Consider the following 72,089-nt stretch of genomic DNA (forward strand, 5'->3'; position numbering starts at 1 on the left):
TCTTTTTTTTTAAGCAAATATTTTCTACACTTTTAGGTTTGCAATTATTTAACATAACAAATTCCATTTAAAAAAATGCATCGCACCAATTTTATTCCTATCCTCCTACCTTTTTTTTTATGAAGCAAATATTTTCTACCCTAATCTATCTTATCTATCTTATATAATAAAGCTTAACCCCTAAAGCTATTTCTAACCCTAATATTTTCCCCCCATTTCTCCCTCCACTTTTCTGAGCCATTGGATCTTGCACATTTAGGCGCCATTCAATTTTAGCCATTGATCATCTTACTTAATTAATGCCAGCCGAATTTTGTTATCAAATTTGCTATAATTTTGGCCATCCGAATCCTTATTATTATTTTTTTGAATTCCTATCCTCCTTTTTTTTCGAATCCTTATTTTTTTTTTTAATTCCTATCCTCCTTTTTTTTTTATTCCTATCCTCCTTTTGGCCGGCCGAATCCTTATTATTATTTTTTTTTTGAATTCCTATCCTCCTTTTTTTTTTATTCCTATCCTTCTTTTTTTTTTTAAGCAAATATTTTCTACACTTTTAGGTTTGCAATTATTTAACATAACAAATTCCATCTAAAAAAATGCATCACACCAATTTTATTCCTATCCTCCTGCTTTTTTTTTATGAAGCAAATATTTTCTACCCTAATCTATTTATCTACAAAAGTTAACCCGAAAGCTTATTTTAGCTCTAATTTTAACCTAAACCCTATTGCTGAAATTTACTGTTTTAACCCTAAAGCTTAATTCTGATTTGTTTAACCCTATTAACCCTATTTTTTTGCAAGCCAAAAATCGTATTGTTCCTAATCGTTTCCTACTAAACAGATAAACATAAAAAAAAAATCACTCCTATTAACAAATTGTTCCTATCCACTCCTATTAACAAAATATTGTTAACAATAAAAACAACAAATCTGTTGCATATTCACTCATATATGTCGCTACAGTCCTTCTTAACAAATTCCACTCCCATTTATCTGTTGCATATCCACTCCTATTTTTTTGACAATATAGATCGCTCCAACCTTTATTAACAAAATTAACAAAATTTTCTTGCATTAATTTCGGTCATTCCTGCCAACTACCCACTAATCCATTAAACATTTAATGTGGCCTTCCATATCTCTCCATGCAGCAAGTGAATTTGTATTCCACGAGAAGTCTCTCCAACTCCCCAATTCATTGTGTACACATGTCACCATGATTCAAATTCATTTTGTCTATGAGTCCGGTATAAATAGTGGCGTGCACATACCTTTATGGTACAGTTAATCTTAATGGATTTCCATACAATTTCTGTTCTAATCAATCTAATCATGTTTCATTGAATATATTTGGTTCTAATCAGTTGCTTGGTGTTTTTTTGTGCAGCTCCTTTGAATCTAAATCCAGTCACTGATTTTGACAAAATTGTGAATGAATTACGACTTCAATACAAAAGGATTTGCATTCAGTTTCATGTTAGGGATGTAAGAATGCAACAGTGTCGTTTTTTTTCCTGTGCTGGACTTGAATCAATGTGGTAACAATTTGTTATTCTCTTTTTATGCAGGGCGCTAGAAGGCCTACTCAAGGAGCAGCAAGGATGATCTTTAATTTCCTGTTTTCTGTATCACTCAGTTTCTTAAGGTTGTACCAGCGCCGCTCCTCCTGTTTACCTCGCCGTCGTCTTGAATATTTTGTCGTTGAGGCAATTTTCTCTCATCATTTTTATTCATGTGCAATTCCTTTTCTTTTGAGGATAGTTGGTTTATCTTCAATTGTTGACCTTTTTCTTAATGTGTATCTGAATGGCTAAAATGGATTATTGATTCGTTCGAGGTACAAATTGTTTTCTTAATTTGCTTTGGAATAGTGAGTTTTAGGACTGTTCTTCATCGACAACATGGTTTGGGCTACAATTACATTGATGTTGTCCCTCCTCACTATTGCAGATTCAAGTGTGTATTGTCTTTAATATTCATCCAAATTCCCTCCTCTACAAATTATGTAAGTTGAATCATCTTTCATTTTCATTTTTTATTTTGTTTTATGGGTTTGATTAGAAACAGTTTAATAATCTTTTTGGGGATTTTTACCAAAAAAATTCTTCAACAATGATTGATAAGGAGGATAATACTTCAGAGCCTTTTGATGCAGAGACAAAAAGTTGGGTATATTGTGTTATTTGAAGTCATCCGAACTATATAAAATTATAAATAGGATTTCACCTTTAATTTATCCCATCAACCTATAAATAGAGTGATCACTCATGACTCTGACATTGAGAAGGGCATATATAACTCCATTTTGCATATTAGTTTTAGTCCTTTTTATTTTTGAAATAATATTAGCTTTAGTCCTTGATATCTAAGTTCTTTGTATATTCCACAACATTTTTTCCCCAATATAATGGAATTGGGGAGCCAAAAAACTCTATGTAATAGCACTAATCCTCATGTGAAATATATGAATCTTTTTTTCTTTTTTTTTGGCAAAAAAAGCTTAAGTGTGTTTTATTGGATGAATATGAATCTTTTGTTGTTTTTTTTATGCATAAACTTTTGATCATAAAGATAAAATAGGGTGTTGAATAAGTGTTAGGGAATATGAGATGTGTACATGTATCATTGTGTTGTTGTTTCTTACAAGTTAAAGCTATTTCTTTTTTACTGGTATTAATTTTTTTTCTTTCACATTGACAGATTCATATTGTAGCATTTCAGAAAGAGAATGTAACCAAAAAGCTTTTCAGAAAGAGAAAAGAAATAGGATACTCATAGCATGATTCTCAATGGAAGAAAGATAGTAGTAATAACCAAAAAATAGAAAGTTTAAGCCACTCCACATTATTATTGTTGAGATTCTGAAATGGAAAATTCTATTGTTTAATGGTAAAAAATGGGAAATTCTTTGTATATATCTCTAAACTTAATACATATATTTAAACTTATATATAAATAATTATTCTTCTGGATTATATAATTGACTTTAAGCCTCAATGTGGAATCTCTAACAATCGGTTTAGTCATCATCCAAAAAAGTACATGGGTACCATACCACCTATAAATGGTTGTTTAAAGGGATCCTATTGTAAACTGAAAAAAAGACATCACCAATTTTACTTCAAATTTTAGTTAATATCAGTAAAATATGTGGTTTTTTATAGTTAACGGGTCTTAATTATTAGTTATAGTTCTACTTATTTTGATTTTCGAGATCATGCTAACATGTGTGTTAATTTTCCTTTTAAAAAAAATATTTTCCTAACTTTTGTTATCAAAAAGCAAACAAATAAGCTTAATAAATTACTATAAGCAAAAAATCACTTTTTAGATTCATTCAATACTTAATATATTTGGTCAATATATAGACCAAATTCATTATTTATTCAATGAACCTAAAAAGTGCATTTTTGCTTATAAATGTGACCGGGGGGAGTATGTTTTTGGATCTGCTAAAAGTAAATAAATGTTTTGGTAAGATTCAAATGTTATAAAGATTTTTATTTTTATTGCAACATTTATCTCTATTAATTTCTTTTGTAATTTTTAATAGTGTCAACCTGTTTTGTAATTTTAAATTTTTGACATTTCACCATCAAATAATGGCCATAACCGATGAAATCAATTTTCAATTCATTTTATTTTTAAATTTTTATATGACTTCTATTAAACTATATATGTTTATATTGTTGACTTATTCGTTTAACTACCGCACGGGTCAAGAGTCTAGTTCATATAAATAAAGCAGCCCAATAAAATCTAATCGAATGTGTTATTCATAAGGCCCAAACTATCCTCCTCCTCCTCCTCCTCATTTTTCTTTCCTTCTTTCACATTCTTATCATCCTCCCTTCTTTCTTTTGAAGAACAAAAATGGCTCACTCATTAATAAAAAATTCAATCAAATCAATAAACCCTAAATTTCTATCCACCCTCTCAGCTCACCGGAGTGTCCGGCGTTTTGGCTCCGCGGCGGCGGCCGACGAGGAGCAGTCATCATCTTTCACATTCTCATCGGAGGCAGACAACATCCACCTGAAATCACCGACTGCGGCGAGGCGTAAACTGTCGTCGTCGGTGACGATGCCGATTTCTTTTATGACGGGATCGATTGTAGGGAAAAGGTTTTACAAAGAAGTGAAGACAAGAGAAGCGGATGATGGTAATGGTTGGACTGTGATGCTTGATTATAGAACGCTTAAGACTCCTGCTAAGAGACCGCTTAAGCTTCCTACTGTTGCTCTTGCTAACGCTATTGCTGCTGAATGGGATTATCAAGTATGGTGTTTTTTGATTCATCTGTGCTTCATTGGGTTGTTTATTTCTTGAATTTTAATTGTTTTTGAATGATATTGATTTTGTAAGTTATTTTTTTTTTCATTAGGTTAGTGTAAATGAAATTTGGATAGTTTTACTATGAATGCCAAACCGTGAAGCACGGATATTGACACCGGACACTGGCATGCTGACACAACTAATAATTTGAAAAAAAATCATCATAATTCAGTGTAATTACAAGTGTCACGTGTCCGACACGGGGACACGCCTAATTCGAGGAGTGTCTGTGCTTCATAGATGCCAAACAAGTTTTGGTAAAGCATAGCTCATTTACCTATATGGTGTTGCATTAAGGCCTGTTTGGAGTTGGACAAACAACTTAATTTACTGCTTATAGTGTAAGTGCTTATTATATGAGCTGTTAGGAATAAACTATTTTTACACAAGATAAAATAGTAGTAAGGAGAGTAGATTAGATGAAGGATAGTCATATCACTAAAGGCAGAGTAAGACCTAGAAAAACTATAACAGAAACTATTAAGAAAGATATAGAGATTAATGAGTTGGACTGAATTATGGCGTAATTTGATCCATATAACTGACCCTACTTAGTGACATAAGACTTGGTTGTTGTTTTTGTATTACACGATAAAATAAAGTTACATTATTGTCGTATAAGCTATTAGCTGTTTTCACAAGCTATCTTTGAGAACTTATGAAAATAAGCTGAAAACGACTTATGCTCGCAAGTTCTTATCATCGTAGATAAGTTAATCAAAAGAGGTCCTAAGTGGTAGGTACTAAAGTCCCTTCATCATGTGGTAGGATTTTCTATCCCTGGCTATGTGTATGGGAAAATATATGTTGAGTGAGGTCAACTTCTTACTTAAATAAATCTAAGTTGCCTCGAGGGGCTAGCGTCGCAGTTGCATGTGGGGATACTTTGGTTTGTCAGAGAAGATGTAATGTACTTTAGCACAATAGCTTCTTTTTTTTACTTCTCTAAAACTGAAGTTTGACATGAAATATGTGAATTTCTAAAGCTAATTGAAAAGTCAAGGTATTAAATTGCACTTGCTTTGCATTGAAACCTCACTACCACGGAAAGTTATGATCAAATACAATCGGTTCAGCTGCAGTTGGGGTCGCAAAGGCATCAAAAACATTATTGTCTTGGCATATTTGCTGTTGCGGACCATTTTTATTAAAACCTTCACAAATTTTTAATTTTTTAATTTAAATTATTCTTGATGAATTGAGGATTGTAAGCTAATATTTAGGTCCCTTGACCGTCATTGGAAATATTTAAAAGGTCTTGACTTGAAACTTTATATTCTGTTTTATATGGTTATGGTTGCATAGGAGTATCATTTAGTGTTGAATATGTAATGAATTTGATTTGATTTATCATTGTAGCAAATAGATGGCATAAGACCCTTTACAATGCCTCTTATGAGACTTGCTTGCACTGCCTTGGAAAGGGTTCCTGTGACAAGGCCCAAAATTATTGAGCATTTGATGAAGAAATTTAACCAAGATTTAGTATTTTGCCGTGCTCCTGATGACAGTGAACTCGCAAGCATGGTCCATGGTATGGTGTTAGTTATTGTGATATTTCCTTTCAGATCTCTGATCTCAATTAATAACACCGTGATTGCCTGACGAAATACATGCTGAGTATACTGAACTTGAAGGGTGCTGGGGTCATCATTTAATGCAAAAAACATTTTCTCAATGCTCTTTTCATATACTTTTAACATATCAATTTTAGGATGGCTAACTGATTTGACATTGTACTTCAATGCATTTAGAAAAGTGATATTGATGGTTTTGGGGTCATAGGCTTGCCTATGGCAATGGAAACTATTTAAGTTCTACAGTTCTGACCTTGGTGCAGTGATTACTATACAGGGAAGTTTAATATCAATCTTCTCTCTATGACAATAAGGTCATCTAATTCTAAATCGTGTGAATAATCAGCTAAATTGCAGGTGTTGAGATTTTCTATTAGTTTACTTAGGTCTATATGTCTCAGGAGGATTTACCATAAATATTAATTCATTTTTTCATGTTGGCTATATGGTATTGTTTGATTAAATTTTTTACAAAGTTTCTTCATGTTTACCTCATCTGTGGAAGCTGTTATTAAGAGAATATTTTAGCTTTACCTACTGGAGTGATAGAATTATTTTTACTGCAATGTTCTTGTTGACCAATACTTTTTAGGATAACAGACACTTGAATGATTTTCAGAAAGATGCGTGGAATTTAATATGAAATTCTATCCTTGCAGAACGCCAAGTTGAGAAAATTGATCCTCTACTACACTGGTTGGAGTCAGAATTTGGCTTTAAGCCTGTTGTATACTCCAGCTTTTTTGGTGGAAAGCAGGAAGATGGTCTTGTGATGGCTATAGAGAAACTTCTAAAGAAAACAGATGACTGTGAATTGGCCGCAATTGATGCTATTGCAGCATCAGCACAATCATTAACAATTGCCATTGCATTGGTGCATGGGAAATTGCAAATTGAGGAAGCAATTGAGCTTATTAGACTTGAAGAAGATTTACAGGTACTTGGCACAAATATCTTCTAAACTCTATAACTGATTCATATACATATATCTTTTCATTGTGTGTTAGTATACTTCTGCTTGAATATTGAAGTACAGTACAGTACATGAATGTGAATTATAGGACTCTTGGTTTGGGCCTAAGCCCCGCAACTAAGCTTAATATGGTAGTTAGAGAAGAATTTTATGATGTGGGAAATTGTTAGAATATGCGAGGGAATATAGGAGCAGAGAGGAGAGTGGGGGCTTTCAACCTATTTTCTGTTAGAAACCTTAGAGACAGTCTTCTCTTTTCCGATGAGCATTTTCTCTGGGATTACACGGGTTCTTCTTCTGTCATAGTTACTTGTTCATTCAATAATACTATTCTCTCTTCTCTCTTAATTTGGGTTCTATAATTTAACATGATCTGAGATGAAAATGTCTTCATTCTCTTTTTCAGGTGGACAGGTGGGGCCTTGTTGAAGGTGGCCATGATATTGACATAGCTGATATTAGGGTACAGATTTCATCACCAGTTGCATTTCTTGGTTTGTCAAGAAATATGTAGTTTTAACATTTTGTTTTGTTGTTAATCATCCCAAATTATAGCTGTCAGGATGAGATGGTCCATGTCATATCCAGATATTTTTATTCATGGGGTCTTGTTCTGTAGATGGGGTTTGTTCTTGTTATTACTTTGTTGACGAGTTATGGTGCTCTATAGGCCTGTCAGATTGTTCAACGTCTGAAATAAGCCGATCGGGAGTTAGGTTATGATCCAAAGAACAATGATCAAGTTGAGTCTCCGGATAGATTTTGTACGATCGGAAAATACGATACGATAAATCCAAGAGACTTTTGAGCAACAATGCGAGAGGTCTATAAAGCAATTACCTATTATAATTAGTTAACAATAATATAAACTAGGCTTTATTGAAGCCTGGTTAGAGGAAGCATAGACACATCAAAGAGTATTTATGTTGTATCTTAGGCGTGTTTAACACGAATTTGTGTTCAACACTTTGAATAATACTAATTTATTTTGTAGTTGTTTTACTTTTATATGTTGAAGTTCACTGGCAACATATATTGACAACAAAAAAGATTAAAGACACCACTAAAAAAAACTGAGTATATAAAAACATGTTAGGGTTTTATTAAGTTTTTTTGTTACATAATTTCGTTTTTCACCCACAAATTAAAATGGCATGTTTCCGTTTCCCATGTTAATGTCACGTATATTAGTTCTGCACAGTCATCATGTGTCACGTCGAATCAACCCATCTCGAGGACTTTTAAATTTTTTTTTTTTTTGACAGATATGTTGTTAGATAGATTTTTTTTTTTGACAAAATGTTGTTAGATAGATATGTTGTTACGTTTCAATAAGCGCTTGTTGAATGTCATTAGTTCAGCGCTGTTGTTTAATTTGGATTTTTTTTTTAAATGCAATGATGTCACCACAATGTGCACTTCGCTACCCATATATATTTTCAATCTTTATCCATTCACAGTATATAGGGACGGATCTCTTTGGAGACCCATGGGAGCCATGGCATCCCCCAAGTTTGCTATATATCATATTAGGCCTAATAATACAACAAGTTTCACTTGGTCGAGTTGAAAGGTGGCTTGTCTTTCAGATAACAATGTAAAAATAGTCTGGAGATACCTAATTTTAGGTTCATTGCTTCTTAAGGAGGTATTGGTTTTATCCCCCCAGTTTTCTTTGTTATTTTATTTCTTTTTCAATATATATTTTGAGGTAACAACACCTTAGTTGCTCTTCTTTTGACCTACAATATGAATACTGACTTTAAAAAATCATGACTAGTGCCAGTTTTTTTTTAATAAAAACTGGCGTCCTCTCGAAAAAGAATTGGTGTAAATTGTGCCTAAAAACTCCTTTTTAATACATCATGCAAATCGATTATGTATCAACTTAGTTTAAAACATACTTTTAAATCTAGATTACAAGTTTGGTACATTTTAAAACGCTTCCACAAATGGCACAAAAATGTTTTTATCCATCTTAACAAAAAATTTCTACAACAATGATTCCAAGTATACATTATATATCAGTTCTATTCGTCAATTTTTGTTACATTATTCATGACATTATATTTACAATATGATGTTATGTACGATTCGTGATATGTATATATAATACGATGGCTATCAAAATTCTTTTCATTTGGTCCATTTGTTACATTATTTTCATTAGATAGAATTATGTTCACTATGGCTAACTAGTTGAACATTTGGTCCATTTATAAATCTAAAATATTGTCAAATTAAAAAAGACAATTCATATTTTGAGTTTGAGAAATCAGGTTCAAAATACACAATTAGAATCCAAACTATTTTTTTTTACCAAAATAAAAAGTAAGTCACTTCAATAATAGTAATTAGACGTGATTGAGAACAACACAAGAAATTTAAATTCTTTTTGGATCGTATGAGAAAGAAAAAAGTTTCCATACATTGCATTGTAACGTGGTAATTTGTTTACAACACATATTGAAACTTGATAAATGAAAAATTTATGGAATGGAATTACTTTCAAACATATGGAAATGGAAAACTTGATAATTTGTTTCAACACAAAACCCTTGGAATAGTAGCGTAAATTATTCCATGGAAATTTTGACAAAAAGCTTTAACTGGATTTCTCCCTTGAGAAGAAACAATATTAATTTGATCCAATATAATATTGGAACAACCCATGCACTTTAGATTTATACCGATGTCGCTATCAGAAGTCCCTTTAAATTGACGGAATGTGACATCACTGACTTGTACACTTGATCCCTAATAAGTTTTACAAAATTTAAAACATAACTAAGTATGATATTTTATTAAATAGAATATTAAGAATGTAAAGTCAAATGTGTACCTTTGCCATTCTACCACCGTACTCTTGATCTATGATTATCGCGTTCTTGACATTTTTAAGTTGGATTTGCTCGAAAGTAATCTTTCTTGCATAACCTGATCCACCCTACAAAAGATTGGATGGTAGAAAAGCCATAAATGAGAGAATTTCGAGAAAAATAGTCCTACATTTTATCCATACATCTAACTTAAAAAGTTATTGTCATGTTAGTGTTAGATGTGATTCCATTATAGAGGTCAAACATCAAATCTACACTAGGCTTTCTAATGCAATCTAAACTAGACTTGCAAAGATATCTTTCCCAAACACTTATTAAAAAACACACATGTGTTCGTAGGTGGAATTTAGCCTGGGAAAGGCTACTTTTTTCCCACCATGGGAAAGTTGTTTTTAACCATTTGATTAAATGAAGAACACAATCTTATCATGCTCTTATAACACTGGATTTTTTCTCACTTTCTTCCCCAACCATTCTCTCTCCCACGTTTCAGTTCTGCACATTTTATCAACCCAACAATTTTCAAACGCCTCATTAATAATGATTGTCTTGTTAATAATGGCAAGGCTCAAGATGTATATCAACCTCTTTTCAGATCTAATTTTTTATCTTGATTTCAACAAAGTTACTACATCCATCAAATAAGAAAAAAGAAAACCTACAAAAATTGAAACACTATCTTTCCTTTGGGTTTCTTGCAAGCCATTACATAACTCTTGTTAATGACTTGGGTGTTAAGTGCTAACATGTTTAGACCAAGAGTTGAAGATAACATCAATTTATATTTTGACAGCAAGATAATTAGTATGATGGAATGCACAAATTGGATAACAGAAGCAAACTATTTTGTATCATTTAATAAATGTAATTTGTACAATTTTATTGTCATAAATCATAATTGATATGGAAATATTGCAGAGACAAAACACGAAGAACTGGAAAGGGGAAGATGAAAATAGTGGGTAAAAGAGACATGTGGGAGAGAGAATGGTTTGGGAAGAAAGTGAGAAAAAATCCAATGTTATAAGAGCATGATAAAATTGTGTTCTTCATTTAATCAAATGGTTAAAAACAACTTTCCCATGTGGTAAAAAAGTAGCCTTTCCCAGGCTAAATCCCACCGTGTTCGTAAGTATACTTTCAAAAGGATGCTTTTGTTTAAAACAAGTACTTTCAAACGGAAAAAAAAACTGTTTTTTTAAGTATTCTGTTATAGTAAATGTGGTTGAGAAAAAAATTCCTAGCATATTTGGATTAGATTAACTCAAGCAAAAAAAAAAAAAAGTTCTTGCATTAAGGTTTATGTCCACTTATTATTTATTTTCTTAAAAACTTCCATTTATTATGTATATTTGAAATTAAAAAATAAAATGGAAAATAGTTGGTTTTTTTTTTTTGAAAGGAAAATAGTTGGTTTTAAAAACTAGTCATACTTAAAGATAGTTGGTTTAAAAAATAGTTATATTTTTAAGAGATAAAATTTATATATTACCTACTTTAAAAAAATATTTATATAATTTTATAATTAGATTTCCAACCATATATAATATATTAGTTACTCACCGGAAATGTCTTTATTCTTGCTCCATTTGTAGATCCAGTAAAACTACAATTTTTTACATGAACCTCTTCAACTTCTTCAAAAGAGTTTCCTTTCCCAAGACTACCAATACTGATTAATTCACAATTTTTTAATAAAATTACTCAAATATCAAAATAGTATCAATATTACACTGCTTATCTAAAATAAAATGATAATTCCCTTTCACATACATATGATTATGAAGGTAATACTATCACTAATTTTGTATTTCTGTATATACCCTCTTCTCTTATTATTAGCATATGATCCATAAAACTGAATGGAATACATTACAATTCAATCATACACTTAAAGAAAATAAAATACAAATGATAGAAATAACCTTATTCCATGGCCTGGACCACATGCAACACGAGTAGCACTCCATTAACGACAATACAATCATCACCTTTTTACAAACAAAGACCTTTTTACAAACAAAGCAACTCATTTTATTAATGCACATACAAAACAAGATTTGAAGGTTTTATTTTATTTTATTTTATTTTTTGTTAGGGCATTTTAGTATTTATCATTGTATCAAAAGACATTAACATCTAAACCCAAAGTTTAGTTATAAAGATGTTTGTATACTTTGTTCTATTGATTTGTCTAAACTTTTTTTTTTCTCTTTGTTTTAAAAATTAATTATGCAATTCACTATATTTTAGACATGAACATAGGCATACATTTCCATATAATTATGAGTATGACATGTGATTTTTAAGTTGGTTAAATAACCTAGCGGCAGAGAAATCTATCTTAAAGGTGAATAAGTAAGGTGTGTGGGGTTTGAACCCCGGCCCCTGCATATAATATACATTAAATGCTCTGTTGAATTGCATGGGATAAAGATAAACTTTGTTTACCTGTTGCAATGATGGAATCTACAACCGTGATATTTTTCGAGTGAGAGATGTCAAACCCATCTGTATTGGGGCTATTACCAGGAGATTTTACTAGTAAATGAGAGAATGTTGCACCAATGCAACCATTTATGGCTATATGAGCTCCTGGGGTATTTGTAATCCTCAAGTTACGAACAGTGAGATCATTGGAGGAATGGAAACACAAGGCCTGCGCCATCAACATGAAATTCCTAGTGTTAGAATGTGATTTCTTCAATATCAATATTTAAACAAAACAATAATACTAATTTGAAAAATATATTAACAAATTAGTAGTAATACACATTGTTAGTGAGTCAAATATATAAACAAAAATAGCTAAAAAAAGGAATAATCATACCGAAGGTCGAAAGCAAGTTTTGCATTGCCACCAAGTAGAGCCATAACCATCAATTGATCCACCTATTCCTCCATCTATTGTGAGATGGTTTATATATTGGATCCTAATCCAATATGACTTATCCTTCAATGCTCCCTTAGCAGGTGCAACTATTTTCCCATCCAGCTGCAATATAATATCGTGCAAAAGAAATAAAATCAATTAATATTTAATTGTTTTAAATGGCCTCTGAATTATTTTAGAAAAATTAGAGAAGGGATTTTTTTGGTTTGGAATAACAAAAACTTAACAATGGTCAAAACAACATGAGTAGTGTAGTTATTATACAAATAAGTAAGAATCCTCTTTATTTATTTTTCTACGAAAATAGAATTCCTCTATTAATAAAACAAAAGGGAGAACACCACAATAAAATACCTAATTTTAATTGCTTAAAAAAACAACTAATTTTTTCACAGATGAAAAAAGTAAAATCACATATTTAAAAATAGGAAAACCAAAATCGTGAACAAAACAACATCAAGCTACAAAAACTGTGTTCAATCTCACATTTTTATTGCAAATCTCATGGATCGTTATATGAAATATAGACGACAACGAAAAAAATTCTAAGAGAAAATATCATAATTTTATTTTCAATAAATGAGGATGGAATAAAAAGAATAAATTTTTCCTTCAGATACAAACGTAGCTAATAGCAATTTGATTACATACCTTGATGTAAATTCTTGTTGCCTTGCAACCACCAGTGAGTACTAAATTGTTCACCAAAAATGATTTATTTCTAGGTACAACTAGTGTTGCCATACCTCCTGCTCCACAAGTACTACTCCATGCTTTTAGAAATGCCTACAAATCAATTCAATATATTGTCAATATTACAGTTTCAAATGAAATATAGATAATTTTTTTTTGTCTAAACAAGGAGTAAGGACAGACATCGGGAGGAAACACCGACATCCCAACTAGGTTGACATCCTGGGAAAACCTCCGTCTTATGCCGCCAAACTCGAAAATTTTATTAAAAAAAGAAAAAATATAATGAAATATAGATATTAAATTAAAAGGTTAAGAGAAAAACATATAACATACATGTGTATCATCAGATTTACCATCCCCACGAGCACCATGTTCCATCACATTGTATATATTTGTATGATTTGTTCCGGTTACTTTCCCCTTCTTACATAGACAATGTGAAACAAAACAAAGAATCAAAACACTTAGCATTAGAGGGAAAATGGGGCTAGAGGAGTTTGTTTTCATTTTTTTCTTTCTTTCTGAAAACCCTAGTTAAGAAAATATTTTGTTGTGGTAATTTGTGGTGGTGTAGGGCTTAAATAGAAACTTGAATGGAAGATGATTAATTATGATTAATCACGGAATTAATGATTAATAGGTAATTACGGAATTATAACAGTAGTGGTGTAGTTCAAAAGTGACGTCATAATCTCTAATGAAATGAAAGAATGATTATTCCCCAATAATGAAGTCAACCTCTCTTGACCAAAATTAATTCATGACATTTTAGTATTAGGGACGATCCTTAAAAAAAAGTATTAGGGACGAGTAAATCCCTATAATACAATGCAATGAGTTAAGGGACAAATTTATCCTTTAAAAATAACATAGACTAATTTGGATTTATTTTTTGTCAAGGAGTGAAATGGCCCATGAGAAAATTGTGAAAGAGGTCTTAACTCTCCATAATACTTTGAAATTCCTCAATTTTTCGCATTTATTGTCTTTTCCGGAGATGGTATAGAATTTGTGCATTGATGCATATCATTTTGTAGGTTGGACTTTGATCAAGAAGATGCAACGAGTATTTGTTATATAAAAAATTTAGACCATACCAAATAATTTTTTTTTTGAAGGAAGACCATACCAAATAATTGTTATGTGTTTTATTGTATTTATTTATAAACGTGTACCGGTCCATATTAGATCATCCCTTTTTTAATATTAAAACTTTACAAATATTTGTTGTGTTTTTTGTTATATTTTTTTTACGGATAGATGAAATGACAGTGATTATTGAAAACTTACACATAAAAATTGAGAGGCAAAGTTCAAAAAAACCTTAATTATGTCATCCAGTCTAGCAATTTTAGCGCATATATATATATATATATATATATATATATATATATATATATATATATATATATATATAGGGTTATGATAGAAGACACCTTTTATGAAGGTGTCTTTTATCAAGTTACTCTATGAGCATTTGCGAAAAGACACCAACTTACTTTTATGAAGGTGTCTTTTAGCAAAGTTATAACTAAAAAGTGAAAATCATACCTTAAGGTGTGACTTGTTAAAAGACACCACCAAAGGGTGGCTTGTAACAAAACTCATATATATATATATATATATATATATATATATATATATATATATATATATATATATATATATATTACATAATCTCAAAATGAAAAGTTAATCCATTAAATAATTTTCATTTTATATAATCCTCGATAACCACCCTTAATCGGTGATAATTCATTTTTCAACAAAAGCTTACAAGCAACATGTTTCATTGGGTGACTTTGTGTTGATGATTTTGGCCACCTTGTCTCTGTCTCTTTTTAATCAATCATTATCTCATTAAAATAATTTATTTTAATTATTTATCTATCAATTATATACATTTCATTTAATAAAATAACAAAAAACTTAAAGTCCCACAAGCCACTTACGGGCAAACATAGAATTTGAAATTGGTTTCAAAAGGAATTTTTTTGAAAACTTTAAGAATTACTCCCTCTGGTCCTATTTATAAGAGAAATTTTGGTCAACAAAAGTGGACGTATTTGGTCCAATTTTTTAACCAGATACATTAACTTTTGTTGACCAAAATTTCTCTTATAAATAGGATCGGAGGGAGTATATATTATCCTTGATTTACTCAACACAAAAGTTGTTATTTTGATTTCATTCCATATTACTAGATATTACTATTTTTAATATAAAAGTATTTAATTGTTTTAAATGACCTCTGATGGAGTATATTTTTGGAAAAATTTGAGAATATTAAATTAGAAAGTATTTTCACTTGGTCAGCAAATATTAATGATTAAAATAATAAAGTCATTCACAATTTTTTTAATGAGTGGGTTTAGTCTCTTAAAAAACAATATATCCGAATTAATTCATGACATTTTTGTATTAGGGACAAGTTAATCTCTATAATACAATGCAATGAGTTAAGGGACAAATTTATCCTATAAAAATAACATGCACTAATTTGGATTTATTTTTTGTCAAGGAGTTAAATGATCCATGAGAAAATTGTGAGGGGGTCTTTCATTCTCCATAATACTTTGAAATTCTTCAACTTTATGCATTTATTGTCTTTTCCTCTGTGGAGATGGTATATAATATGTGCGTTGATGCATATCTTTTTGTAGGTTGGTCTCTGATCAAGAAGATGCAAGAAGTATTTGTTATATAAAAAATTTAGACGTTACCAAATAATTGTTGTATTTTGTCATATTTATTTATAATAGTCTACCGATCCATATTAAATAATCCCTTTTTTTATTATTAAAACTTTACAAATATTTGTTGTGCTTATATACTTACTTACATGGATCAATACATATTGTTTAGTAAAGAGAATCCGTTTATTTTATTTTTTTTTAAGCCAAAGAGAAAATATAATAAATAAAAACAAGCAGGTACAGAGACTAGGGGGGCATTGGACCTGACCCAGGAAAACCCAAACGGGGATATCCGTTTATGACATGGATTAAAAAGAGGGAAAAAACAGTTTAGTCATAATTATCGTAGGATATTATTTTGTTTGGTAATTCAAATTCAGAAGGGTGCCACTTCTTTTAGGTACTGCAGGGTGCAATTTATTGGGTCATGAAAGCAAAGATGTGAACAAAATTTGTAAAGCTTAATCATAAATTTGGTCCTCTATTTTCACCATTTTATGGATTAGGTCACCTTATTTTAAAACCTAATAGATTTGGAACTTCTGTCATATTTTTTTAACTAAAAAAGTGTGTAAACTGGTATGTTTATAATGATGTGGTATGTGGTATGATGATGACAAAAGTTCAACATCGATAAAATTGTAAGAAAAATCTTTTAAAAACTTTATTTAAAACATGTTATATTACCATGATTTTAGATCAAATATTTGATGGAGGTATCAAAGTAGTCAAATTTTAAATTAGAGGGTCCAATTCCACATGAGTTTTTTTTTTTCACGCTTAAATTATCTTGCTTACAAATTCCAAGGAGTTTTTTTCCTTCTTCTTTTGAAAACAAGAGAATTATGACAAAAGAAAAGAAAAGACATCTAGCATGGGAATTTAATCAAAATATGTTCTGATACATAGACGAAATGACAAAATCATTATAAACTCACAAACACAGATAGATCTGTTTCTTCATATTGGCCTAGGACTGGCATTTGTTCAAAAAGACAAGAAATACTCCGAATACTTGAGAGATGTGAATGATACAATTCTTACCATTTGGTGAAAGACCATTCTTTACCAATACTTTCTTTTCATAAAAGATATATTTATTAATACCGAAGAAACAAACCTTACAATTCAGGGATTGAGGCAAAATCAGATAACTGAATTACCATCAAATTCAAAATGTAGGTAAGCATTTTCTTTTCATTACTTCAATATACAAATTTAAATGAAATGAATTTGCAATTGTTGAGAAAGTTGAAATGAAAAAGAAAATAAAAATGCAAGAGCATGATGTAGTTTAGTGTACAACATTGTGGTTCACTTTCAAGGGTCTTCTTTGCAGCATAGAACACAGAGAGGTGGCTGTTTTCTGATGTCACAGTTGCAGCATGCAGTGTCACATTCATTGTTGCATCCTGTAGAAACATCATTTGTCTATATACTTAGGACTTAGGAAATATGCAGTTTTTGTACTTGTAAATATTGCCAATCAGTGTAGCATTAAAACTGTTCAAAACTTTTACTATGCCTTTACAGATGTAATCGGTATTGATTTGACAAAAATAAGAGAAAACAAACTCAACAATTGAATTTTGAAGCTCTAATATTTTTTTCTTTGATAAACCGACATCAGTTGGTTGACTATCGTAAGTGTAACGACAAATAATATTATGAACTTCCACTTATGAGGAGACACTGATTGTCGTCAGTTTCTTATTATTTTCAAGTATCATCGACTATGTAAGACATTTTTTTTTTCTAGGCTTCATCTTGTAGAGGAAATCATCCTATTTGAGGCTTTTTTGGCACTAAATATGGGTACCTTTTAAACCAACATCCAAACATTGATTCGTTACGTTGCGAGAATCTAATCTCTTCCGCTAAACTCAATCTTCATTGGTGACTATATAAGATATTTTTCTACCTTACATGTAATGGAATGACAAAGTAACAAACAAATGACAAAGTTTGTATTGTTTTTACTGCATTACCTGTTATAGTTACATATTGAGATGATTGGATGCTGTGAGAAATCTTACGCATTGAAAGGCGAGTGCTACCTTGGACATTGATCCCATGTTCAAGAGAAATCATGAAAATCATAAGCCAAGCTACTACCAACAACTTCATGACCTATGATGGAATGGAATGGTGATACCTTAGCATGGGTCTCTAGTCCTAAGCTTTTAAGCAATAAGGGAACTTAACCGTTGTTATTTTTGTCATGTTAATCATTAAATTCCTTTCACATGTCCACAGTTTATGTACGTTATGATTAGATATAAAGGTCATTCTGAAGTTGTGTTATTTGGCAACAGACCTGATCTTGTTATTTTATTGTCTAAATTATAAACTCAAGCCCCCATCATATAAACTATATGAGCAAGAGCTTCATATTCTATAGTATTCTGGCCAATGATTTTGGTTACGATAGCCCTCAATAGCAAAAAATATATACACTCAACCACCATATTCCTAACATGAATCTGATTAATCTAGAAGACAAGAAGATAGATAGCCTGATCTGATTTGGGATCATAAATCACATATCTTAAACAAACACATCCGATAAGAACGTAGCACATGCACAGAAAAATTGTACTTTAATATACAGATTGTTATTTTCAATCTTAATGATAAGTTGTTTGTCCAAAAATGGCTTCAGCCAATTTAGGAGATGGGTCTCTATTGGCTATTTAACATTTATTCAACAACAAAAGAGGCAATATAAACTTAAGCAAAGTATACAATAGGGGGCTCAGGTTTTATTATTAAGAAATACAGCTAAATTAATCCCCACAATTGAATGAGTAAAATATGTTGGTAAATTGTCAAATGCAAACACAATCACACTTCTAAAATTGGATTTCAAGCTTTTGGCTGAAGTGACTTGATATGTGCAATTTGCTTTCCAGGATTTAACCCCTTTGGACAGGCACGAGCACAGTTCAATATAGTGTGGCAACGATAGAGCTTGAATTCATCATTAATAGCTTCCAATCTCTCCTTGGTGTACTCGTCACGACTGTCACTTATCCACCTGCAAATTCCATCACAGACAATATATCAGTTGTTAACATTACAAAAACCAAGGGCCGGTATCTCTCACATCATAAGTCTTATACAGTTGATGTTTGGACAAAAGCATTTGGTAAAAACTAGGGCGAGTAATTCAGGAATGTTGTAAAAACCAGACTGAATCAGCCAATTCAACCGGCTGAACTGGGAACCGGCCAATTCACTGGTAGGTTCGATGCCAGTTACATTGCAGTCTTGTTGAACCAGATTGACCAAGATTGAACTGGTTGAATCACGCTTCAATCGCAGTTGGTTCAACAGGTTTTCATTGCATTTTTTAACTTATTTATTTGTCAATTGTCATCTGGATCAACTGTGATTGAACCAGTTGAACCATGACCCATAGGTCTCACCAATTCAATTTCTGGTCTAGGTAACACCTTAAAAGTTTCACACAAATAATAAAAGAAAGGAAAATTTGGAATACTAATTAATGTTGCCAGCAGAACTCAGACATGTATGATAACCAAGACCAACAAATCTTGTCAAAAAGCAAGTGAAAGTAAATATGAAGGAAGAGTTCTGAAGAATTAATTCAATTAAATGCTACATAAATGTGCTTCTTTGATTTTACAGCTATGCTAACTTGCTAAGTTATAGAATTGAGAACGAACTAGAACTAAATCCCGAAAGCTTGCTCAAGAGAGGGGAATTAATCAAATCTTTATTAGTAATATTTTCAGCAGGATCTTAACACAACCCCAGCCTTTCTTGCCTAGGACTCGACATATGGAACTAAACCATGCATGAATAAACATAATAGGCTCGGAAATCAAATTAGAATTAAGAATGGAGTGAGACTCACTCGACCCCAAATTAGCAAAAGGGTCCCAAGATTGAACAAGTCTTCTATAAGAGATATTTATGTGACACACTAAACCAAGGAGGGAATACTTAACACTAATAACGTCATGGTATTGCAGGTTCAAGTACAGAATAGGCACCAGTATCATGTTCTATATTCTTTTGAAAAGTATAGTACCCAAAATGATACTACTCAACTAACGCAAGACATGCCCACTCTTGAGGCAATAACAATACTCTGTTCAAAGCATTTAAAACCAGCGGGGTTAACAAAAGTAGAAAATTTATCAGAACAAAGTTGAAACAAAGCTTCACACTGAACACCCTACTCTTCTTAAAAGAAAAGGCACTGCAATTCATTAGCCTCCCTAATTTCCTTCCAAACTAAAATTTAGCAATTGAAATCTCATCAGTTAATTATCTCTTCCCAAATGGTCTCTGTAATTAAAGATTATTCTGTAAATCGAAAACTGACAAACTCACTTTTTTGCAATAACAAGATTACAAATAAAAATAAAGAGCCATAATTCCATCAATTTCACCCATCCCCTCAATTCCACCTAAGAAAATCAATCACATATTACGGCAGACATGAATTTAACTTTAATTTATGTTTTTCTATAAAAATAGCTTATGTAAGCTAATGCATAAGCACTTATCATCATAAGTGTTTGTGCTATAAGCTGCAAATAAGCTGTTTATCCAAACAAGCCCTTATGCACAAGCTGAAGATAAAAATGAAAGGTTATTTTCACAAGCTATTTTGTGAAGGACATGCCAACTTATATGGACTCAGATATCATAATTTCATAACCACTCAAGAGAAGACCAAATTACACCTTCTATCATAGAATTACAGAGTTTTGATAAAAGAAACTCAGGAGTGAATGAACCACAGCAAATATGGCTGGAATGAATGATATACCTATTGCAGTACGTAACAGTACATAACAGAAGTAACTAGGCAAAAAGAAAGATAATTGCATAGTTGTTTAACTAATACTGAATCCAGAGAAATGGAGGAGAAGCAATTTCCTACCTACTTTAGGAACAATGAAAACATCCAATTCAACATTGTGCTAAACACAGAAGGATTGTGTTCATGGGCCCTTTTAATGAAATTACAAGAGAAGGTAAATTGATCAGAAAAATAGCTCTAAATTGTAGTCCTTAACAGCAATTGTGGCCACCGTATTGTATAAAGGTTGGGCATCGCAATGATATTGCAACACACAATTTCCCACAATTAGCCGTTATCAAGCTTTGCAGTGTAACTAAGACCACAATTTAGAGCTATAGATCAGATATTGTGACTCATACACTCAGATTAATTAATCTATTTGGTTTTGTGCCTCTCTCAACGATCAAAACCCAAAAGTATACAGAGCAACCAAATGAAAACAAAAGACATATACATAATTTTACAAAAGAAAATCTATACACGATATGAAATTTTAATGGTAACCCTTGATTATTACAACCGATCTAAAATAACGGGCAAAAAATCCTATTTGCCATTATGTCATACACAATACATACATGCCTGAATCACAATACCAGCAAAAAATAACAAAATTCCAAATTCAAATCCAATTGACATTAACATAGATAACAGACTAAAGAGAAAGAGACAAAACAAAACAAACATATAAACAGAAAATCAAGCAAAAAAATAAACATTTTAGTTGCCACTATGAAGCACCAACTTATCAAATTGAAGTTGTGTCTTATACGCTATGTAGCACCAACTTTTCAAATTGAAGTCGTGTCCAATGTCTTAAATGCTATGTAGCACCGATTCAAATTGAATTTGTGTACAGTGTCTTGTACACCATGTAGCACTAACTTTTCAAATTGAAGTTGTGTCCAGTGTCTTACACACTATTCAACACCGACACTTCAGATTTGGATTAAAGAGGTGTCTGGCTATTGGACATGTTGTTGTCAGACACGACACCGATACACGTGCTATATTCAATCACTTCTATTTACTTAGCTTGTTACCGGTGCAGTGTCAGTGTTTTGTGATTTCCTATCTAAGTGCTTCATAGCTTACATGTGTTCAGACACCATCACAACATTATGATCAATGTCAAAATGCCAATGTCATGTCCTATGTCCATGCATGTCTTTCATAGATTACCAAAAATCAATTCCTACACATGTCTATGTGTCAGTGTCATGTCTGTGTCATCACCTCGTAGCTTACACATGTCAGTGTTTGACACCAACATGTACTAAAATACACTAACATACGTAATTATATATATTCAATTGCTTCCATTTTCTTAAGTTATCATCCGTGTCTACATGTCAAAGTGTCAGTGTCGTGTCCTGCATCCATTATTGTGATTCATATTCATAAATTACCACAAAAATCAATTCATACACAAACAAATTAAACTCAAAAGCTAAAAATCAATTCCTCTCTTCATAGACACTAACATAAGCTCACATATGTGATTGTGTTCAATTACTTTCATTGTAAGTTATTATTATCACCATCTACGTGTCAGTGTCAGTGTCGTGTCATGTATCCGTCCCACATCAATTCAATTCTAGAAAAACAAAGGCTTACCTATTAGCATGAAGCAAAGCAGCAGGACCAAGATAAGACTCAGGATTCCACCAATAACTAGGACAAGAAGTACTACAACAAGCACACAAAATACACTCATACATTCCATCAAGCTTAGCCCTATCCTTCTTACTCTGCCTAATCTCCTTTCCATCTTCCTCCGCTGGACTCTTCCTCTTCAACCACGGCTCAATACTCTTATACTGATTATAAAAATTCGTCATATCAACCACAAGATCCTTAATCACAAACATATGCGGCAACGGGGTTATCGTCGAATCCGTCCCCGCATCCGGAATCTTCGTTAAACAAGCCAGTCCGTTACAGCCGTCGATGTTCATCGCGCATGAGCCGCAGATTCCTTCGCGGCAGGAGCGACGGAAGGTTAAGCTTGGATCGATGTCGTTTTTGATTTTGATTAGAGCGTCGAGAACCATGGGCCCACATTCTTTGAGGTTGATTTCGTATTCTTTGAGTTCGGGCTTTGATGGTGTGTCGGGGTTCCAGCGGTAGATTTGGAATTTTTTTAGGACGGTGGTGTCGCGGGCTTTGGGGGAGGCTTGTTGGGCTTGGGATTCGGAGGCATGGGCTCGGAGGAGGGTTAGTCGGGAGGTTGGGGAGGATGAGATGCGGTGGATTGCTCTCTTGAGCATAGTTGAAGCCATTGTTGTTGATGATGACGTGGCGGTGGTGGTGGAAATGATGGAAATGGGAAAGATGGTTTATGAGTGCGATGAAGATGAAAGGGTTAATTAAAGGGGTGGTTGTTTTGGGAATTTGGAGATGCTGTGAGGGTATTTTGGGAATTGTGGAGGTGGTTTTTGTGGTGCATTTAGTATTTTCGTGTTGGGAATTTAGATAATGACGTGGTGGATTATACGCTGCGTTTTATTGGTTTTTCAATTTGGTGAGTTTCTTTGGCGGTGTATGAGGCTCGGGGTCACAAGAGGAATGATATTTTGACAACTAATTTTCAACAACTAAAAATGGAGGCAAAAGGTTGTCCCTAAAAAGTTGTTGAAAATTGGATGTCAAAATATCATTCCTCTAGTCACAATACGCCCTGCCGCGTCAATCAAATGGTTAATCCTTTATTGACTTTTTTAAATTTAGTTAATATTTATTTTACACATCTAAAAACTAGTAATAGACCCGTGAAGCACGGGTCACGTAACATTGTGATAATCATATAAAAAATAAATATATTGTTAATATCGTTAAATATTTAAAAATATTAATGAAAATTATCAACATTAATATAATATTTTTATTTAATATTTTTTCTTATATGTAGAAAAATATGTTAAATAATTGAATTGCTTATGTTGTCGATTTTATTTCTTATATATGTGAAAACAAATTTATATATATATATATATATATATATATATATATGAGAGTCAATAAACTATTTTTTCCTTCAAAAAAAAAATAAACTATTTTTTTTAAATTCATCATTATTTTTAAATTATCAAAATTAATTTAATGTTTCTATTAAATAACCTTTTATTTTATATGCAAAACATTGTTCAATGTTTGCACCGCACCCGTTGTAGATTTTATGTGTTTCATCTTCAGAAACAATTTTTTATCTAATTATATGAGAAAATTGATATGATAAAATCGTGGAAACTCATTAATATTGTCAAAATATAAACATTAATACAGTGTTTCTATTGAATAACTTTTTATTTTATTTGCAAAACACTGTTCAATGTTTGCACCGCATCCATTGTAGATTTTATGCGTATTATCTTCAGAAACAATTTTTTATCTAAATATATGAGAAAGTTGATATGATAAAATCGTGGAAACTCATTAATATTGTCAAAATATAAACATTAATATAGTGTTTCTATTGAATAACTTTTTATTTTAAATACAAAACACCGTTCAATGTTTACACTGCACCCGTTGCAGATTTTATATGCTTATATATGCATAAATGAATTTTTATGTACATATATGAGAAAATCGATATGATAAAATTTTGAAATCTCATGATTATTTTCAAAATATCACATCAATGTAATGTTTCTCTTAAAAAACTTTTTATTTTATATTTAAAACATCGATAAATATTTGCACCACACTTGTTGAGGATATTATAAGCTTATATAAGCTTATAAATATTTGCACCACACTTGTTGCACCACACTTGTTGAGGATATATATATATATATATATATATATATATATATATATATATATATATATGAGAGTCAATAAACTATTTTTTTCCTTCAAAAAAAAATAAACTATTTTTTTTAAATTCATCATTATTTTTAAATTATCAAAATTAATTTAATGTTTCTATTAAATAACCTTTTATTTTATATGCAAAACATTGTTCAATGTTTGCACCGCACCCGTTGTAGATTTTATGTGTTTCATCTTCAGAAACAATTTTTTATCTAAATATATGAGAAAATTGATATGATAAAATCGTGGAAACTCATTAATATTGTCAAAATATAAACATTAATACAGTGTTTCTATTGAATAACTTTTTATTTTATTTGCAAAACACTGTTCAATGTTTGCACCGCATCCATTGTAGATTTTATGCGTATTATCTTCAGAAACAATTTTTTATCTAAATATATGAGAAAGTTGATATGATAAAATCGTGGAAACTCATTAATATTGTCAAAATATAAACATTAATATAGTGTTTCTATTGAATAACTTTTTATTTTAAATACAAAACACCGTTCAATGTTTACACTGCACCCGTTGCAGATTTTATATGCTTATATATGCATAAATGAATTTTTATGTACATATATGAGAAAATCGATATGATAAAATTTTGAAATCTCATGATTATTTTCAAAATATCACATCAATGTAATGTTTCTATTAAAAAACTTTTTATTTTATATTTAAAACATCGATAAATATTTGCACCACACTTGTTGAGGATATTATAAGCTTATATATGCAGAATAAATTTTTTATTTAACGATATGTGATAGTCGATATGATAAAATTTGGAAAACTCATAACTATTTTCAAAATATCAACATCGGTGTATTGTTTCTCTAAAATACCGTTAAATATTTACACCACACTCATTGCATAATTTATGTGCTTATATCTCAAAAATCAAATTTTATTTATACCAATATGAGAAACTTGATATACTTGAATTTTGAAAACTAATGACTATTTTAAAAATATTAACATTAATATATCGTTTCTATTTTGAAGAAATTAATGTATCGTTTCTATTAAAAAAAATTATATGCAAATTAGCAAGATTAAGAGATTAAAAGAGATCAGAATAAACTATTTTCCTATACTTATGACATAAAAGAGTAACATAAACTTTTTTCCCTATATTTACGCTATAATACATTATTTTATATATATTGTTAGTAGATTATAAAAAACAAATAATAATTTAAATTTTAAAGTTTTCCAAAGACTTATTAATTTTGCATCCAAAAACTAAATATCAGTGGAAATTTGTTATATCAACTTATCCGTGGAAGTGGAAATTAGTTACATTTTTTATAGAGAAAAAGCTGACTACACCTTTTTGTTTTTAATTAAAAAACAATTAATATTTTAAAAGTATTCCAAAGACTTATTAGTTTGCATCCAAAAAACAAATTTTTAAGTCATTTTATGAAAACTTGGTAAAAAAAAGTCATTTTTTGAAAAACAAATAAATTGATTCCATAGTTATCCGTGAAAATTTGTTAGAGTTGTGATGATATTATCTGTAATTTTTTTAAAAAATTAATTAATTTCATAGTTATCCGTGAAAATTTGTTACAGATGACCATTATCCATAATTAATTTTAATTTTTTTAAAACAATTAAATTAAATTTTGCAAAATGACCATTATGCACATAAAATTAAGGAAATCATGAGTTTTAAAGAGGAGGATTATGAAATTTTGTTGTATTTCAACTTTCATAATATTGTTAGTATCATGTTATTAATTCAATTTTCTAAAAATCATTTTATAATATTCATAATTTAAAACAGAAAAGAAAGTCCTCCCTTCCCTTCCCTCCTAAACTCTCAATACAAACACACCCTTAAGGTGTTCTTCTAACTCGACCTGAGGTGTATAAGCGTTAATTACGTTAAAGGTGTCTTGTTCCATTACAAATTTATGGCTATAATCCGATCTTTTATCCTTTTAACATCCACAATTTCTTTCTTCCACTCCTTATCCACAATGATGCCTATCCCGTTTCTCGATCTAACTTCGCTAGTGTACCAAAGCTTAAATTATGAACTATTTAATTCTTTCGCCTTTTTCCCCCACCCACTTAGTTTCTTGTAGGCACATAAAATTGATCCTCCTGCTAGTCATAGTGTCTACTGTAACGCCCGTTTCGATTATTTAATTATTTAATGAGTTTTAGATTATATTTATATGGTTTATGTGATTTATGTCATTTTAGAGAATTTTATGAGACGTAGTGACTTATTTTATTATTTAATAAAATAAGATTTGAAAATAAAATAAATATTAAGTTGAGGGGTTATTTTATGAATTTCGAAAGTTTGGTGGTAGAAAGTTGGAGGCTTGATGCCCTTAAGCTTTTGCTCAACTACGTTGGGGGCTTGATGCCCTGGAGCCTTTTTACGCTCAATTATGTTGAGGGCTTGATGCCCTGGAATTGGTACCACATGCATTTGCATTATTGAGGTGGTTTAAGATGATAAGAGTTGCATAGTCGAGTCAAAGTCGTCAAGTTGATTAAGTTGATTTTGATGAATGATTATGAAGTTGTTTATGATGATGCTACATGATTATTATTATGATATTTCGATGATGTTTATATTGTCAAATGTGATTGATGAATTATAGGCTTAATATTGTTGTTTGTGAAATCCCACCCATTCTGCTTGAAAATGTTGCTCTTCGTATGGGTAACTTGCAGGTAACCAAGATTAGTTGTGGTCGCGAGTGGACTCCTCACAAGTGTGTGTCTTAGGTGCTCTGATACGTAACGGGATGAGAATTTTTTCATTGTTTTCTATTCTTTACGTATTACCTTATGAAAATTTTAAGAATTGTTGTTGAACTAAGATATTATGTGATTTTATGTTGAGGCCCTTGTGCCAAAGATTGTTTAAGATGTTGAACTATTCCGCTGCGAGTTTTAAATATTATGTTGTTGGATTTTGAAGGATTAATATTTATTTATTCCATTTATGATTTGATGAAAAGAAATGTGACATTCCGTTTGTGTTGAGAAACTCAGATTTATTTTACGAAATTTTTATGTTGGGAAAACGGGGTGTTACAATTGGTATCAAAGCAGGTCGGTCCATCCGGCCAAGTAGTTGAGTCGAGTAGTGTCGTTTAACAGTTAGGATACCATTATTATGTTATTCTGATTGTTGAATGTTGTGTAGAGAACTAAGATGGCTGGAAGAAATGATGCTGCTATAGCTGCTGCGTTAGAAGCTGTAGCTCAAGTTGTGGGACAACAGCCTAATGCTGGTGCTAATGATGGAGTTAGGATGCTGGAAACTTTTCTGAGGAATCGTCCACCTACTTTCAAGGGAAGGTATGATCCTGATGGAGCTCAGACGTGGCTCAAAGAAGTTGAAACAATTTTTCGGGTTATGCAATGCATTGAAGTTCAGATGGTGCGCTTTGGCACACACATGTTAGCTAAGGAAGCTGATCATTGGTGGTTGAGTGTTCAACCAATCCTAGAGAACGGGGATGGAGCTATTACTTGGGCTGTGTTTAGGAGGGAGTTCCTGAACAGATACTTTCCGGAAGATGTTCGCGGGAAGAAAGAGATTGAGTTTCTTGAGTTGAAGCATGGTGAAATGTTGGTGACTGAGTATGCTGCTAAGTTTGTGGAATTGGCTAAGTTTTATCCACACTACACTGCTAAGACTGCTGAATTTACTAAGTGTATTAAGTTTGAGAATGGCTTGCGTCCTGAGATCAAGTGGGCCATTGGATATCAGAAGATCCGTAACTTTTCAAAGCTGGTGAGCAGTTGCAGAATTTATGAAAAAGATACTAAAGCCCATTACAAGATCAGGAATGAGCGGAATCGTCATAAGCCTTACAGTGCCCCTGCTGATCAAGGTAGTCAAAGAGGGAATGATGATAGGAGACCTGGAAAGAAAGATACTACTGCTGAGGTTGTTTGCTGCACTTGTGGTGAGAAAGGCCATAAGAGTAATGCTTGTACTGAAGAGATGAAACGGTGTTTCCGTTGTGGTAAGAAGGGACATACAATTACAGAATGTAAGCATGATGATGTGAGAATTAGGGTTGAAGTCGTTATAGGTTGTTAGTTGAATAGGAGTCTATCAAATTCATGTCCAGTTGGTGTTCAGTTCATAGAATAATCATAGGTAGAGTTTTCTATCAATTTTGGAATTTGGGTTGATGAAAATTGGGATTTAAGAGTGATTCTTAAGTGAAAAATGCATTGTTAAACTAATTTTTGAACTGCTGAGAAGCCCAAAATCGGCCACCAAATTGTCAAAATCGACCACCAATTTTTGATCTGAATTTTCAGTTTTAGTTCTGCAAAAATCGGCCCCCGATTTGTCAGATCGGCCACCGATTTTCTGTTAGGCCAATCTAGAAAACATTCACATTTTTCACCCTTTTCCGTTTTGAATTTTCCTTCGATGTAAACATGAAAGTTTTAGATAATTGTGTTAGCTTTTTAATGGTCTTGGTTTGGCTCAAAAATGATTTTTAGATTTTGAGTTATGATGAAAATACTCCAAGTGGGTCTTAGTAAAACTTTATGAAAAATGTTCATGATGTTTCAAGTTGTAAGAAGTTGAGTCCATGCATACTCATTCAAGTTGGGGGCTTGATGCCCTGAAGCTTTTGCTCAATTTTGTTGGGGGTTTGATGCACTGGAGCTTTAGCTGAACTACGTTGGGGGCTTGATGCCCTGGAGCCTTTTTACGCTCAATTATGTTGAGGGCTTGATGCCCTGGAATTGGTGCCACATGCATTTGCATTATTGAGATGGTTTAAGATGATAAGAGTTGCATAGTCGAGTTGAAGTTTCATAGTCGAGTCAAAGTCGTCAAGTTGATTAAGTTGATTTATGAAGTTGATGTTGATGAATGATTATAAAGTTGTTTATGATGATGCTATGATGCTACATGATTATTATTATGATATTTCGATGATGTTTATATTGTTAAATGTGATTGATGAATTATAGGCTTAATATTGTTGTTTGTCAAATCTCACCCCTTCTCCTTGAAAATGCTGCTCTTCGTATGGGTAACTTGCAGGTAACCAAGATTAGTTGCGGTCGTGAGTGGACTCCTCACAAGTGTGTGTCTTAGGTGCTCTGATACGTAACGGGGTGAGAATTTTGTCATTGTTTGTTATTCCTTACGTATTACCTTATGAAACTTTTAAGAATTGTTGTTGAATTAAAATATTATGAGATGTTATGTTGAGGCCCTCGTGCCAAAGATTGTTTAAGATGTTGAATTATTCCGCTGCGAGTTTTAAATATTACGTTGTTGGATTTTGAAGGATTAATATTTATTTATTCTGTTTATGATTTGATGAAAAGAAATGTGACATTCCGCTTGTGTTAAGAAACTCTGATTTATTTTAGGAAATTTTTATGTTGGGAAAAGGGGGTGTTACAATTGGTATCAGAGCAGGTCAGTCCATCCGACCAAGTAGTTGAGTCGAGTAGTGTCGTTTAACTGTTGGAATACCATTATTATGTTATTCTGATTGTTGAATGTTGTGTAGAGAACTAAGATGGCTGGAAGAAATGATGCTGTTATTGCTGCTGCATTAGAAGTTGTAGCTCAAGTTGTGGGACAACAGCCTAATGTTGGTGCTAATGATGGAGTTAGGATGCTGGAAACTTTTTTGAGGAATCGTCCACCTACTTTCAAGGGAAGGTATGATCCTGATAGAGCTTAGACGTGGCTCAAAGAAGTTGAAAGAATGTTTCGGGTTATGCAATGCAGTGAAGTTCAGATGATGCGCTTCGGCACGCACATGTTAGCTAAGGAAGCTGATGATTGGTGGTTGAGTGTTCAACCAATCCTAGAGAACGGAGATGGAGCTATTACTTGGGATGTGTTTAGGAGGGAGTTCCTGAACATATACTTTCCGGAAGATGTTCGCGGGAAGAAAGAGATTGAGTTTCTTGAGCTGAAGCATGGTGAAATGTTGGTGACTGAGTATGCTGCTAAGTTTGTGGAATTGACTAAGTTTTATCCACACTACACTGCTGAGACTGCTGAATTTTCTAGGTGTATTAAGTTTGAGAATGGCTTGCGTCCTAATATCAAGCGGGCCATTGGATATCAGAAGATCCGTAACTTTTCCGAGCTGGTGAGCAGTTGTAGAATTTATGAAGAAGATACTAAAGCCCATTACAAGATCAGGAATGAGCGGAAGAGTAAGAACCATCAGAATCGTCATAAGCCTTACAGTGCCCCTGCTAATCAAGGTAGTCAAAGAGGGAATGATGATAGGAGACCTGGAAAGAAAGATACTACTGCTGAGGTTGTTTGCTACACTTGTGGTGAGAAAGGCCATAAGAGTAATGCTTGTAATGAAGAGGTGAAACGGTGTTTCTGTTGTGGTAAGAAGGGACATACTATTACGGAATGTAAGCATGATGATGTGATGTGTTTTAATTGCAATGAAGAAGGACACATGGGTTCACAATGCAAGAAACCGAAGAAGGCTCAGGCTAGTGGGAAGGTGTTTGCTTTATCTGGTACTCAGACAGAGGATGAGGAACGTCTGATCTGAGGTAAATTTTCGAGGACGGAAATTCTATTAGTTGGGGAGAGTTGTAACGACCATTTCGATTATTTAATTATTTTAATGAGTTTTAAATTATATTTATATGATTGGTGTGATTTATGTGATTTATGTGATTTTAGAGAATTTTATGAGACATTGTGACTTATTTTATTATTTAATAAAATAAGATTTGAAAATAAAATAAATATTAAGTTGAGGGGTTATTTTATGAATTTAGAAAGTTTGGTGGTAGAAAGAAGAAATAATATGAATTAGATGAGGGGTTATAAATAAGAGAAGTTAGTTTAGAAAAGTTTTACAAACGTACGATCAGTTTTTTATGAAAAGGGAGAAAATTCAAGAGAAGAGGAGAAGACAAGGGAGAGCTGCGATTTCATCTTTCTAAGGTAAGGGTGAGACTAACATTCAATACTATTAAGTCTGTAATTCTGATAATTAGATTTAACATATTGTAGGTTGAGTTTGTGAAAATTTGAGAATTAGGGTTGAAGTCGTTATAGGTTGTTAGTTGAATAGGTGTCTATCAAATTCATGTCCAGTTGGTGTTCAGTTCATAGAATAATCATAGGTAGAGTTTTCTATCATTGGAATTTGGGTTGATGAAAATTGGGATTTAAGAGTGATTCTTAAGTGAAAAACGCATTGTTAAACTGATTTTTGAACTGCTGAGAAGCCCAAAATCGGCCACCAAATTGTCAAAATCGACCACTAATTTCTGATATGAATTTCCAGTTTTAGTTCTGCAAAAATCGGCCCCCGATTTGTCAAATTAGCCACCGATTTTCTGTCAGGCCAATCTAGAAAACATTCACATTTTTCACCCTTTTCCGTTTTGAATTTTCCTTCGGTGTAAACATGAAAGTTTTAGATAATTGTGTTAGCTTTCTAATGGTCTTGGTTTGGCTCAAAAATGATTTTTAGATTTTGAGTTATGATAAAAATACTCCAAGTGTGTCTTAGTAAAACTTTATGAAAATTCGGCATAACTATTTCTAAGTTAAACCAAAACGTATGGATTGCCTCCAAACTTCAAAGCTTGTGTACTATGAATTCAATTAAGGTGTTTAAGAGTATTTAACCTATGCTGTAATGAGTCTAACTAGTGGTAGGCTGCCTTAAATTGTTGCCTTACGAACCTTTCGCACGTGTAGTCCTGAGACGACCTTGGGGTAGGAATGAAAGTTAGTTATGATGTTAGAAGCTGTCCAGAAAACCTGAATTAAGATGATTAAGATTAATAGTAGTGAGATATTGTTATATATGCACTTTATGTATTGTTTACGATGCTTATGATGATGTGATTCATTCTTTAATGTTGATATAATATATAAGAGCTGTTTATATGCTGTAGATGTTGCTGTTTTGCTGTTGTTGACTATTAATATCATAAAGTTGTAAATGTCGGTCTAAGTTGTAAAGTTGTAAGATGTTGTCCAAATTATTGGAGTCTGTTTTATCTTGGTTTTTCGGGGGTCAAACATTGATTACGTTTGAACCTTTTAAACCGGTGATATCTTATTTTTTCTTGGGAAGGGAAAAAGTAAGCAAAACCCTTGAGAATCGAGGTCCGGGAGTTGTTTTCGCTACGGGAAGGTGTTAGGCACCCATAACGACTATAGTATCCTATAGGAACCGTCTTTAATTTCTACGCGCGCGCTTCATTTTTAAATGCTATTTTGAAATGTTATTAAGCCTAGGAATTTTCTAAGTGGAGAATTGGAGGGAGAAGAATGTGTTTGAATTTTTATTTTAGTTGAATTGAAGGAATTTTGTTCCTTGCCTACGTACCCGTTTAAGGGATCAAATCCACCGTAGTTCTCTTCCAAAAAGGTTTTTGTTTTTGTTGGTTGATTTTAAGTTTGAAAATGGGATTTTGAAGAATAGAAAGAGGCCTCAAGGGCATGAGATTGTAAAAGTGGGGTTGAATTAGTCATTTGCAAAATGTGGTCTAAGTATGATTATTTTCATTGAATTTTGATTAAGAAAATGGAAAAGGAAAATTCAATGGGATTTTGATCCCAAGGTTTATTATGAAAAATGTTTGAGCGATGTTATTCATATTTTTTTTTGAAAATTGATTTTTTTCTAAGTATAAAGCCTAAACATTCATCTAAACATACAATCCTAAACATACATCTAAACATGCATATTCTAGCTATATACCTAAAGTGAAGTGTGTGCATGTGTCGGCGCTTGTGTCGGTGTACATCATTAGAGTCCATTGTCCTTATTACATCATGCCCTAGATACATTCTATGGTCTTGCAAGAATTTAAAAGCATAAAAGTAAAATATTACAAGAACTCCTAAGTCTTTATATTCTAATTCTTGCATGAATCCTAAAGTATAAGAAATAAGATGAATATGGGATGAAGTGGGAATACTTATGAATGAATGAAACATGAAATGAAAGGGGTTAGTAACACATGGTAATATCAAAAGAAATAAAGCAAGAAAAAACAATATAGCACAAAGCATAGAAAACAACCCAAAATAAAGGCAAAATGAGTGCAAAATATGACTAAAACTTACTCATAAAATGCAAGGGCCATATGACCTATAATTCTCACACTCCAACATACTTTTAAAGGTTTAGAATCAGATTTTAGAATGGGAATTAAGGCAACATGATTGACTTGACATTTTGGAAAGCAAATTTAATCATACTTGCATTATTTATTCACACAAGTAACTTGTAAGCCAAGTAACTAATCAATATTCACACTCATGCAGCAATATCAAGCACAAACAGTAACAATAAACTCACAAACTTCAAGTAACATGTACCACAAACAATCATCAAGAGCTTGCAATGGAATTTGGCAATTTTCATAAGATTTTCACATGAAAACAAGAAATAATGCAAGAAAAATGTGATAATATTTTTTTAATAAAATTTCAGTAAGCAAAATGCATAGAAACGTTACAAAAATAACAAGAAACATACATGAAAATTTTCAGAATTTTTAAGGGATTTTTAAAGGATTTTCTAAGCAAATTTGAACATGATCAGAAGTGCAAATAGCAAAAAAAAGGAAAAAACTGCAAGAACATCCAGAAGTTAGGCCCAAGCCCATACGCAGGTTAGATCCAGATTACCAGAGCGCCTTAGGATCGTCAGATTGATCCAACTGGATCAGATCTGAGATCCAAAGGCTACAACACGTGCAGGAACACGGGAAGACAGCGTACGCGCGCGCGTGTGATTGGACAGGGAGTATATAAGTTCAAACAAAAGCCAAACACCACAAAACCAAAAGGATTTCTCTCTCTAACAATGAGTTTAGAGAGAGACACTCTGCAAACAGACGAACGGAGAAGAAGGTGGGGGACGGTGGCCGGAGCTGCTCCGACGCGGTGGTCGGCCGTAGCGCCGCCATGTCGGAGCCTTTTTTTATCTCTTTTTTTTAAAACTTTATACCAAAAGCTTCGTCTCCTCCTCCTCCATTCGAATCCGGTGCTGGATTTTCACAAACATGCTTCAAACGGTATAGATCTAGGTTCCAAAGATTTAAAGGAAAAACTCAAAAAATGAAGGACAAGATTGTTACCTTTACGAAATCGGAGAAAAGAAATAGAGAACTTCGAAGGATTCTGGAAATCTTTCACCCTTGCTTCTTGCTCGCGACAGTGTCCGATCTGGATATTGTTTCTTCCTCCTTTTCTCTGCGTCTTTATGTTGATGCTTTTGATTCTGAGTCACTTTGTTCGATTCAGTGTTGAAAACGAATTTGAACTTGTGTTCTTGTGCTGGAATTTGATTTCGAATTTCTGTGCTGGAATTGAGTTCGAATTTCTGTGTTCTTGGCGTTTTTTTTTTGTGGAATTGAAAGGAATTTTGGTATTATGGTGATTCTGTGATGTGGAATGTGAAAGATTGTGATGAGAATTGATGAATTCTGTGGTGAATTAGGGTTTGAACATGATGAAATTGTTCATCGTGTTCTTGAGTCTTTCTGGTTTTTTCTGCGTTTTGATCTGTTTTGTGGTGGAGAGAGAATGAAGATTCTGTTTCTGATGATGTGTAAAGAAATGAATGGTGACCTTGACCTTTGACCATTGAGTCAGCTTTTATAGCTGATGTGTAACTGCCTGGACCTGTTAGATGATGACATGTGGCATAAGAAACTTCCTATGGACAAATAAAAAGCTGACACGTGGCATTGGACTATGACTTGGACAAAAATGGACTAAAAATGCAAATTTTAGAAATTTAGGACTTAAAAATAAAATAAAATGAATTAAAATTGGTAACCGGCAAATAACGTAAAATGAAACGATTAAAATTGACAAAACGGACTAAAACGAACCAATGGCCTAAATGAGGTACTTTAAAGTAACCTCTCTCTGCCGAAATTTCGTGTGAAATGACCAAAATGCCCCTAGGGCTAAAACGACTAAAAATGACTCGGATGCAAATTTTAAAATGGATTTTTAACAGGAAATTAAAGCAAGAACTTATACAAGCAAATTAATAGACTCAGAGACAATTTTTGGGATTTGAACAGAGTTCTAACACATGAAAAGACTAAAATGCCCCTAGGGGCAAAACTGACTCAAAATGACTTCAAATGTAAATTTTGAACTGGATTTTGACATAGGATGAAACAGAGACTTATTCAAACTACTTGAAAGGACTCAAACAAATTTTTAAAAGACTGAAAGAAATTTTGACATAGGAAATGACTAAAATGCCCTTTTCATGAATTTTGCAAATAACATTGAAATAAAATGCAGAGAAAGATGTAATTGGTCAGAGACAAATCAAATGAAAGATAAGAAGAAATGAGAATTGAATAAGTATTTTTAGGTCCAAAATTAGGGTATAACAGCTGCCCCTATTTAAGTTTCTTTGTCCGGAGAGTCAAGAGACGAAGTCTTAGAGTTGACGGGACGAAGATACTTAAATATTAACATTTACACTGTTTTTGGACATAAAAATACGCTTTCAGATTTTCAAAAATATGAATGCCATGCAATACTTCGATTATGAATGCAAGGCAAACAAACTGGAGTCCATGGAACATGTCATGTCACTGGGGGTTCAGGTGGACATAGACAGGGTGGACAGACCAGGGGATAGAAAATAAGGTACAAGTTGTTCTTTGGATCGAACTAGTCACTTGACCAAGGAATACAAAACGAGAGATAGGTACAAGCTGTTCTTGGGATCGAACTTGACACTTGACCGGAAGCATAGACATATAGGCAGATACAAGCTGTTCTTTGGATCGAACTTGACACTTGATTGAAAAATACAGACAAATAGGCAGACACAAACTGTTCTTTGGATCGAACTGGCTGTTTGGCTGGAGATATAGACAAAAGGGTAGATACAAACTGTTCTTTGGATCGAACTTGCTTGTTGGATTATCACCACGTCATGTGGGAAGGTGCAAACTGTTCTTTTAGATCGAACTTGCCATTTGACCGATAACAAAGCATAAGCTGGGTACAAACTGTTCTCTGGATTGAACTTGTCGTTTGTCCGGAAGCATAGGTATATAAGCAGGTACAAGTGGTTCTTTTTGGATCGAACCTGGCACTTGACCAGTAACAAGATACAAAATGAAAGTCTGGTTTAACAAGATACCAATTGAGGGTAACTTGTCATTGACTTGATTTGAAAATAGACATGACCATTTTTGTTGGCCCAAGAGTAAATTGAGAGTGGATTGACATTGATTTGAATTGAATTGAAGGTTGACATTGAAAGAGAGATTGTAAGTTGAAATTGAGCAGAGACATAGACATTGACATTGGATTGAGAGTTGAAATTGAAAGAGACATTGGAAATTGAAATTGGATTGATACAAAGACATTGACATTGAATTGGAGAGTTGCAATTGACTTTGAAATTGGATTGGAATTGAATTGAAAATTGACATTGGCATTGACATTGACATTGGATATTGACATTGACATTGACATTGGAGATTGACATTGAAATTGGAATTGAAATTGGAGATTGGAAATTGCTCCGAATTGTCATTGAATTGAAATTGAGATTGCTTCGAATTTGACAGTTGAAATTGAAATTGAGATTGCTTCGAATTTGATAGTTGAAATTGAATTGAATTTGAGGTTGGAGATTGTATCGAATTTGACAGTTGAATTTGAATTTGACAGTTGGAATTGAAATTGAAATTGAAATTGAGTTTGATAGTTGAAACTTGGATTGAATTTGACAGTTGAGAGTTTGGATATGCAACATGTATGTATGGTATAACAAGATTATTGAATGTATGAGCACGTAAAATGCGTGATTATGCATGTATGAATGCTTGAAATGCATGATTGGTTTGCAACTTGACAGAGAAGTTTCACAAAGGCAGACAAAACATCGGAAGATTGGGCACGTAGTGGCTTGTGCTGCAACATATTCACAGGGGAAGACCTCTTTGGAGAGACCGTCGTTGAGAAACGTATCGAATCCATGGCTGAGGGCAATAAGACTTGTAGAGGAGGGACCCTTGGAAGATTCTTAGATACAGGTCGCCGTTGCTAGGCGTATCAGTGCTGGGTAAACATTGAATGTTCGCATCTGTGGTCAATGCTTTTATTTCATTTCCATGTTTTCATTTTTCATTTTCAAACCCCATTTTTGCCTGAACCGCCCTTTCGGGTTTTCGATTCACCGGGGAGTAAGATTCTTTTCATTGCCCCATTTTTGCCTGAATTGCCTTCATAGGTTGTCAATCAGCGGGGTGCTCATTTTTGCCTAAGCCGCCCTTTCGGGTTTTCAACTTAGCGAGCTTTTCATTTGCATTTTTCATTTTTTCATTTTCATTCTGTTTTTTCATTCTTGCCATTGACCACAGATCATCCTGGGGAGTAACCTGCTTGTAACATGTATTGAAATAGACATTGACATTCATTTATTCATGCATGTTTCATTGAAATGTACCCTACTGCTCAGGTTTGCTTTCAAAATAGACAGGAAAAGATGTTTTAATTTTCAAAAATGTTTGTTTCAGACATTGACATTATCAAATAGAAAGGAAATATTTTGTATATAGCATTGAAAGTAGAAAGAAAAATAGAGTTTCAAACAATAGCACATGCTCAAATTGATGTAGAAGAGTGAAAATCAGCCAAAAGCATGACCTCACGGATTTACAAAGCTTGGAAAATGGTAATTTTATTGGTTGGTGATACATTGAACACGATGACCGCTACATTTCATAGAAATTTTGAATTCACAAGTACAGAAGCTTCTGATGGAGATGATCATTGACAGTTGCAGATGCCCAAAGGGGTGATGGTGATTTGCCAGATATAGTTACTTGTCTTTTATTGTCAACCTCATTTTTGCATGAACCGCCCTTTCGGGTTTTCGGCTCATCGAGGCACTCATTCTTGCCTGAGTTGCGTGCAATCTCAGCGAGCTTTTTCATATTTTTTTTTGTGTCCCTAACTTTTGCCTGGATCGCCCTTTCGGGTTTTCGATCCACCGGGAAGCGCATTTTTGCCTAGGCCGCCCTTTCGGGTTTTCGACCTACCACGCTGTTCTTTTCTTTTTAGACAAAGTATTTCTTGACTATATCGACATTAACAGGATTTGGAAGCTCAACACCATCCATGTGTGTAAGAATCAAAGCACCACCAGAGAAAGCCTTCTTGACGACATAAGGACCTTCGTAGTTAGGTGTCCACTTGCCCCTTGGGTCGGGTTGCTGGCTTATCCTTCTTTTCAATACAAGTTCGCCTTCCTTGAATTCTCGAGGTCGGACTTTCTTGTCAAAAGCATTCTTCATTCGTACTTGATACAACTGTCCATGAGCCATAGCATCCATACGTTTCTCTTCAATAAGATTCAATTGATCATAGCGACTTTGACACCATTCAGCCTCAGTTAATTTTGCTTCCATGATCACTCGAAGAGATGGAATCTCCACTTTCAGAGGGAGAACTGCTTCCATACCATACACAAGAGAGAAAGGGGTTGCCCCGGTTGAACTGCGCACTGTAGTACGGTAACCATGCAAGGCAAACGGTAGCATTTCTTGCCAGTCTTTGTAAGTAGTGACCATCTTCTGAACAATCTTCTTGATGTTCTTGTTAGCGGCCTCAACTGCACCATTCATCTGAGGTCTATAAGGAGAAGAGTTGTGATGTTCAATTTTGAATTCTTCACATAAAGCTTGCATCATACTATTGTTCAGATTGGAACCATTGTCAGTGATGATCTTGTTGGGAACACCATATCGACAGATGATGTTATTCTTGATAAACTTGACAACCACTTGCTTGGTCACATTTGCATAGGAAGCAGCTTCGACCCACTTGGTGAAGTAGTCAATTGCCACTAGGATGAAACGATGTCCGTTGGAAGCTTTTGGTTCAATTCTTCCGATCATGTCAATGCCCCACATAGAGAAAGGCCATGGGGAAGATATAACATTGAGGGCATGTGGAGGCACATGAATCTTATCAGCGTAAATTTGACACTTGTGGCATCTTTTGGCATGTTTGTGGCAGTCACGCTCCATGGTTATCCAGTAATAGCCGGCTCTTAACAGTTTCCTTGACATGGCGTGACCCGAAGCATGGGTCCCAAAGGTACCGTCATGTACATCATGCATCAACTTCTCAGCTTCTTGTTTGTCAACACATCTCAGCAAGATCATGTCATAGTTCCTCTTGTATAGGATTTCTCCGTCCAGAAGGAATCTGCTAGCCCATCTTCTCAAAGTCTTTTTATCCCTGTTGGAAGCACCAGGTGGATATTCACGATTCAGCAAGAAATGTTTGATATTGTAGTACCAAGGCTTTTTACCATTCACATCTTCATCAATTTGATGTGGTATATTTTCAACAGTAAACACATGTGCGGGTCTATCAAGACGCTGTACTTTGATCACAGGCACATCATTCCAGTGATTCACACGAAACATGGAGGACAGAGTAGCAAGGGCGCCAGCCATCTGATTTTCATCCCGAGGGATGTGGTGCAGCTCAACCTTGGTAAAGTATGTCAACAGACGTCTTGCATAGTCACGGTATGGGATCAGCTTCTCATGATGAGTCTCCCATTCCCCCTTTATCTGGTTAATAACAAGTGCAGAATCTCCATAGATGTCAAGGTGTTTGATTCTCAGGTCAAGGGCTTCTTCAATGCCCAAGATGCATGCTTCATATTCAACTATATTGTTCGTGCATTCAAAAGTTATTCGAGCGGTGAAAGGAATGTGGTGCCCCTGCGGAGTTACAATGATGGCCCCAATTCCTTTACCATAAGCATTAACAGCACCATCAAACACCAATCCCCATTTGCTGTTGGGATCCGGCCCTTCATTGATCAGTGGCTCTTCACAGTCTTTCGCTTTCAAATACATGATCTCTTCATCAGGGAAATCAAACTTAATTGGCTGGTAATCATCAAGAGGTTGACAAGCAAGATGCTCAGCAAGGACACTTCCTTTGATTGCTTTCTGAGCTTTGTACACAATATCATATTCAGACAACAACATTTGCCAACGTGCAATCTTCCCAGTAACAGCAGGCTTTTCAAAGATGTACTTAATTGGATCCATTCGGGATATCAACCAAGTTGTATGATTCACCATATAATGACGCAGGCGTTTGGCAGCCCAAGCTAAAGCACAACAAGTCTTTTCAAGCATTGTATACCGAGTCTCACAGTCGGTGAACTTCTTGCTCAGATAGTAGATAGCATGCTCTTTCTTACCAGTCTCATCTTGCTGACCGAGAACACAACCCACTGAATCATCTAACACTGAGAGATACATAATCAAAGGCCTTCCTTCCACTGGCGGGACAAGGATAGGTGGTTCTAACAGGTATTCTTTAATGCTATCAAAAGCTTCCTGACATTCATCATTCCATACAACAGGCTGATTCTTTCTGAGCAATTTGAAAATTGGGCCACAAGTAGTAGTCATGTGAGATATGAATCTTGAAATATAATTCAGACGTCCGAGGAAACCTCTGACTTGCTTTTCAGTCTGAGGGGCCGGCATCTCTCTGATGGCTCGGACTTTGTCAGGATCAACTTCAATGCCTCTTTGGCTGACAATGAAGCCTAGCAACTTTCCAGATCTTACACCAAATGTGCACTTGTTAGGATTTAACCGCAGCTTGTACTTTCTCAATCTTTCAAACATCTTTTTCAAATACACAACATGCTGCTCTTCATCACTTGACTTCACAATCATATCATCAACATATACTTCAATCTCTTTGTGAATCATATCATGAAACAGAGTGGTCATACCCCTTTGATAGGTGGCACCAGCATTTATCAAGCCAAACGGCATCACTTTATAGCAGAACGTTCCCCATGGAGTGATGAAGGACGTCTTTTCTCTATCTTCGGGAGACATCCGTATCTGGTTATAGCCAGAGAAACCATCCATAAAGGAGAACACTTTGGATTGGGCAGTACTGTCAATAAGCACATCAATATGAGGCAATGGGAAGTTATCTTTTGGACTGGCTTTGTTCAGATCTCTGTAGTCAACACACATTCGAACTTTCCCATCTTTCTTTGGCACTGGTACAATGTTGGCAATCCACTCAGGATATTCAGCTGTCATGAGGAAACCCGCATCAATTTGCTTTTGCACTTCAGCCTTGATCTTAAGAGCCATGTCTGGACGAGACCTTCTCAATTTCTGTCTGACAGGAGGACATTCAGGTCTTGTCGGTATCCGATGTTCCACAATCTTGGGATCTAGTCCCGGCATATCTTCATAGGACCATGCAAAGACATCTGGATAATCATGGAGAAGCTGAGTAATCTTCTTTTTCGCCTCTGGCTCAAGTGCGGCACCGATCTTGATCTCTCGCTTGTTCTCTTCAGTACCCAGGTTGATGAGTTCAATCTCTTCCTGGTGAGGCTGAATGGCTCTTCTTTCTTGCTCGAGCAGTCGAGTGATCTCATACGGTATCTCTTCATCATCTTCCTCATCTTCAGCTTCATATACAGGGAATTCAAAATTTGGAGGAACCATAGGGTCACTGTGTTCAACGGGTTTATTGTGGTTCAATCTGCATAATATGATTGGGATGATTTTAGAAAAAGGTTTTTTCATGCAGATTTTTTAAAATTAATAAGAAAATACAGATGTTTTGGTTTTTTCTGGCATTACCATTATTTCCAAGAAAAAGGCACTAAAAAGTAAAAAACAAAGAGTCGTGAGAAAGACGACAACTTTTATTGATAACGGCAATGCCGAAACAAACATGCCCTTACAATGATATCACTTTCGCCTTGGGCAGAGCGAAAGGATTGTTATTTTGAAAACAAAGAAAAACATGAGCAACAAGACACATTACATGGAAGCATGCATGACTAAAGGAATATCAATGGCCTCCCAATTTCTCACAGTGCCTCCTGGTACAACAAATGTAGGCACGTAACTACTCTCAGCAGCATCTTCAGCAATAGCATTGATAAACCCAGCACTATAGAAAGTTCCTGTTGAAACACCAGAGGTTGGGGAGAATCCTAGGCCCTCTTTACGCTTGTTTTCCAAAATCTGAATCACTTTGCCCCAGCCAGCAGTCTGCCCCTCTGGAACAGCCTTCTGGGCGTCTTTCAGTGAAGCCATAGCAGTACCAGCCCTCCGGGGCTCTGCACCTTCAACAGTTAAGCCTTGAAATGACGTCCCTTCAGCGGACCCTGCTTCAACACAAGAGAAAGATGATACTTGGCTAACTAGATATGCTTCTTCACCATGCACAGTGACAATCTTACCGTTCCTCATGAACTTGAGTTTCTGATGCAAAGTAGAAGTTACTGCTCCAACGTCGTGAATCCACGGTCTTCCGAGGAGACAACTGTAAGAAGCATTGATGTCCATGACCTGGAAGGTAATCTGGAATGTCTCAGGACCAATGGTGATTGGCAAGTCTACTTCCCCGAGAACATCCTTGCGAGATCCATCGAAGGCCTTAACCAGATAGCTACTTTCCCTCAAAGAGATCCCATGATGGCTCAATTGCCTTAATGTGGATTCAGGCATTACATTCAGAGACGATCCAGTGTCCACCAACACATTGGATATCATGTCAGATTTACAATGTACTGAGATATGCAGAGCCAAGTTGTGGTGTTTCCCTACTTCGGGGAGTTCATCGTCACCAAACCCCAAGTTGTTGCAGGCAGTAATATTACTCACTATCCCATCGAACTGATCCACAGAGACTTCGTGGTCAACATAAGCCTGCTCCAGGATCTTCATCAACACCTTCCTGTGAGCTTCTGAGCTCATGAGCAGCGACAAGATGGATATCTTTGACGGAGTTTGCAGCAGTTGGTCAACAATCTTATAGTCACTCTTCTTGATAAGCCTTAGAATTTCATCCAGATTAGACTCTTCAATAGATTGGCCTGATGGGCCGGGGTTCTTATCAACAGGAGGAGCAACTGGTGGAGTTATCGTGGCAATAGGTGTCACCACCTTCTTTTGGAACAAGGGTGGACGGACTTTTCCACTTCTCAGAGCTGTAACTTCACTAGCAACGTTATCAACTGTAGCTGGGGATACCAGAGGCACTTCCACTCCATTCTCGACCATGGTTGCATTGTATTTGTAAGGAATTGCTTTTGTAGAGGTATACGATACAGGACCAGGTAACCTGATCACCAAAGGCTCAACATTCCTTGTCTGAGATACACTTTCAACAGGAGAGTCATGGAACACTGGCACAATCACACATACATCACTGGCAATCAAGTGTTTGTCATCCATCAGACTCTGGATATCATCTTGCACCACACAACAACCCATAGGATTCCGAAGACATTCTGAACAAGAAGCATGATCATGTTTGAACAGAGAAGCTTGGCAAAGCTTGACATGTAATGGCACCAAGGGAGTAACGACATTGCGGACATCCAACACGGGATCCTCTTGAGGAGCGGGGACTCTTTCAAAAGCCTCGATCATGTTAACAACAGCATGGTTTGGAAGCGGGTTGTCAAGAACATGAGGAACACTATTCTCAAAAGTCAACCGTCCCTTTTCTATCAGGTCTTTCACAATATATTTCAGAGCAAAGCAACCTTCCACATCATGACCTTGAGCACCCTGATGGAATTCACATGTTAGGTCCTGACGGAACCTGGGAGGCAATGGATTAGGCGGAGGTTTGCCTGGTCTGGTGACACAGTGTCCCTTAGCTAGTAGAGTTGGGAGCAGCTCACCATACCATATTGGTATTGGTGGAAAAGAAGGTCTGGGTCGGGGACCCTGTTGTTGCTGTTGTTGCTGTTGAGCAGGAGGCTGTTGTTGTACTTGCTGAGCAATGGCATTAACGGGCACTGGCGGTTGACCCGGTGGCAGAGGATATTGCTGGTAGAATGTTGGGAAGAAAGGATGTTGAGAGTACTGCATGTAGTGATAGGGCAGAGGTAATTGTGTAGCAGCTGCAGATGGGTTACCAGATACCATCCCTACTTCGGATTCTTTCCTCTTATGGTGGCCATTACCGTACTTCTTTGGTGCACTGACTGAGGATTCACCTTTCTCAAGAACAATGATGCCTTCTCTGACAGCCTCCTCTAGACGAGTTCCCATAGTAACCATATCAGAGAAGTTGTTCGGAGCAGAGACTATCATTCTCTCCTTATATTCCTTCTTCAGAGTCTTCAGGAATGTCTGTGTTAATTCTTCTTCATCAAGTCGAGGCGAAACACGGGCAGCTGCCCCTCTCCACCTCTGAGCATATTCACGGAAGGTTTCATCTGATTTCTGAGACAGAGCCTTAAGAGAGTCCCTATTCGGCTTCAGACGGGTATTATATTCATAATGGCTTTCAAAAGCAGTAGCGAGTTCCTCAAAAGTATGGATGTTGTCTTTGCTCAAACTAGTGTACCAATCTGCTGCATCATCTGTCAAGCTACTCTGGAAGCAATGGATCATCAGTGCGTCATTATCTGCGTAGTTAGCCATCTTTCGGACATACCGGATGACATGGTTGTGGGGGCAAGAAGTCCCATTGTATTTGTCAAATTCTGGCTCTTTGAATTTCTTAGGAACCTCAAATCGGGATACCAAGCATAGATCACGAGCTTTAGCAGGAACACCGTTGTTTCCCCGGCTAGCCTTGACTTCACGGAGTTCTCCAGCCAACTCCCTCAACTGTCTTCTCATAGCTTCCATTGCGGGATCTTGTCCACGCGGAGTATCGACATCAATCACTTGTTGTACAGTGTGTACAATAGGATCAGTGACAACAGTAGTTACCTGAGGCATAGCAGTGGACAAAGGAATCTGTCCTTGACCAGCAAAACCAGAGACACCAACAGCAGTATTAGGAGAGTAGTAAGCTGAGAGACCATAAGGACGGCCGTTGGGCATAACAAACCGAGCATCAGTAGCCACAGTAGACAATGGGATAGAGGGAATCACCTCAGCAGTAACTGGGACAGAAGTGGCTGGTTGTTCTTGTGCAGCCAGCAAAGCAGACATAGTGTCATGAGCCTTAGCCAAGTCTTCTTTCATAGCAGCCAATTCGGCACGGAGCTGAGCATTTTCTTCTTCAAAGTTAGCCATAATTCTTCTCTTGTGAAATCTTGTTTGATGAACTCTATCTGGTTGGTAGACTTTGCGAACACGAGCCACTTTTCAGACTGCGGCGGACAAAACCAGGAGGCAATGAGCACGAGAGAAGTTTTTTGTGACCGATGAATGCATATGATGCATGAAATGTGTTAATGCATATGCAAAAAGACTCTTTTTTGTGTTATCGAAGGGTTTTTAGACAAATTAGAAGTTTGTAAACATTACTAAACAGCAATTAACACAAATGGGAAACAAACAACCAACATATAGTTTTACAAGACGATTCCTTTTGAAATGCTAAGCCATGGGATAGACTTTGAAATGTAAAACAACATAAACAACTGGAAATAACAACAGGAAAAAGGAATCCTCAAGCATAGGAAGTGGAAGCATCATCCTCAAACTCAGACTCATAGCTGCAGTATCGTGCATAGAAGTTACGGGCACCCCTAGCCCTCTTGGAGTCCCTCATAAGTAACTTATCTTTCTCTTCAATTTCTCTCTTAGCCTTAGCTAACTCTTTCTTTAGTGTCATCACCTCATGAGTCTTCTGCTCATCCTTCCCATCCAAAGTCATGATCAAGTTCTCAGCCTCATAGTATCTAGCTCTCCACTGATGCTTCTCCCGACTCTCCATAGCTAGATGTTCCTGATACATCTCCTGGGTAGGTGGGAGTAGAGGCAAAGGCATGGTAGGAACAGATGCAGACACATATCTCATAGAGGGGTAAGGCATACCAATCTCCTCGGCTTGGTTTATCACCCACTGTGTATAGGCCTCATGAGCAACACCGGACCTTACACCCATGTGCTTCACCTCTTTCTTTCGAAGTTTGGACCAAGCATCCATGAAATCCTCTTTTATTCCCGTGGGAGCATTGGAGTAGTAAAAGAAGTAAGGAGCTGTAGCAAGATTGATGGGTTTTTCTTTCATCGGGAAACCAAATTGTAGCAAAGCAAGTTCCGGGTTATAGTTGATTCCACCCCGGGTACCAAGAAGAGGTACATTAAGAAACTTCCCACCACCGAAGATAATTTCCTTAACTCTAGAAGCTGGAGTAAGCCAAACCACGTCATTAGGAGTGAGAGCCATAATCCTCTGTGAAATAGACCAATTCTCCGGATTGGCGTGGAAAGACTCCGGAAGGTGCGAAATAAACCACCTATAGAGGAGAGGCACACAACAAAGAATATATCCCCGACCCTTGCCGGAACGATCATGAATAGCATGGTATGTGTCAGCTAGCAAAGTAGGAACCGGATTCTTGGAGTGGAAGATCATAATAGCATTCATGTCCACGAAGCCATCAAGATTCGGAAAGAGAATAAGCCCATAGATGAGGAGTGCCAGAATAGCCTCGAGAGTGTCTTGACAAGTGGTATTGAGGTTGGCTTTCCCAAGAAGATACTCTGAAGTGAACCCTCGGATGCGTGCCTTAGTGACAAGATTCTTGGAGACATCGGTGGTCTTGAGATAGAGATCTTTAGCAATAACCAATGGAGTAAGAGGATGCTCAAGCCCTGAGAAAGGTACCCCCTTAGCGATAGACAGATCCATCAAGGAAGAATAAGCCTCTAGAGTAGGCACCAGCTGAAAGTCCGGAAAAGTGAAGCACCGATAGTCCCGATCATAGAATTGCACTAGAGTGTGCACAAGCTTCTCATCCACATTAGTATGAAGAATAGGAAGTAAAGCCCCGTAGCGACGTCGGAAACCAGTCGGATCCTCAATCTTGAGTGCCAAATCTCTCAAACTAGCCAAATCCACTTCCTTGAACTTGTAGGAATTAGTCCTCTTCATTCCTACAATGTTTACAAATTCAACTTGTCTAAGCCCTTCGATAACAATGCATGGAAAAAGTTTATGCATGTATGCATGAATGTATGATTATGTTCAAGTTCGGAGAAAACATGGTGGGTTGAGGTTCAAAGTCGAGGAGTCATGGGTGGACACGGTGTCCGGTGAATCTAGGGCTTTAGGATAATAGTAACCGGGTTCTAAAAAAGGTTCCCAAGTTGCAACCTCTCCGACGTATATCACGGTGTCACGAGACAACACTCGCTCCATGATTATCCGTGGAAGGTCTAACTTGAGTGTAGTATCGCGTGACGACTAAAACTCGAGACAACACTCGATTTAGCCTCCGCACTACATCCTAGAAAATGGCCATGGATGGGTTTGGTTATCTACGGTTCATAGCGTCATAGAACAATTAGAAGTAAAGTGCCTAAACGCGATAACACGCGTCGACAACATCACCCCCAAAATGCCTCAGCTATGTGGGATTGATCGCATAATCCAAAACACGAGGCAACCCCCGGAATGAATTGTCGATTATATCCCTCCTAAATCCTAAGTTCACTCAGCCCGGGTGCAGGACTTTTGATATTCTCACCCCACACGTTTGCAAGAAATTAAACATTTATTCACATAAGAAAGCAAGTAAAAGAAACAAGTAAAAATACAAGCGCAAGCGTGGAAATAAAGACTAGGCGTAACTCTCGATACTCCCCAGTGAAGTCGCCAGCTGTTTTATCTTGGTTTTTCGGGGTCAAACATTGATTACGTTTGAACCTTTTAAACCGGTGATATCTTATTTTTTCTTGGGAAGGGAAAAAGTAAGCAAAACCCTTGAGAATCGAGGTCCGGGAGTTGTTTTCGCTACGGGAAGGTGTTAGGCACCCATAACGACTATAGTATCCTATAGGAACCGTCTTTAATTTCTACGCGCGCGCTTCATTTTTAAATGCTATTTTGAAATGTTATTAAGCCTAGGAATTTTCTAAGTGGAGAATTGGAGGGAGAAGAATGTGTTTGAATTTTTATTTTAGTTGAATTGAAGGAATTTTGTTCCTTGCCTACGTACCTGTTTAAGGGATCAAATCCACCGTAGTTCTCTTCCAAAAAGGTTTTTGTTTTTGTTGGTTGATTTTAAGTTTGAAAATGGGATTTTGAAGAATAGAAAGAGGCCTCAAGGGCATGAGATTGTAAAAGTGGGGTTGAATTAGTCATTTGCAAAATGTGGTCTAAGTATGATTATTTTCATTGAATTTTGATTAAGAAAATGGAAAAGGAAAATTCAATGGGATTTTGATCCCAAGGTTTATTATGAAAAATGTTTGAGCGATGTTATTCATATTTTTTTTGAAAATTGATTTTTTTCTAAGTATAAAGCCTAAACATTCATCTAAACATACAATCCTAAACATACATCTAAACATGCATATTCTAGCTATATACCTAAAGTGAAGTGTGTGCATGTGTCGGTGCTTGTGTCGGTGTACATCATTAGAGTCCATTGTCCTTATTACATCATGCCCTAGATACATTCTATGGTCTTGCAAGAATTTAAAAGCATAAAAGTAAAATATTACAAGAACTCCTAAGTCTTTATATTCTAATTCTTGCATGAATCCTAAAGTATAAGAAATAAGATGAATATGGGATGAAGTGGGAATACTTATGAATGAATGAAACATGAAATGAAAGGGGTTAGTAACACATGGTAATATCAAAAGAAATAAAGCAAGAAAAAACAATATAGCACAAAGCATAGAAAACAACCCAAAATAAAGGCAAAATGAGTGCAAAATATGACTAAAACTTACTCATAAAATGCAAGGGCCATATGACCTATAATTCTCACACTCCAACATACTTTTAAAGGTTTAGAATCAGATTTTAGAATGGGAATTAAGGCAACATGATTGACTTGACATTTTGGAAAGCAAATTTAAGCATACTTGCATTATTTATTCACACAAGTAACTTGTAAGCCAAGTAACTAATCAATATTCACACTCATGCAGCAATATCAAGCACAAACAGTAACAATAAACTCACAAACTTCAAGTAACATGTACCACAAACAATCATCAAGAGCTTGCAATGGAATTTGGCAATTTTCATAAGATTTTCACATGAAAACAAGAAATAATGCAAGAAAAATGTGATAATATTTTTTTTAATAAAATTTCAGTAAGCAAAATGCATAGAAACGTTACAAAAATAACAAGAAACATACATGAAAATTTTCAGAATTTTTAAGGGATTTTTAAATGATTTTCTAAGCAAATTTGAACATGATCAGAAGTGCAAATAGCAAAAAAAAGGAAAAAACTGCAAGAACATCCAGAAGTTAGGCCCAAGCCCATACGCAGGTTAGATCCAGATTACCAGAGCGCCTTAGGATCGTCAGATTGATCCAACTGGATCAGATCTGAGATCCAAAGGCTACAACACGTGCAGGAACACGGGAAGACAGCGTACGCGCGCGCGTGTGATTGGACAGGGAGTATATAAGTTCAAACAAAAGCCAAACACCACAAAACCAAAAGGATTTCTCTCTCTAACAATGAGTTTAGAGAGAGACACTCTGCAAACAGACGAACGGAGAAGAAGGTGGGGGACGGTGGCCGGAGCTGCTCCGACGCGGTGGTCGGCCGTAGCGCCGCCGCGTCGGAGCCTTTTTTTATCTCTTTTTTTTTAAAACTTTATACCAAAAGCTTCGTCTCCTCCTCCTCCATTCGAATCCGGTGCTGGATTTTCACAAACATGCTTCAAACAGTACAGATCTAGGTTCCAAAGATTTAAAGGAAAAACTCAAAAAATGAAGGACAAGATCGTTACCTTTACGAAATCGGAGAAAAGAAATAGAGAACTTCGAAGGATTCTGGAAATCTTTCACCCTTGCTTCTTGCTCGCGACAGTGTCCGATCTGGATATTGTTTCTTCCTCCTTTTCTCTGCGTCTTTATGTTGATGCTTTTGATTCTGAGTCACTTTGTTCGATTCTGTGTTGAAAACGAATTTGAACTTGTGTTCTTGTGCTGGAATTTGATTTCGAATTTCTGTGCTGGAATTGAGTTCGAATTTCTGTGTTCTTGGCGTTTTTTTTTTGTGGAATTGAAAGGAATTTTGGTATTATGGTGATTCTGTGATGTGGAATGTGAAAGATTGTGATGAGAATTGATGAATTCTGTGGTGAATTAGGGTTTGAACATGATGAAATTGTTCATCGTGTTCTTGAGTCTTTCTGGTTTTTTCTGCGTTTTGATCTGTTTTGTGGTGGAGAGAGAATGAAGATTCTGTTTCTGATGATGTGTAAAGAAATGAATGGTGACCTTGACCTTTGACCATTGAGTCAGCTTTTATAGCTGATGTGTAACTGCCTGGACCTGTTAGATGATGACATGTGGCATAAGAAACTTCCTATGGACAAATAAAAAGCTGACACGTGGCATTGGACTATGACTTGGACAAAAATGGACTAAAAATGCAAATTTTAGAAATTTAGGACTTAAAAATAAAATAAAATGAATTAAAATTGGTAACCGGCAAATAACGTAAAGTGAAACGATTAAAATTGACAAAACGGACTAAAACGAACCAATGGCCTAAATGAGGTACTTTAAAGTAACCTCTCTCTGCCGAAATTTCGTGTGAAATGACCAAAATGCCCCTAGGGCTAAAACGACTAAAAATGACTCGGATGCAAATTTTAAAATGGATTTTTAACAGGAAATTAAAGCAAGAACTTATACAAGCAAATTAATAGACTCAGAGACAATTTTTGGGATTTGAACAGAGTTCTAACACATGAAAAGACTAAAATGCCCCTAGGGGCAAAACTGACTCAAAATGACTTCAAATGTAAATTTTGAACTGGATTTTGACATAGGATGAAACAGAGACTTATTCAAACTACTTGAAAGGACTCAAACAAATTTTTAAAAGACTGAAAGAAATTTTGACATAGGAAATGACTAAAATGCCCTTTTCATGAATTTTGCAAATAACATTGAAATAAAATGCAGAGAAAGATGTAATTGGTCAGAGACAAATCAAATGAAAGATAAGAAGAAATGAGAATTGAATAAGTATTTTTAGGTCCAAAATTAGGGTATAACAGAGTCATATAAGATGTTCATGATGTTTCAAGTTGTAAGAAATTGAGTCCATGCATACTCATTCAAGTTGGGGGCTTGATGCCCTGGAGCTTTTGCTCAAATATGTTGGGGGCTTGATTCCCTGGAGCTTTTGCTCAATTATGTTGCGGGCTTGATGCCCTGGAGCTATTGCTGAACTACGTTGGGGGCTTGATGCCCTGGAGCATTTTTACGCTCAATTATGTTGAGGTCTTGATGCCCTGGAATTAGGACCACATGCATTTGCATTATTAAAATGGTTTAAGATGATAAGAGTTGCATAGTCGAGTTAAAGTTGCATAGTCGAGTCAAAGTCGTTAATTTGATTAAGTTGATTTATGAAGTTGATGTTGATGAATGATTATGAAGTTGTTTATGATGATGCTATGATGCTACATAATAATTATTATGATATTTCGATGATGTTTATATTGTTAAATGTGTTTGATGAATTATAGGCTTAATATTGTTGTTTGTCAAATCTCACCCCTTCTCCTTGAAAATGCTGCTCTTCGTATGGGTAACTTGCAGGTAACCAAGATTACTTGCGATCGTGAGTGGACTCCTCACAAGTGTGTGTCTTAGGTGCTCTGATACGTAACAGGATGGTAATTTTGTCACTGTTTTCTATTCCTTACGTATTACCTTATGAAACTTTTAAGAATTGTTGTTGAATTAAAATATTATGAGATGTTATGTTGAGACCCTCGTGCCAAAGATTGTTTAAGATGTTGAACTATTCCGCTGCGAGTTTTAAATATTACGTTGTTGGATTTTGAAGGATTAATATTTATTTATTCCGTTTATGATTTGATGAAAAGAAATGTGACATTTCGTTTGTGTTGAGAAACTCTGATTTATTTTAGGAAATTTTTATGTTGGGAAAAGGGGGTGTTACAATTGGTATCAGAGCAGGTCAGTCCATCCGGCCAAGTAGTTGAGTTGAGTAGTGTCGTTTAACAGTTGGAATACCATTATTATGTTATTCTGATTGTTGAATGTTGTGTAGAGAACTAAGATGGCTGGAAGAAATGATGTTGTTATTGCTGCTGTGTTAGAAGCTGTAGCTCAAGTTGTGGGACAACAGCCTAATGTTGGTGCTAATGATGGAGTTAGGATGCTGGAAACTTTTCTGAGGAATCGTCCAGCTACTTTCAAGGGAAGGTATGATCCTGATGGAGCTCAGACGTGGCTCAAAGAAGTTGAAAGAATTTTTCGGGTTTTGCAATGCAGTGAAGTTCAGATGGTGCGCTTTGGCACGCACATGTTAGCTAAGGAAGCTGATGATTGGTGGTTGAATGTTCAACCAAATCCTAGAGAACGGAGATGAAGCTATTACTTGGGCTATGTTTAGGAGGGAGTTCCTGAACATATACTTTCCGGAAGATGTTCGCGGGAAGAAAGAGATTGAGTTTCTTGAGTTGAAGCATGGTGAAATGTTGGTGACTGAGTATACTGCTAAGTTTGTGGAATTGACTAAGTTTTATCCACACTACACTGCTGAGACTGCTGAATTTTCTAAGTGTATTAAGTTTGAGAATAGCTTGCGTCCTAATATCAAGCGGGCCATTGGATATCAGAAGATCCGTAACTTTTCCGAGCTGGTGAGCAGTTGTAGAATTTATGAAGAAGATACTAAAGCCCATTACAAGATCAGGAATGAGCGGAAGAGTAAGAACCATCAGAATCGTCATAAGCCTTACAGTGCCCCTGCTAATCAAGGTAGTCAAAGAGGGAATGATGATAGGAGACCTGGAAAGAAAGATACTACTGCTGAGGTTGTTTGCTACACTTGTGGTGAGAAAGGCCATCAGAGTAATGCTTGTACTGAAGAGGTGAAACGGTGTTTCCGTTGTGGTAAGAAGGGACATACTATTACGGAATGTAAGCATGATGATGTGATGTGTTTTAATTGCAATGAAGAAGGACACATGGGTTCACAATGCAAGAAACCTAAGAAGGCTCAGGCTAGTGGGAAGATGTTTGCTTTATCTGGTACTCAGACAGAGGATGAGGAACGTCTGATCTGAGGTAAATTTTCGAGGACGAAAATTCTATAAGTTGGGGAGAGTTGTAACGCCCATTTCGATTATTTAATTATTTTAATGAGTTTTAGATTATATTTATATGATTGGTGCGATTTATGTGATTTTAGAGAATTTTATGAGACATTGTGACTTATTTTATTATTTAATAAAATAAGATTTGAAAATAAAATAAATATTAAGTTGAGGGGTTATTTTATGAATTTAGAAAGTTTGGTGGTAGAAAGAAGAAATAGGATGAATTAGATGAGGGGTTATAAATAAGAGAAGTTAGGTTTAGAAAAGTTTTACAAACGTACGATCAGTTTTTGGTGAAAAGGGAGAAAATTCAAGAGAAGAGGAGAAGACAAGAGAGAGCTGCGATTTTATCTTTCTAAGGTAAGGGTGAGACTAAAATTCAGTACTATTAAGTCTGTAATTCTGATAATTAGATTTAACATGTTGTAGGTTGAGTTTGTGAGAATTTGAGAATTAAGGTTGAAGTCGTTATAGGTTGTTAGTTGAATAGGAGTCTATCAAATTCATGTCCAGTTGGTGTTCAGTTCATAGAATAATCATAGGTAGAGTTTTCTATCAATTTTGGAATTTGGGTTGATGAAAATTGGGATTTAAGATTGATTCTTAAGTGAAAAACGCATTGTTAAACTGATTTTTGAACTGCTGAGAAGCCCAAAATCGGAATTTAGGTAGAGTTTTCTATCAATTTTTTTTACTAACACTCCTAACACTCAAAAATTTCCAAGTTGTGTTGAATTTCTTTTGCAGGAGTTTGAGGCTTTGTTCCCTAAAGAGATACCAAACGGGCTACCACCTTTAAGAGGTATTGAACATCACATTGACCTCATTCCAGGAGCATCTTTACCAAACCGTCCAGCCTACCGAAGCAATCCCCAACAAACTCAAGAAATTCAAAATCAAGTTGCTGAATTGGTAAGTAAAGGATGGGTAAGAGAAAGTTTAAGTCCTTGTGTTGTCCCTGTTATTCTAGTTCCAAAAAAAAGATGGTAGTTGGAGAATGTGCACTGATTGTAGGGCTGTTAACAATATCACCATTAAGTATAGACATCCAATTCCTAGGTTAGATGACTTACTTGATGAATTGTTTGGTGCATGTTTATTTTCTAAAATTGATTTGAAAAGTGGCTATCACCAAATAAGAATTAGGGAGGGGGATGAATGAAAAACTGCTTTTAAAACAAAATATGGTTTGTATGAGTGGATGGTTATGCCGTTTGGTTTAACTAATGCACCAAGTACTTTTATGAGACTCATGAACCATGTTTTGAGGGAATTTTTGAGAAAATTTGTTGTTGTGTATTTTGATGATATCTTGATATATAGCAAAAATTTAGAGGAACATTGTGGTCATTTAAGGGCTGTTTTAGAAGTTTTAAGAAAAGAACATTTGTTTGCAAATCTGGAAAAATGTGTCTTTTGCACGGATCATGTAACTTTCTTAGGTTTTGTTGTAAGCTCCAAGGGAATTCACATGGATGAAGAGAAGGTAAGAGCAATCAAGGATTGGCCAACACCCAAAAATGTAAGTGAGGTAAGAAGTTTCCATGGTTTAGCAAGTTTCTATAGGAGGTTTGTGAAAGATTTTAGCACCATTGCTGCACCTCTTAATGAGATTGTTAAGAAAAATGTTGTTTTTAAATGGGGTGAGAAACAAGAGCAAGCTTTTGCTGCACTTAAAGAAAAACTCACCAAAGCACCAATTTTAGCGTTGCCGAATTTTTCCAAATCTTTTGAATTTGAATGTGAAGCTTCTAATGTTGGAATTGGGGCTGTTTTGATGCAAGGACATCCAATTGCTTATTTTAGTGAGAAGTTAAAGGGTGCTTCCCATAATTACTCCACTTATGATAAGGAATTGTAGGCTTTGTTTAGAGCATTGCAAACTTGGCAACATTACCTACTGCCCAAAGAATTTGTCATTCATAGTGACCATGAATCTTTGAAACATTTAAAAGGGCAAGGTAAGTTGAACAAGAGACATACCAAATGGGTTGAATTTCTTGAACAATTTCCATATGTGATTAAACACAAAAAAGGTAAAGCTAATGTGGTTGCAGATGCACTTTCAAGAAGGTATGCCTTACTCCCCACTCTTGAAACTAAAGTTTTTGGACTTGAGCATATTAAGAGTTTATATGAGAGTGATACTGATTTTTCATCAAAGTTTTTTGCTTGTGAACATGCTGCCATTAATGGATATTTTAGGCACAATGGTTATTTGTTTAAAGAAAAAAGATTGTGTGTGCCAAAATGTTCCATAAGAACTTTGCTTTTAAAAGAGGCGCATGAGGGGGGATTAATGGGACACTTTGGGGTTGTTAAAACTTTAGAGTTACTGCAAGAACATTTTTATTGGCCCCATATGAAAATTGATGTCCAAAAGTTGTGTGAAAGATGCATAGTGTGTAAAAAGGCCAAATCAAAAGTTTTGCCTCATGGTCTTTATACACCGTTACCAGCTCCTGAATTTCCTTGGGTTGACATTTCCATGGATTTTGTTTTGGGTTTACCTAGAACAAAGAATAGGAAAGATTCTATTTTTGTTGTTGTTGACAGGTTTTCCAAGATGGCACATTTCATTGCATGCAAAAAGGTAGATGATGCAAGCCACGTGGCTGATTTGTTTTTCAAGGAGATTTTGCGCATTCATGGAGTTCCAAGAAGCATAGTTTCAGATCGTGACAAAAAAAATTTAAGTCACTTTTGGAGGACCTTGTGGGGTAAGATTGAAACAAAGTTACTTTTCTCAACAACTTGTCACCCTCAAACAGATGGTCAAACTAAGGTAGTAAATAGAACTCTCTCTACTATTCTTAGAAGTGTTCTTACAAGAAATTTGAGAATGTGGGAAGAATGTTTACCCCACGTGGAATTTGCTTACAATCGTGTGGTGCATAGTACTATAAAAATGTCACCTTTTGAAGTTGTTTATGGTTTTAACCCACTAACTCCACTTGATTTGTTACCTATGCCTAACAATTCTCTTTTGAAGCATAAAGATGGAAAGGAGAAAGCTGAGTTTGTGAAGAAAATGCATGAGCAAGTGAAGTTGCAAATTGAAAAGAAAAATGAAGGGTATGCGAAACATGCAAACAAAGGAAGGAAGAGGGGGATTTTTGAACCCGGTGATTGGGTTTGGGTGCATATGAGGAAAGAAAGGTTTCCCAACCAAAGGAAGTCAAAACTTCAACCAAGGGGTGATGGACCATTTCAAGTACTAGAAAGGATCAATGACAATGCTTACAAGCTTGAGTTACCCGGTGAGTATGATATAAGTGCTACTTTTAATGTTGCTGACTTTGCTCCTTTTGATGTAGGTGATCGTGATTTCAATTCGTGGGCGAATTCTTTTCAAGAGGGAGGGGATGATGAGGGCATAATTGTCCACGATGCAAGTGTTTTAATTCAAGGGCTAGGAGGACCAATGACAAGGGCAAGGGCCAAGAAAGCTAAGGAGGCGCTAACTCAATTGGTGGCAAAAGTCTTGGAGTTCAAAACTACACTAGGAAGCATGGAGGGTAAAATGGTCATGTGCATCAAACCATTGGAGGAGGGCTGGGGCGCATCTCTTGCTGCCCATTTTATTTATTTTTGTTATGTTGTAATAAAAAGTGTAAGGGACCAATTTTGGCCCAAAAACACTAAGTATGGTTATTTTGTGTGTTTAATCCATTTTAAAGCTTCCAAAGCTTTAAATGGAATGTTTTGTGTGTTTATTTCATGCAAAGGAGTGCTGAAGACAAAAGAAAAACAAAGCATTAAAGAGCATTTAATCTGATGGAGGAAAGAAGGCAGAATTAGACAAGACTTCAATGAGACAATGGAGGCACTTCATTTCAGCATATGAAACCACCACCATCATCAAAATCACGTCCTAACATCACCATCATCGTGATCATCAAGACCAGCCACCATCATTCATTGATTTGTCTTGTAACCTTTTCTTGTATTCATGTTAATTTACTTCAGCCATAGGAAATAATGATAGATTAATTTGGCTGAAGGAATCTTAAGAGTTATTTGCCTTTTCCTTTGTAATTCAGCAAGTGTCCCTCCTACCTATATATAGGACACGAAAATTGAATAAAAAAACAAGTTGAATTTTGTTAAAAAAAGTGAGTAATTGCTCTTTAGGTTCTGGATTGGACCTTGTATTGATCATATCAAGAATCCTTTCTTGTGGTGATCTTCATTTTCATAGACTTATCATTTTCTAGGATTAGAAAGTGTGGCGTCCCTAAACTCTCCATTCCATTTCTTGTTTGAAACCACAATTCAGCCTAAACACCAATTCAAAGCCAAATTCTCGTTTTCAACTCAAATCACTGTCAAAATCAATCCCAATACATAATTTTTGTTTCCTTTTGGCACATCATTTCATTAACAATATTTTCATTCTATTTCTTGTGTTTTGTGCCTATAATTAATCTTTCAGCAAGCAATTTTTATCAATTCATAATCAAAAGTCAAATATGAAGAGTTTTCACAAAATAGTGTTCATCAAAGTTGTAAAGTTGTAAGATGTTGTCCAAATTATTGGAGTCATATAAGATGTTCATGATGTTTCAAGTTGTAAGAAGTTGAGTCCATGCATATACTCATTCAAGTTGGGGGCTTGATGCCCTGGAGCTTTTGCTCAATTATGTTGTGGGCTTGATGCCCTGGAGCTTTTGCTTAACTACGTTAGGGGCTTGATGCCCTGGAGCCTTTTTACGCTCAATTATGTTAAGGGCTTGATGCCCTGGAATTGGTACCACATGCATTTGCATTATTGATATGGTTTAAGATGATAAGAGTTGCATAGTCGAGTTGAAGTTGCATAGTCGAGTCAAAGTCGTCAAGTTGATTAAGTTGATTTATGAAGTTGATGTTGATGAATGATTATGAAGTTGTTTATGATGATGCTATGATGCTACATGATTATTATTATGATATTTCGATGATGTTTATATTGTTAAATGTGATTGATGAATTATAGGCTTAATATTGTTGTTTGTGAAATCTCACCCCTTCTGCTTGAAAATGCTGCTCTTCGTATGGGTAACTTGCAGGTAACCAAGATTAGTTGCGGTCGTAAGTGGACTCCTCACAAGTGTGTGTCTTAGGTGCTCTGATACGTAACGGGATGGAAATTTTGTCATTGTTTTCTATTCCTTACGTATTACCTTATGAAACTTTTAAGAATTGTTGTTGAACTAAGATATTATGAGATTTTATGTTGAGGCCCTTGTGCCAAAGATTGTTTAAGATGTTGAACTATTCCGCCGCGAGTTTTAAATATTACGTTGTTGGATTTTGAAGGATTAATATTTATTTATTCCGTTTATGATTTGATGAAAAGAAATGTGACATTATGTTTGTGTCTAGAAACTCTTATTTATTTTACGAAATTTTTATGTTGGGAAAACGGGGTGTTACAATTGGTATCAGAGCAGGTCAGTCCATCCGGCCAAGTAGTTGAGTCGAATAGCGTCGTTTAACAGTTGGAATACCATTATTAGGTTATTCTGATTATTGAATGTTGTGTAGAGAACTAAGATGGCTGGAAGAAATGATGCTGCTATTGCTGCTGCGTTAGAAGCTGTAGCTCAAGTTGTGGGACAACAGCCTAATGCTGATGCTAATGATGGAGTTAGGATGCTGGAAACTTTTCTGAGGAATCGTCCACCTACTTTCAAGGGAAGGTATGATCCTGATGGAGCTCAGACGTGGCTCAAAGAAGTTGAAACAATTTTTCGGGTTATGCAATGCATTGAAGTTCAGATGGTGCGCTTTGGCACACACATGTTAGCTAAGGAGGCTGATGATTGGTGGTTGAGTGTTCAACCAATCCTAGAGAACGGAGATGGAGCTATTACTTGGGCTGTGTTTAGGAGGGAGTTCTTGAACATATACTTTCCAGAAGATGTTCGCGAGAAGAAAGAGATTGAGTTTCTTGAGTTGAAGAATGGTGAAATGTTGGTGACTGAGTATGCTGCTAAGTTTGTGGAATTGACTAAGTTTTATCCACACTACACTGCTGAGACTGCTGAATTTTCTAAGTGTATTAAGTTTGAGAATGGCTTGCGTCCTGATATCAAGCGGGCCATTGGATATCAGAAGATCCATAACTTTTCTGAGCTGGTGAGCAGTTGTAGAATTTATGAAGAAGATACTAAAGCCCATTACAAGATCAGGAATGAGCGGAAGCGTAAGAACCAACAGAATCGTCATAAGCCTTACAATGCCCCTGCTGATCAAGGTAGTCAAAGAGGGAATGATGATAGGAGACCTGGAAAGAAAGATACTATTGCTGAGGCTGTTTGCTACACTTAGGGTGAGAAAGGCCATAAGAGTAATGCTTGTACTGAAGAGGTGAAACAATATTTCCATTGTGGTAAGAAGGGACATACTATTACGGAATGTAAGCATGATGATGTGACGTGTTTTAATTGCAACGAAGAAGGTCACATGGGTTCACAATGCAAGAAACCTAAGAAGGCTCAGGCTAGTGGGAAGGTGTTTGCTTTATCTGGTACTCAGACAGAGGATGATGATCGTCTGATCAGAGGTAAATTTTCGAGGACGAAAATTCTATAAGTTGGGGAGAGTTGTAACGCCCATTTCGATTATTTAATTATTTTAATGAGTTTTAGATTATATTTATATGATTGGTGTGATTTATGTGATTTATGTGATTTTAGAGAATTTTATGAGACGTTGTGACTTATTTTATTATTTATTAAAATAAGATTTGAAAATAAAATAAATATTAAATTGAGGGGTTATTTTATGAATTTAGAAAGTTTGGTGGTAGAAAGAAGAAATAAGATGAATTAGATGAGGGGTTATAAATAAGAGAAGTTAGGTTTAGAAAAGATTTACAAACGTACGATAAGTTTTTGGTGAAAAGGGAGAAAAGTCAAGAGAAGAGGAGAACACAAGGGAGAGTTGCGATTTCATCTTTCTAAGGTAAGGGTGAGACTAACATTTAGTACTATTAAGTCTGCAATTCTGATAATTAGATTTAACATGTTGTAGGTTGAGTTTGTGAGAATTTGAGAATTAGGGTTGAAGTCGTTATAGGTTGTTAGCTGAATAGGAGTCTATCAAATTCATGTCCAGTTGGTGTTCAGTTCATAGAATAATCATAGGTTGAGTTTTCTATCAATTTTGGAATTTGGGTTGATGAAAATTGAGATTTAAGAGTGATTCTTAAGTGAAAAAAACATTGTTAAACTGATTTTTGAACTGCTGAGAAGCCCAAAATTGGTCACCGAATTGTCAAAATCGGTCACTAATTTCTGATCTGAATTTCCAGTTTTAGTTCTGCAAAAATCGGCCCCCGATTTGTCAAATCGGCTGCCGATTTTCTGTCAGTCCAATCTAGAAAACATTCACATTTTTCACCCTTTTCTGTTTTGAATTTGCCTTCGGTGTAAACATGAAAGTTTTAGATAATTGTGTTAACCTTCTAATTGTCTTGGTTTGGCTCAAAAATGATTTTTAGATTTTGAGTTATGATGAAAATACTCCAAGTGGGTCTTAGTAAAACTTTATGAAAATTCGGCATAACTATTTCTAAGTTAAACCAAAACGTATGGATTGCCTCAAAACTTCAAAGCTTATGTACTATGAGTTCAATTAAGGTGTTTAAGAGTATTTAACCTATGCTGTGATGAGTCTAACTAGTGGTAGGCTGCCTTGAATTGTTGCCTTGCGAACCTTTCGCACGTGTAGTCATGAGACGACCTTGGAGTAGGAATGAAAGTTAGTTATGATGTTCGAAGCTGTCCAGAAAACCTGAATTAAGATGATTAAGATTAATAGTAGTGAGATATTGTTATATATGCACTTTATGTATTGTTTACCATGCTTATGATGATGTGATTCATTCTTTAATGTTGATATGATATATAAGAGCTGTTTATATGCTGCATATGTTGCTGTTTTGCTGTTGTTGACTATTAATATCATAAAGTTGTAAATGTCGGTCTAAGTTCTAAAGTTGTAAGATGTTGTCCAAATTATTGGAGTCATATAAGATGTTCATGATGTTTCAAGTTGTAAGAAGTTGAGTCCATGCATACTCATTCAAGTTGGGGGCTTGATGCCTTGGAGTTTTTGCTCAACTACGTTGGGGGCTTGATGCCCTGGAGCCTTTTTACGCTCAATTATGATGAGGAATTGATGCCCTGGAATTGGTACCACATGCATTTGCATTATTGATATGGTTTAAAATGATAAGAGTTGCATAGTCGAGTTGTAGTTGCATAGTCGAGTCAAAGTCGTCAAGTTGATTAAGTTGATTTATGAAGTTGATGTTGATGAATGATTATAAAGTTGTTTATGATGATGCTATGATGCTACATGATTATTATTATGATATTTCGATGATGTTTATATTGTTAAATGTGATTGATGAATTATAGGCTTAATATTGTTGTTTGTGAAATCCCACCTCTTCTGCTTGAAAATGATGATCTTCGTATGGGAACTTGCAGGTAACCAAGATTAGTTGCGGTCGTGAGTGGACTCCTCACAATTGTGTGTCTTAGGTGCTCTGATACGTAACGGGATGGGAATTTTGTCATTGTTTTCTATTCCTTACGTATTACCTTATGAAACTTTTAAGAATTGTTGTTGAACTAAGATATTATGAGATTTTATGTTAAGGCCCTTGTGCCAAAGATTGTTTAAGATGTTGAACTATTCCGCTGCGAGTTTTAAATATTACGTTGTTGGATTTTGAAGGATTAATATTTATTTATTCCGTTTATGATTTGATGAAAAGAAATGTGACATTCCGTTTGTGTTGAGAAACTCTGTTTATTTTACGAAATTTTTATGTTGGGAAAACGGGGTGTTACAATTGGTATCAGAGCAGGTCGGTCCATCCGGCCAAGTAGTTGAGTCGAGTAGTGTCGTTTAATAGTTGGAATACCAATATTATGTTATTCTGATTTTTGAATGTTGTGTAGAGAACTAAGATGGCTGGAAGAAATGATGCTGCTATTGCTGCTGCGTTAGAAGCTGTAGCTCAAGTTGTGGGACAACAGCCTAATGCTGATGCTAATGATGGAGTTAGGATGCTGGAAACTTTTCTGAGGAATCGTCCATGTTGAAAAGTGACTCAAAAATGTGCATCCTGTCTATCAAAATCTGTGGCCGATTTGTACCACACGGTGGCCGATTTTGACCTGGTTTTGGAGACTTTTGTCTCTGGAAAAATCGGTGGCCGATTTTGCATGCTCGGTGGCCGATTTCGCGCAGGAGGAGAAAAATAAAATAGCTTGTGGGCCTGTTTTGTTCCAATTTTTGAGGGATGCTTTCCACTATAAATACAAACCTTATATCAGATGATTATGTGTGTAGAAAAACAGGGTTTAGAAGCCAACATACAAACTAGGGTTTATAGAGAATTTATCTTGGCAACAAACACTAGGGTTGGGATTGTTTTGATTCACCTTGAACAAAACACTATTAGGATTGAGTCTCTCGGTCACGGGAAGAGGTTGGGACTTGGGTAGAATTAGGTTTGAAGACTGATTCTTGTAACTCAATATCTCTTTGTAAAGAAACTCATATCATTATAGTGGATTGGAGAGCTGCTCTCTCCCCAGAGTCGGTCATCATTAGACCGAACTGGATAAACAGATTCTTGTGTTCTCCTTCTTCCTTTTATATCTTGATGTTTATCTTTTGTTTGAATTATTTTGTCACCCGCTTGATTTGATTACTTGGTATTAATTTGCTTAACGCATCAAGTTTATTATTGGTGTGTTTTTCACAACGAATTCACAACAATTGGCGCCCACCGTGGGGCAAAGGTCAAATCAATAACCAGGTATCATGGGTTCGAAGTGGGATATTGAAAAGTTTACCGGTAGTAACGACTTCGGGTTGTGGAAGGTAAAGATGAGGGCAATTCTAATTCAACAAAAGTGTGTTGAAACATTGAAGGGAGAATCATATATGCTTGTGCATCTAACACCTGTTGAGAAGGAGAAGATGAATGATAAAGCGGTCAGTGCTATCATTCTGTGTCTTGGGGATAAGGTGTTGAGAGAGGTAGCAAGAGAGACTACTACTGTGTCTATGTGGAATACACTTGATTCATTATACATGACCAAGTCCTTGGCACATAGACAATGTCTGAAACAACAACTCTACTTTTACCGAATGGTGGAGTCAAAACCTATAATGGAGCAACTGACGGAGTTCAATAAGATTATTGATGATTTGGCGAACATAGATGTAAATTTGGATGACGAGAATAAAGCCTTACACCTACTGTGTGCTTTACCTAAGTCCTTTGAGAATTTCAAGGATACAATGCTTTATGGAAAATAGGGCACTATCACTTTGGAGGAAGTTCAAGCAGCTTTGAGAACCAAAGAGTTAACCAAGTTCAAAGAGTTGAAGGTTGATGATAATGGAGAAGGCTTGAATGTCTCAAGGGGGAGAAGTCAAAACAGAGGAAATGGGAAAGGCAAGAATTCCAGGTCAAAGTCTAGGTCGAAGGGTGGTGGTAATAAAACACAGTACAAATGTTTTATTTGTCATAATCCAGGTCACTTCATGAAAGATTGTCCGGAGAGAAAGGGCAATGGAAGTGGAAATCCATCCGTTCAGATTGCAAGTGAAGAGGAAGGTTATGAGAGTGCTGGAGCACTAACTGTGACAAGTTGGGAACCTAAAAAGGGCTGGGTCTTGGACTCTGAGTGCTCTTATCACATCTGTCTGAGAAAGGAGTACTTTGAAACATTGGAGCTGAAAGAAGGAGGAGTTGTTCGCCTTGGTAATAATAAGGCTTGCAAAATTCAAGGTATGAGTACTATCCGTCTCAAAATGTTTGATGACCGTGATTTCCTTTTGAAGGATGTGAGGTATATTCCTGAACTTAAGAGAAATTTAATATCTATAAGCATGTTTGATGGTCTAGGATATTGTACTGAAATTGAACGTGGTATGATGAGAATTTCTCATGGTGCATTAGTTATAGCTAAAGGGTCTAAAATACATGGTTTATATATTTTAGAAGGTTCCACTGTTATAGCTCACACATCGGTTGCTAGTGTAGACACTTTGGACATAACTAAACTGTGGCATTTGAGATTAGGTCATGTCAGTGAGAGGGGTTTGGTTGAGCTAGCTAAACAAGGTTTGCTAGGGAATGAAAAATTGAACAAACTAGATTTCTGTGATAATTGCACATTAGGCAAACAACACAAGGTGAAGTTTGGGGTGGGTGTGCATAAATTTAGTAGGCCTTTTGAGTATGTTTATTCAGACCTTTGGGGTCCAACATCAGTTAAAACTCATGGGGAGGTTCATATTTCATGTCTATCATTGATGATTATTCTAGAAGGGTATGGGTTTACATTCTAAAGAATAAAAGTGACGCTTTTGAAAAATTTAAAGAATGGCATACACTTGTAGAAAATCAAATTGGAACTAAACTGAAAGTGTTGAGAACTGACAATGGCCTGGAGTTTGTTTCAGAGCAGTTTAATGAGTTTTGCAGGAAAAGAGGTATAAAGAGGCATAGAACCGTGGCATACACACCTCAACAAAATGGTCTTGCTGAAAGAATGAACATGACCTTGTTGGAGCGTGTGAGGTGTGTGTTGTTGGGAGCTGGATTGTCCAAGAGTTTCTGTGGAAAAGCTGTTAGTACTGCAGCATATTTGATTAACAGATGTCCATCAACAGGGATAAATCTCAAGACACCTATGGAGGTTTGGAGTGGGAGACCGGCATACTACTCTAATTTGAAAGTTTTTGGAGCTTTAGCATTTGCTCATGTCAGACAGGACAAACTTGATCTAGAGCTGTGAAGTGTATTTTCATGGGTTATCCTGAAGGTGTGAAAGGTTACAAACTGTGGAAGATAGAACCTGGAGGATCAAAATTTATTATAAGCAGGGATGCTACTTTTGATGAGACCCGCATAGGGATGAAGTGCAAAGACCTGGATACAATCTCAGAAACGGGGGTAGAGAAAATTCAGTTTGAGGTGGAGCCTACCACTGATGAAAGGGAAAAGGAGGATCAGACTCCAGTACCTAATGAGAGTGAAGGCCAATAAACAATTGATCCTGACTATCAGCTAGCAAGAGATAGGCAAAGGAGACAAATTAATCCACCTGTTAGATACGGTTATGCTGACCTTATTTGTTATGCTTTGAATGCAGCTGAAGAATTGCAAGACTCGGAACCAAAGAACTTCAGGGAAGCATTAGAAAGCAATGAAAACAAGGACTGGCTGAAGGCAATGAATGAGGAAATACTTTCATTGGAAAAGAACCAGACTTGGAAACTTGTTTCATTACCTAAGAATTAAAGGGTAGTGGAAAGCAAGTGGGTGTTTAAGAAGAAAGAAGGTATACCAGGGGTCGAAGCACCAAGGTATAAAGCAAGACTTGTAGCAAAGGGTTTTACTTAGGTGGAAGGGATTGATTACAATGAAATCTTTTCACCGGTGGTAAAACATTGTTCTATAAGGGTACTTATGGCGATTGTTAACATGTATAATCTTGAGTTAGCACAAATGGATGTAAAGACCGCATTTCTACATGGAGAGTTGGAAGAAACTATCTATATGCAACAACCAGAAGGATTCGTAGAAGATGATTCAAAAGTATGTCTGTTGAAGAAATCTTTGTATGGGTTGAAGCAAAGTCCAAGGCAGTGGTATCGTCGGTTTGATGAGTTCCTTATAAAGGCTGGTTTTGTGATAAGCAACTGTAACACCCTACTTCTAATTAGCGGTAAAACGCGTGAATATACGAATGTATTCTAGAAATAGATGCTACGTCATCAAAACAAAAACAACATACACGTATAAATTGTCAAGTCTCATAACATAGCAGCGGAACATATATAAAACCATGTGAATAATATCTCAAAATCTCATGACAATAAATACATCTCTCAGATACAATCAATGTCTCAACTCCAACTACATAATCAAAACAAGATCCGACATGCAAGTACTACCCTAGATCAGAGCCCTGATCTAGACATTGCATATAAAAAGGAGGAACTCCGCTCCTCGGCAACATCAAGCACACAATCTAAGCACCCTGCACTCCATCTACCCGTCCATACGGAAGGGCAGGTGGTCAACCACTGAGGGTTAGCATTACATCATCATAATCCATATAAGATTTAACAAGAATATTGGGAATGAAGATATATTCAAGAACGAAGGATAACAAGGCATACATGTATTCACAAGTATTCACAACACTCACCATTCAATATCATCATTCCAAGTTTGTATCAACAAGTGTATCATACATATCTCACAATTTCAACCATGACAATTAACAATTAACAAGTTCAATCATCATGTACAACTCAAATGTAATTCAATTCACCAACAATGTATGCAATGGCTCTAGACTCATCTAGATGCATGCGGTACCATATCACCACAAGGTCGTTACCTTCAATGCAATAAAAACATCGTAATCACCTCAATTGGATATAAAATCCACCACCATCAGTCATGAATGTATGAACATATGACTCGACTACAATGCATATGTTCACACAAACTAATCACCTCAACATGACCAATACTTGTATATATGCAATCAACAACAATTCACCACCACGTAACATATATACAATCACCAACAACATTCATAATTCAAGCAACATATATTTGTCATATATATATATATATATATATATATACACCACCAATCATCTTCACATAGAGTATAACAACTATCCATAAAGGATTCATATGCAATTGGCTCTCAAAAATCATTTTCAATCAAATTCGTCTCTCAAAGTCACAACATTAAAAATAATTGACCATTTAAATCAAAACCAAGTAAACAAGCTCAATTGCCTATGCCATGTATTCTCACAAATCACATATTTGTGCAGTAGAGGTTACTAAGCATTTCATCGGCCACACATGAAGAATTCCCAAAAATCACGAAGTTCGTCTCTTTTATCACATTTCACAAGAATTCTCATTTTCTAAAATAAAACAAGTTAAAACTTGATGAAACCAATTACAACCATTTTTAGAAATCATATAAATAATATACAACTTTAATCCCACTTCAAATTCCGAAGAAAAACGAGTTTTCGGAAAAATCGACGTTTGGACCGTAGGATTAAAGGTATAAACAGAGGTTAATTAAGTCAAAAGAAACATTTTAGAAGTCTCGGATTGGTCCCTACGTGCACAAAACGAAGATTTAAAAATGGTAGAACTGGAAGCTGCACGCTTAAGCGTCCTCTGCACGTTTAAGCGTCCAACTTCCAGTAGCCTCTGGAAGTTGCTCGCTTGGAGCACGCTTTCTGCACGCTGGTGAGCACGCTTAAGCGTCCTCTACATGCTTAAGCGTCCTATCCAGAATTTCAAAAATCCAGTTTCGGGTTCCAACCCATTTTCATCCCAAAATCCAATTTTCAATCCCCCAATTCACCAAAACAAGTTCCAGAAAGTGTTAATGGGTTCTATTAATTATAATGCATCTAAACAAACATGAATCATGCATTAGAAACAACAAAATGGCTCATTTCATCAAAATCATGAAATTTTCTCAAAACACCAACACAACCACAAATCTCTTCACAAATCCATAAACAACGATTCCAGTTACACGAATTCAATTCCAACAGTTCAACAATCATCAACAACAACTAATGAACACAAATTCATGCACAATTCAACACCACAATCTTATTTCTCATCAAATTTGCTCAAGAACACAAATTACCCACAAATATACATTTCAACATGTTTATTCACATACTAACATACAATTATCATATAAATCATGTTCTCAAACATAACAACAACAATCATGCACGAATTTACAACAATTAGATTCAATTCATCAATTTCACAAAATGGGTAAAAAGAAAAAGTTATGAAATTATGAGTGAAGCCTAACCCTCTTACCTCTAGCACCAAGAATCTCTAACCAAAGCTTCAATTTAGCTCCTAGATGATGAATTCCTCTTCTAGCTCTAGCCTCCAACCCCTTTCTCTTGTTCTTCTCTCTAGCCCCAAATTCTCTTCTCTTGTGTTGGTGAAAAATGATCAAAGTTCTAACCCTAACCACTAAAGACTTAAATTATATACTCCCTCTCCTTTAATGGGCCTCAACTCACAAAGTCTTAATGGGCCTAACCCATTTTTATTCTAACCCAAAATGTTACTACTCACTTAACGGTAAAATATAACACTAACGGTCACTTAACGGTAAACTAAATAAATTACTACAACTCCCTAGCACTTAGTAAAATAACAACTCTCACTAAGCATCAAATTTAATCCTCAACCAAATTACAAAATTACCCCTACTCTCAAAATGACCAAAATGCCCCTAAGTCCAAAATGACTAAAATACCCTTCTAACACCGAATTCTACAATTCCCAACCAAAAATACACACATAGGCAAATAATCACATAAGAGCACATATAACACACATAAATAAATAATGAAATAAATCTAGCGAAAATCGGGCTGTTACAACTTTTCCCCACTAAAAAGAATTTTCGCCCTCGAAAATTACTTGAATGAAACAACTCCGGATACGAAACCCTCATCCTACTCTCCGATTCCCAAGTGGCACTCTCACCAGTCGGTCCAACCCAGATCACTTTAACCAAAACAATCTCCTTGCCACGCAAACGCTTCACCTCGCGACCCTCAATCCTAACTGGCCAAGTCTTAACGGTCAAATTATCCCTTACTTCAAAATCATCCACTTGGATCACATGAGACTCATCATACACATACTTCCGCAACTGAGACACATGAAACACATCATGAAGATTCAACAAAAATGGTGGTAACACAATCCGATACGCTACAACCCCAACCTTCTCAATAATCTCAAATGGTCCAACAAAATGAGGAGTCAACTTCCGACACTTCAAAGCACGACCGACACCGGTTACAGGATTCACTCTCAAGAATACATGATCACCAACCTGAAACTCAATGTTCTTCCTCCTCTTATCATGATAACTCTTCTGCCTACTCTGAGACGCTCTCATCTTCTCTTGAATCATCTTAACCTTTTTGGTCGTCTCTTGCACAACTTCCGGTCCTAACAAAGCACTTTCACCTGACTCATACCAACACAAAGGAGTCCTACACCTCTGACCATACAAAGCCTCAAACGGTGCCATTCCGATACTAGAATGAAAACTGTTGTTGTAAGTAAACTCAATCAACGCTAAACATTCAACCCAACTGACAACTTGCTCCAACACACAAGCTCTCAACAAATCTTCCAAACTCTGAATAGTCCTCTCCGTTTGGCCATCAGTATGGGGATGATAAGCAGAATTCAACCTCAACTTAGTTCCCAAAGCAACTTGCAAACTCTCCCAAAACTTAGAAGTAAACCTCGGATCCCGATCCGACACAATACTAGAAGGAATACCATGCAATCTAACAATCTGCTCAATGTAGATCTCAACCAACTTCGCAACAGACATACCAGTCTTAATAGGAACAAAATGTGTCGACTTCGTCAACCGATCAACAATCACCCAAATCGAATCAAAACCCTTAACAGTCTTTGGCAACGCTCCAACAAAATCCATAGAGATACTATCCCACTTCCACTCTGGCACAAACAACGGTTGCATCAAACCTGACGGCTTCTGGTGTTCAATCTTAGACTTCTAACAAACCAAACAAACATACACAAATTCCGCGATCTCTTTCTTCATTCCAGGCCACCAAAACAACCTCTTCAAGTCCTGATACATCTTAGTCGCTCCTGGATGAATACTCAAACTACTTCGGTGACCTTCATCCAAAATCCTTCTATTAAGCTCAAGAACATCTGTGCACAAACACGATCACGAAACATCAAAACATCGTTCTCACCCAACTTGAAGTCTCCACCCTTACCTTGGTTAACCAAAACCACTCGATCAACAAGTTCCAAATCTTCCTTCTGACCATTCTTGATCTCTTCCAAAATATTACTCGTCAGCTTCAACATTCCTAACCGTACACCATCCGGCGTCAACTTGCTAACCAAACTCAAATCTCGGAACTGCTCAATCAACTCTGTTTTATCTTGGTTTTTCGGGTGTCAAACATTGATTACGTTTGAACCTTTTTAACCGGTGATATCTTATTTTTTTCTTGGGAAGGGAAAAAGTAAGCAAAACCCTTGAGAATCGAGATCCGGGAGTTGTTTTCGCTATGGGAAGGTGTTAGGCACCCATAACGACTATAGTATCCTATAGGAACCGTCTTTAATTTCTACGCGCGCGCTTTATTTTTAAATGCTATTTGAAAGTGATTATTAAACCTAAGAGTATTCTAGATGAAGAATTGGAGGGAGAAGAAAGTGTTTGAATTTTTATTTTATTTGAATTGAAGGAATTTTGTTCCTTGCCTACGTACCCGTTTAAGGGATCAAATCCACCGTAGTTATCTTCCAAAAATGTTTTTGTTTTTGTTGGTTGATTTTAAGTTTGAAAATTGGAATTTGAAGAATAAGAGAGAGAGAGGCCTCAAGGCATGAGATTATGAAAAGAGTGAGGTGGAATTAGTCAATTGCAAAAAGGTCTAAGTATGATTAAGATTCTTTAAGATTTTTGTTTAAGAAAAAGAAAAGGAAAATTCAATGGGATTTTGATCCCAAGGTTTATTAAGAAAAACATTTGAGTGAAATTGTTCATATTTTTTGGAAAATTGATTTTTCTAAGTGTAAATCCTAAACATTCATCTAAACATACAATCCTAAACATACATCTAAACATGCATATTCTAGCCATATACCTAAAGTGATGTGTGTGCATGTGTCGGTGCTTGTGTCGGTGTACATTATTAGGGTCCATCGTCCTTTACATCATTGGCCTAGATACATTCTATGGCCTTGCAAGAAATTAGAAATTGCATGAAGTAAAATATTACAAAAGCTCCTAAGTCTTTACATTCTAAGCCTTGGTACAAGTTAAATTGCAAGAAAAATAGAGATGAATATGGGATGAAATGGGGATGCTTATGAAATATATGAGACATGAAATGAAATGGTTAGTAACACATGGTAATATCAAAAGAAATAAAGCAAGAAAAACACTATAACACAAAGCATAGAAAACAATCCAAAATAAAGGCAAAATGAGTGCAAAACATGACTAAAATTTGCTCATAAAATGTAAGAGCCATATGACCTATAATTCTCACATTCTAACACATTTTTGAAGGTTTAGAATCAGGCTTTAGAATGGGAATTAAGGCAACATGATTGACTTGACATTTTTTGAAAGCAAACTTAGGCATATTTGTATTATTTATTTACACAAGTAACTTGTAAACTAAGTAACTAA

The 72,089-nt window shown here is 35.5% G+C and overlaps 5 protein-coding genes, 1 long non-coding RNA gene and 1 pseudogene across 7 annotated transcripts; 5 read left to right on the forward strand and 2 right to left on the reverse strand.

The window, feature by feature from the left end:
- Positions 1 to 1,044: 1,044 nt before the first annotated feature.
- LOC146906140 (uncharacterized) lies at positions 1,045 to 3,085 on the forward strand. The gene is made up of 3 exons (XR_015017557.1): positions 1,045 to 1,490; positions 1,574 to 2,010; positions 2,706 to 3,085. It is a non-coding gene; the product is annotated as an uncharacterized LOC146906140 (long non-coding RNA).
- Positions 3,086 to 3,770: 685 nt separating this feature from the next.
- LOC146906141 (ATP12 protein-like protein) lies at positions 3,771 to 7,892 on the forward strand. Its single transcript, XM_085724072.1, has 4 exons — positions 3,771 to 4,283; positions 5,700 to 5,874; positions 6,577 to 6,854; positions 7,297 to 7,892. The coding sequence occupies exons 1-4, from the start codon at positions 3,879 to 3,881 to the stop codon at positions 7,402 to 7,404; spliced, it is 966 nt and encodes a 321-aa protein (XP_085580198.1). The 5' UTR covers positions 3,771 to 3,878; the 3' UTR covers positions 7,405 to 7,892.
- Positions 7,893 to 9,295: 1,403 nt separating this feature from the next.
- On the reverse strand, positions 9,296 to 12,443 carry LOC146906142 (putative polygalacturonase At3g15720; annotated as a pseudogene). Its single transcript, XR_015019540.1, has 5 exons — positions 12,182 to 12,443; positions 11,656 to 11,721; positions 11,294 to 11,402; positions 9,733 to 9,837; positions 9,296 to 9,647 (listed from the first exon to the last, which is right to left on the reverse strand). The product of XR_015019540.1 is annotated as a putative polygalacturonase At3g15720 (transcript).
- Positions 12,444 to 18,596: 6,153 nt separating this feature from the next.
- On the reverse strand, positions 18,597 to 23,208 carry SDH2-2 (succinate dehydrogenase 2-2). Its single transcript, XM_085722792.1, has 2 exons — positions 22,473 to 23,208; positions 18,597 to 19,052 (listed from the first exon to the last, which is right to left on the reverse strand). Exons 1-2 carry the CDS (start codon positions 23,135 to 23,137, stop codon positions 18,881 to 18,883), a joined length of 837 nt encoding a protein of 278 aa, XP_085578918.1. The 5' UTR covers positions 23,138 to 23,208; the 3' UTR covers positions 18,597 to 18,880.
- Positions 23,209 to 27,867: 4,659 nt separating this feature from the next.
- On the forward strand, positions 27,868 to 28,764 carry LOC146906144 (uncharacterized). Its single transcript, XM_085728747.1, has one exon. It carries the CDS (start codon positions 27,868 to 27,870, stop codon positions 28,762 to 28,764), a length of 897 nt encoding a protein of 298 aa, XP_085584873.1.
- Positions 28,765 to 30,220: 1,456 nt separating this feature from the next.
- On the forward strand, positions 30,221 to 31,231 carry LOC146906145 (uncharacterized). The gene is made up of 2 exons (XM_085728748.1): positions 30,221 to 30,366; positions 30,436 to 31,231. The coding sequence occupies exons 1-2, from the start codon at positions 30,221 to 30,223 to the stop codon at positions 31,229 to 31,231; spliced, it is 942 nt and encodes a 313-aa protein (XP_085584874.1).
- Positions 31,232 to 53,052: 21,821 nt separating this feature from the next.
- On the forward strand, positions 53,053 to 53,736 carry LOC146906146 (uncharacterized). The gene has a single exon (XM_085728749.1). The coding sequence runs from the start codon at positions 53,053 to 53,055 to the stop codon at positions 53,734 to 53,736; it is 684 nt and encodes a 227-aa protein (XP_085584875.1).
- Positions 53,737 to 72,089: the final 18,353 nt, after the last annotated feature.

The sequence above is a fragment of the Medicago sativa genome, chromosome 7 (assembly GCF_051527215.1).
Source record: "Medicago sativa cultivar Bolivia chromosome 7, Bolivia_mono, whole genome shotgun sequence".
NCBI lineage: Eukaryota > Viridiplantae > Streptophyta > Magnoliopsida > Fabales > Fabaceae > Medicago > Medicago sativa.

Bases quoted from the DNA above. Each gene is read 5' to 3' on its own strand.
- LOC146906141 (XM_085724072.1), top strand. From the start codon at position 3,879: ATGGCTCACTCATTAATAAAAAATTCAATCAAATCAATAAACCCTAAA. The intron at 5,875-6,576 runs GTATGGTGTTAG...CTATCCTTGCAG, and splicing joins ACTCGCAAGCATGGTCCATG to AACGCCAAGTTGAGAAAATT. The intron at 6,855-7,296 runs GTACTTGGCACA...TCTCTTTTTCAG, and splicing joins GACTTGAAGAAGATTTACAG to GTGGACAGGTGGGGCCTTGT.
- SDH2-2 (XM_085722792.1), bottom strand. From the start codon at position 23,137: ATGGCTTCAACTATGCTCAAGAGAGCAATCCACCGCATCTCATCCTCC. The intron at 19,053-22,472 runs GTAAGCCTTTGT...TGGAATTTGCAG, and splicing joins GCTTTGCTTCATGCTAATAG to GTGGATAAGTGACAGTCGTG.
- LOC146906144 (XM_085728747.1), top strand. From the start codon at position 27,868: ATGGCTGGAAGAAATGATGCTGCTATAGCTGCTGCGTTAGAAGCTGTA.
- LOC146906145 (XM_085728748.1), top strand. From the start codon at position 30,221: ATGGCTGGAAGAAATGATGCTGTTATTGCTGCTGCATTAGAAGTTGTA. The intron at 30,367-30,435 runs GTATGATCCTGA...TATGCAATGCAG, and splicing joins CCACCTACTTTCAAGGGAAG to TGAAGTTCAGATGATGCGCT.
- LOC146906146 (XM_085728749.1), top strand. From the start codon at position 53,053: ATGTTTAGGAGGGAGTTCCTGAACATATACTTTCCGGAAGATGTTCGC.